The following is a 71810-nucleotide window of genomic DNA, read 5'->3' on the forward strand; positions in this document are numbered from 1 at the left end:
GCCCAGCAAGTCCCTGCAGAAAAATCCCAGAAGAGTGGAGGCTGTTGTAGCAGCAAAGTGGGTACCAACTCCATATTAATGCCCATGATTTTGGAATGAGATGTTTGACGAGCAGGTGTCCACATACCTTTGGTCATGTACTGTATGTGGCATACCTGTTATGGACAATAAAGACCAACACGAACATCAGCAGTGGGCAGTCATCCTATCACCTCTGACCAAAGAACATCAGCAGTGGGCAGCCATCCTATCACCTCTGACCAAAGAACATCAGCAGTGGGCAGCCATCCTATCACCTCTGACCAAAGAACATCAGCAGTGGGCAGTCATCCTATCACCTCTGACCAAAGAACATCAGCAGTGGGCAGTCATCCTATCACCTCTGACCAAAGAACATCAGCAGTGGGCAGCCATCCTATCACCTCTGACCAAAGAACATCAGCAGTGGGCAGCCATCCTATCACCTCTGACCAAAGAACATCAGCAGTGGGCAGCCATCCTATCACCTCTGACCAAAGAACAGCAGTGGGCAGCCACCCTATCACCTCTGACCAAAGAACATCAGCCGTCATCTTGTTAATTTCCCGACAATTCTACATGTTGAATCACCACCCTGTTTGACACTTAGCAGGTGATCTACTGTGCACAGTCAACGATTGTGTTGGTCTGGCTCGTTCTTTAGTGAAAAAAGGAGAAAAGGTTTGAGAAAATCTACCCAAAGGGGAGTAACACGTGACTTCTCCCCAAAAATCTTTTATTTTCCTTCCAGTTTACAACAATATTTATTCTGACATAAAGCTGGTCACAGAGGTGGGCATTAGGCAGGTACAAGGGGATTGGGGACAATAAAGGGCAGTCAGCATATGACCCTGTGTAGAATAATCGTAGAAAAGAAAAAAGGAAAAAAATAAATGACGCAGAACATGTCGTTTTTAGCATAGCAGGCAAAATGATGGAGCAAACAAATAGAGTGGTAAACCCCTAGCCTTGTCAAGACACTGACACGAAAGCAACCACCATAAAATGAGCACATAGGCAGTGTGGACTAGTGTAGTGCCATAATGTTGGAGGATGAGGGCTCTAAATAAACAACCTCTTGACTTAAATACATATTGTAATGAAGTGCTTACTTAGCAACAAAAGCTTGATGTTCCTTACAAGGCAGGTAAATGGGTAAGCGTAAGGGCATTGGGTTACGTTCTAAGCAATGCTATGCTTCTCTTACAGAGTACTGCCTCTTATAGAATAGTCATACTGTAATAGATACCCTGTGTACTAACAGGAAGAGCTTTATGAAAGAGAAGAAGAGAGGCTTGAAGAGTGATGACAAAAAAAAGAAGAGACATGGCAGATATTAGGGAGGCTTCACAGTCTGTCCAGCTCAAAGTGCTGGAGTAGAAAATCTATGTTAAAAAGGAGCCAGTAGTGTGGATCCTGGAGAATGGCTTTGCAGGGTCACTTCTGCTGCAGCCGGGCAGCTTTGAACTTGGACACCCGCTTAGGGGCCTCCCGGGGTGCTTCGGGAGCTACCTCCTCCAGCTTCCGCTCTGGGATAGTGGGCAGAGCTGGAGGGGCGATGGTTAGGTGGGGGATCGACGAGGGAATAGGCTCCTTCTCCACCACTGTGCATGAAAAGGCCTGGATGATCAACAAAAAAATAACAGGAGGTTAATGAGAGGCTGTAGAGCTGGACAGTGCACAGACACACAACTTGTTCAAGGTGTATCTCTATTCAACATTCAAAGATCATGATTCGAAAAACAAAATCAGCAGAGGACCAGGGTGGTATTCATTAGGGCCTGCAACGGAAAATTAATGTTTTTTTATTGCACAAGATGTTCAGGTAGTCCCTCTGTCAGTTGTCTTCCGTTTAGTGTCTAATGAACATGACCCAGCTGAGTTTTACCTCGAAGCGTCTGATGGGGTGTAGAGGGTTCCCGGTGGGGCTGTCCTCCTCGGTGATGCCATCGCTGGTGTCACTGCACGTGTTCTCGTCGTGGCTCAGGGTGCGTCCGAACGTCCTGCGCTCTTCGAAGTCGGCAGCGCTGCTCTCGCTGGTGTCGCTACACCCGCTGTTCTCTCTGCTCCGGGACTTTAGGATGGACTTCCTGGGGATGGGCTCGCCATTCTTCACATCCACAAACAACCTGACAAAAGTACACAAACATAGGCCTTCAGATCGCAGAACTTGTTAATAGGCAGACACCATTCCGAATCAGAACAAAGTACCTGGAAACATTCAGAGTAAATAACATTTAATATATGCCAATACATTGGACCCAAAATGTTGCTAATAGGTATGCCAACCAAGATCTAGATAAGTGATGTGTAGTGTGGGTTTACTTGTAGATGTCTGTGGGCGTGGTGATGTTGTGGAGCCCGTGGTGAGAGTGACCATTGCTGGTGCCGTTCTTCTTTTTCCTCTTGGCTTGCTGCTTCTGTTCTTTCAGCTCACTGAACTTCAACATGGTGTTCTTCCCTGTGTTTATCCTCACCTGGAAACGAAGCGACAGAGACAGAGAAATGTAGTACATTGATTTACGTGACTCAAATAACATAATTGACTACATTGTTGACTGTTGACTGCATTGAGTTTAATACGATTAATAAAACACTGACCTTCTTGGGTTCCACCGTATGAGAGAAATAGATGGTAGGCAAACCGTTGCCTTCCTCCTCCTCACCCTTGTCTTCCTCCTCCTCCCTGTCCCTGGTTGTACCGTTAACTTGGCCACTGTTGTGAGGCACAGTCATCTTGCCTTCACTCCCCTCGTCATGTCCGTTGACGCGATGATGGCCGCCACCATCTCCCTCCTTCTCTTCCTCAGAGGAAGAGGATGTTGTGTCATCATTGCCGTTGGTGTCTGCAATTCCAAAGTGTCTGAAAACAAATCAAAACAATGCATCATGAGAAATCTAATCTTCACTTTTGCAATGAAACAGGTGTGAAGGTGGGAAGAGTGCGCTGAATCACTTCTCAATGTGAAAGTCCATGTGTTCTGTGTGCGTGAGAGTGTGTACGTGTGCAACTCTACCGGTCATGCTCCTCCTCAAGCTTCTCCTTTGCTTCCAGCTCATCCAGTCTGGCCCACAGCTCCTCCTCAGACAGCACTCCTCTCCTACTCCCTCCATCTCCCTCTCCACCACCCTCCTCCTCCTCCTCCTCCATCTTCACAATAGCCTCCATTTTGGGCTTAGAGTGGGGCTTAAGGGCCACACGCTGCTTTCCTTTGCTCACAAATTCTTCAATACTTCTAACCTCTTCTCTGATGTCCACATAGTCCCCTTTAGCCTGAGGAAACAGAAGGGTAGAAGCCAGCATGTTAACAATATCTGCTCATACAAATTGCTTTATCTGCACAGAGGAGTTGTCTATCAGATAAGCTGACTGAAGAGGATCCTCAAAGCTCTTTGTTTTCACTGTAATTACACTTTTTTATATATTTAACCTTTATTTAACTGGGCAAGTCAGTTTAGAACAAATTCCTATTGACAATGACAGCCAATGACACCCGGCTGGTGGCTGGGATTAAAAATAAAAATATAGGACAACACACACATCACGACAAGAGAGACACCACAACACTACATAAAGAGAGACCTAAGACAACAACACAGCATGGTACCAACATAACATGGCAACATGGTCGCAACATAACATGGCAGCAGCACAAAACATGGTACAAACATTATTGGGCACAGACAACAGCACAAAGGGCAAGAAGGTAGAGACAACAATACATCACGTCAACCAGCCACAACTGTCAGTAAGATTGTCCATCATTTAGTCTTTGAATGAAGAGATTGAGATAAAACTGTCCAGTTTTAGTGTTTTTTGCAGCTCGTTCTAGTCGCTAGCTGTAGCGAACTGAAAAGAGGAGACCCAGGGATGTGTGCGCTTTGGAGACCTTTAACAGAATGTGGATCGTGCCTTGGGGTACTCCCTTGGTGACAGGCAGTGGCTGGGACAGCAGATGTTCTGACTTTATACACTGTGCTCTTTGAGGTAGTTAGCAAACCAGGCCAAAGACCCCAATACTCCTTAGCCGGCCCACAAGAATGGAATGGTCTACCGTATCAAAAGCTTTGGCCAAGTCAATAAAAATAGCAGCACCACATTACTTAGTATCATGGGCAATGGTGACATCATTGAGGACCTTTAAGGTTGCAGTGACACATCCATAACCTGAGTGGAAACCAGATTGTATACCCGAGAGAATACTATAGACATCAAGAAAGCCAGTCAGTTGATTGACAAGTTATTCCTAAACTTTTGATTAACAGGTCAAAATAGAAATTGGCCTATAACAGTTAGGATCAGCTTGATCTCGCTTGATCTTCGCTTCCGCTACAAGACCATGGTGCTTGCCTACGGAGCTGTGAGGGGAACGGCACCTCAGTACCTCCAGGCTCTGATCAGGCCCTACACCCAAACAAGGGCACTGCGTTCATCCACCTCTGGCCTGCTCGCCTCCCTACCACTGAGGAAGTACAGTTCCCGCTCAGCCCAGTCAAAACTGTTCGCTGCTCTGGCCCCCCAATGGTGGAACAAACTCCCTCACGACGCCAGGACAGCGGAGTCAATCACCACCTTCCGGAGACACCTGAAACCCCACCTCTTTAAGGAATACCTAGGATAGGATAAAGTAATCCTTCTCACCCCCCCCCCCCCCTTAAAAGATTTAGATGCACTATTGTAAAGTGGCTGTTCCACTGGATGTCATAAGGTGAATGCACCAATTTGTAAGTCGCTCTGGATAAGAGCGTCTGCTAAATGACTTAAATGTAAATGTAAATCTCCCCCTTTAAATAAATGACGCACCGTGGCTGCCTTCCAAGCAATGGGAACCTCCCCAGAGAGGAGAGACAGGTTAAACATGTCAGAGATAGGCTTGGCGATGATATGGGCTACAACCTTAAAGAAGAAAGGATCTAAACATCTGACCCAGATGTTTTTTGGGGTTCAAGTTTAAGGAGCTCCTTTAGCACCTCGGACTCAGTGGCTGCGGTCCAAACACCTAAAAGACAAACCCTATCCCCTCAGCCCTCAAATTAAGTGAACACTTCTGATGACGTATGACAAGTATACACTTGCTGGGCGAGGGAGGCAGAAATTATTTTTTAAATGGACCACCCTTGACCGGAAATTCATCACTCGTTCATCCCGCGATGATTGCCTTTTCAGGCACCGGTAATTTGTGGGTGCTTTATATGCGCAACAGTCAATTATGATTGCATGTCTACTTATATTAAATAAATATTAATATACACCACCGTTCAAAAGTTTTGGGTCACTGCGTCCGTTATGGGTCTGCGGTCAAACGACCACCCCTCATCACTGTCAAACGCTCCCTAAAACACTTCTGCGAGCAGGCCTTTCTAATTGACCTGGCCCGGGTATCCTGGAAGGATATTAACCTCATCCCGTCAGTAGAGGATGCCCGGTTGTTCTTCAATAGTGCCTTCCTCACGATCTTAAATAAGCATGCCCCTTTCAAAAAATGTCACTCCAGACCTGACTGCCCTTGACCAGCACAAAAACATCCTGTGGCACACTGCACTAGCTTCGAATAGTGCAAACGATATGCAACTTTTCAGGGAAGTCAGGAACCAATATACACAGTCAGTTAAGAAAGCAAAGGCTAGCTTTTTCAAACAGAAATTTGCATCCTGCAGCATTAACTCCAAAAATTTTGGGACACTAAAGTCCATGGAGAGTAAGAGCACCTCCTCTCAGCTGCCCACTGCACTGAGGATAGGAAACACTGTCACCACCGATAAATCCACGATAATCGAGAATTTCAATAAGCATCTCTCTACAGCTGGCCACGCTTTCCACCTGGCTACCCCTACCCCGGCCAACAGCTCTGCACCCCCCGCAGCAACTAGCCCAAGCCCACCCCACCGCTTCTCCTTCACCCAAATCCAGACAGCTGATGTTCTAAAAGAGCTGCAAAATCTGGATCCCTACAAATCAGCTGGGCTAGACAATCTGGACCCGCTCTCCCTAAAACTATCCGCCGCCATTGTCGCAACCCCTCTCTTTCATATTGTCTGAGATTCCTAAAGATTGGACAGTGTCCACGTTCATCCCCCTCTTCAAAGGGGAGACACTCAAGACCCAAACTGTGACAGACCTATATCCATCCTGCCCTGCCTTTCTAAAGTCTTCGAAAGCCAAGTGAACAAACAGATCACCGACCATCTCGAATCCCACCGTACCTTCTCCGCTATGCAATCCGGTTTCCGAGCTGTTCACAGGTGCACCTCAGCCACACTCAGGGTCCTAAACGATAGTATAACCACCATTGATGAAAAACAGTACTGTGCAGCTGTGTTCATCGACCTGGCCAAGGCTTTCGACTCAAACACCTTATTCTTATCGGCAGACTCAACAGCCTTGGTTTCTCTAATGACTGCCTCACCAACTACTTCTCAGATAGAGTTCAGTGTGTCAAATCGGAGGGCCTGTTGTCCGGACCTCTGGCAGTCTCTATGGGTGTGCCACAGGGTTCAATGCTCGGGCCGACTCTTTTCTCTGTATATAACAATGATGTCGCTCTTGCTGCGGGTGATTCTTTGATCCACCTTTACACCATTCTGTATACATCCGGCCTTTCTTTGGACACTGTGTTAACAAACCTCCAAACGAGCTTCAATGCCATAGATCACTCCTTCCATGGCCTCCAACTGCTCTTAAATGCAAGTAAAACTAAATGCATGCTCTTCAACTGATCGCTGCCCTCACCCGCCCGCCCGCCTAGCATCACTACTCTGGACGTTTCTGACTTAGAATATGTGGATCACTATAAATACCTAAGTGTCTGGCTAGACTGTAAACTCTCCTTCCACTCATATTAAGCATCTCCAATCCAAAATAAAATCGGCTTCCTATTTCGCACAAAGCCTCCTTCACTCATGCTGCCAAACATGCCCTCGTAAAACTGACTATCCTAACGATCCTTGACAAAATAGCCTTTTTTCAACAGTGAAGAGGCAACTCCGGGATGCTGGCCTTCCAGGCAGTTGCAAAGAAAAAGCCATATCTCAGACTGGCCAATAAAAAAAGATTAAGATGGGCAAAAGAACACAGACACTGGACAGAGGAACTCTGCCTATAAGGCCAGCATCCCGGAGTCGCCTCTTCACTGTTGAGACTGGTGTTTTGCGGGTATCATTTAATGAAGCTGACAGTTTCTCAAATCAGAAACTCTAATGTACTTGTCCTCTTGCTCAGTTGTACACCGGAGCCTCCCACTCCTCTTTCTATTCTGGTTAGAGCCAGTTTGCACTGTTCTGTGAAGGGAGTAGTACACAGCATTTTACAAGATCTTCAGTTTCTTGACAATTTCTCGCATGGAATAGCCTTCATTTCTCAGAACAAGAACAGACTGACGAGTTTCAGAAGAAAGTTATTTGTTTCTGGCCATTTTGAGCGTGTAATTGAACCCACAAATGCTGATGCTTCAGATACTCAACTAGTCTAAAGAAGGCCAGTTGTATTGCTTCTTTAATCAGTACAAAAGTTTCCAGCTGTGCTAACATAATTGCAAAAGGATTTTCTAATGATCAATTAGCTAATCCAAGTTGATCATTTTAAAAGGCTAACACAAAGTGCCATTGGAACACAGGAGTGATGGTTGCTGATAATGGGCCTCCGTACGCCTATGTAGATATTATTTTTATTTTTTTAAGAATCTGCCATTTCCAGCTACAATAGTCATTTACAACATTAACAATGTCTACACTGTATTTCTGACCAATTTGATGTTATTTTAAAAATGGACAAATATTTTTGGGGGTTTTCTTTCAAAAAACAAGGATATTTCTAAGTGACCCCAAACTTTTGAACAGTACGCCTACTGTATGATAGCAAATGAATTAGCTAACTGTCATTAGCCTGCCTAGCTGTAACTTCTGAAGAAGGAAACGTTTTTATTTCTACAATTTCCAAAAGATAACCAAACAAAAACATATTTACGAGACGTGTTTGTGCCGTCATGTGCATTAGTAGCACAATTTCTAACTTATTTGCATTCGCTTTCACTTGTATGTTGACTTCTCCATTGATGTTGTTTTTAAGTTTTCACAGACTTTTCTTAGCGGATGTACAATCGCCACAAACTGAATTATGGGGAGTTTCAGGCCCCGGAGTGAACATAATTATACACTCACAAAGCCGACTAAAAACGAGGGCTGAGGGCCTTACGTTGCAAACTTCCCTTGCTTGGCTAATCATTTGGACCACCCATCCAAGATGGCGACAGGGATTCCCCCAAGGGCATAAGGTGAGGGTAAGTGGACGAAGGTGTGTCTTTTAAGTGTTTGGACCGCAGCCAGTGACCGGCTGCAGGGAGAAACTTTGTAGCGGGGCAAGAGAAAAAGAGGGAGGAGCATTGGGGATAGTCGCATTAGAAGGGGTGGGAGATGAGGAAATGTTGGACGGGCAAGGAGGCATGGCTGAGTCAAATAGGAATCCTGACTTAATGAAGTTGTGACTAAAGAGCTCAGCCATGTGCTCCTTGTCAGTAACAACCGCATCATCAACATTAAGGGACATGGGCAGCTGTGAGGAGGAGGATTAATTCTCCAGGACTTTAACCATTTTCCAGAACTTCTTGGGGTTAGACCCACAGAGAGAGAACTGCTCCTTAAAGTAACAAACTTTGGCCTTCTGGATAGCCTGAGTGGACCTATTTCTAATTTGCCTGAACGAGAGCCAGTCAGCCTGAGTATCCGTGTGCCGAGCGATTTGCCAAATGGAATTATTGAGGTGGAGTAACTCTGCCAGATCAAGGTCGAACCAGGGGCTGAACCTGTTTTTAATTCTCATTTTCTTCATGTATCTGTTAACGATACTACTGAAATATCAAAGAAAGGTCCAAGAGTCTTCGACAGAGGGGATCAAGCTGATTCTATACCAATTTACAGAGGCCAAGTCATGAAGGAAGGCTTGCACATTAAAGTTTTTTAGCAAGCGTCTATGACAAATCAGGACAGGCCGTTTCACTGAGCAGCCATTGCGAGCACAGGCTGTAAAACAGTGATCACTAAGGTCATTACAGAAAACACCAGACTGATACCTATCAGGATTATTTGTGAGGATAACGTTGAGGAGAGTAGCCTTTTCTGGGTGTTTGGAGTCATACCTTCTGGGATTGGTAATAATCTGAGAAATATTTAGGGAGTCCCATTGCTTTAGGAACTGGTCAGGTGGTTTAAGCATGTCCCAGTTTAGGTCACCTAGCAGGACAAATTCAGACTTAGTGTAAGGGGCCAGGAGAGATCTTAGGGCATTTAGGGTACAGGCAGGTGCTGATGGTGGCCGATAACACCCAGCAACAGTCAACAAAGAGTTATTTGAAAGTTTAATGCGTAAAACCAGCAAATCAAATTGTTTGGGGACAGAATTGGTGGTGACAACCGAGCACTGAAGGTGTTCCTTGGTAAAGACTGCCACTCCAACACTAACATCAGTGTTCAAAACACAGTTTCTTAACCACGTCTAAGTAATGACCAACACATCTGGTCTGGAGCTGTGAACACACACTTTTAGGTAATAAGCTTCTAGTGTTAACGTGCAGAAAACCCAGGCTTTTTACGAGAGCAGAAGTCAGTGAAGCAGATATCGGAGCACAAATCAGAATTGGGGCTAGCAACAGTAGATGGGCCAGGGTGTACATGCACATTTCCAGATATAATCAGCAATAACACAATCAGGGCATGGCAGAGGACAGGGAGAACTCTGCAATGTTGATTTAGAACATTTGAATGTGCTTTAGATGGCACTTACGCCTGAGAGTTTTTCTAGATCCTCTGTGAACCCAACTCTGGCTTCAAAGTTCTTCGTCGTCTTGTGCAAGTCATCCAGCGCACTCCTTACATCTAAAAAACAAAAATATTTGATTTGATATAATTTGACAAACAAAGCACAAAAATTGTGTGATTAGTGTGGAATTGGAAAAATGTGTGTGTAAGGGGTCAAGACATGCAGCTTGTGAACCAGTTTGGTCGCAGTCAGTAGAAAAGAGAAACAAAAACCACAGTATTCGGACCAGTAAGGGGTTAAATCCTGAACACTGACAAAAAAGGGAAAATGATGACACAAACAGTTCATAATATCTCATGCCCTCGGTGCTACTTCGGATCATTAAATCTTCACAACAATTAAACCCCCATTTGCTAATGGCAGCAAAGGGCCCCGTCGCCATGGCGACGGCGAGCCCTCAAGCCGTACGTCTCCGAAACGTTGGGGAAAGGTCAAACACGGACAGCCTGACAACTCAGCGGGGCTGTTTGACAGATCTCAGCCAGCCATGTTTGCATTATGGCACTTAGCTGCGTAAAAGCAGCCTGGGCAGGGTCAGGGAGGGGTGGGCAGGGTTATGGCACATTCACGCTTCGGTAAACATCAGTCTAATAAAGCTCCCATCACTATCACACATTGTTATTTAGGCCGATTTGGCACAATATTAAATAGCTTTTCGGGGCGTAGGGTGAAAACCAAAGGAAGCAAGGGGAAACTGCTTTCTCTTACATGGTTAAGAGAAAGAAAGAACGGCCGTGGAATGGACAGGAGGATTTTTAAGGCTGGACTGTTGTGACAAAATGATAGCAGAACAGGGTCAAATCGACTTGAGTAACCAAACAACGGCTTTATCAATGTGTAACATTCTGGTCACAATTCTACATTTTCAATAGTTAATTGCCAACCAGCAAGACTACATCAAATATTATAATAATCCAAGTATTCACAAAATGAGTAGCCATTCAACTTTCCTTGACAACACTGAGTGATCACCTCTTTGTTTCTGACAGCAAGTCTATAACAACAGCCTCCTCTGCTGGGCAAATGGTGGGAGTGTTACGACATTCATAATATGACCTCAATCTTTCACAATAAGCATAACCACTACCATACATATACAATTGACGAGTTAACTAATATTATAAAAAGACTAGAGAAGTGAGTGTCAAAGTTTGGCAAGGAATCATGGTATCTGAGAAAATTCTACATGTTTTCCAAAATAAACTCACATTTCTTCCTGTGCTCCAAGAGTTTCTGGGCCTGCTTGGCAGAGCACTTGGCAAACCAGTTGTCTCCCAGTAGCACAGTGATCTCATTGGTATGGACCAGCTTCCCAGGCATGAATGCCAAAGGGCCAAATGGCACCTGTTACAGCAGAGAGGGGAGGGAAAAGGTTTTTAAAATAAATACTGCATTATTTAAGTTGAGTTCAAGTTTCACCTCGATTAAAATCATTTTTATATTACGGCAATTCAAACATGGTTCTGCATATTTTTTACAAACTGAAAGTGAAACTGAATAGCTGAAAGAAAAGGAGAACAAACTGGTAGTCAAAGATAAGGCCTTCCCTGCACACACCATGTATATACACATCATAGGAGCTGTATTAATTGATGTGTGTTTCATTCCAGATCAAGACAGGACAATTTATAATAAGGATGAAAGGCCTGGGAATTCACTCTGTGACACACCTCATATAATAAACGTTAAATAAGCCCCTGCTACGGAAACTAACCCCGGTGCATTTAATAAGAGAGAGCGTACCATGATGTCATAGGACACCTCATCTGGAAGAGTTTTGAGTTGATCCTCAAGGGCTTCATAGTCACCTTTTACCTTCTCCCTGAAAGTTCAAAAATTTTAATTTTAGTTAAGTAACGGCACACACAATGATCCACATGCCCTTCCTGGTCTATCGGTTATCCCAGAACTAATGTTTAGCCTATCTATGTACTATCAAGGATGTGGTGAGGGACTAGGTGTAACTAGTAATCTAGGAGAACAGTAGCATCATATGAGATTCTGTTTGACTCCTACGCCAGTCACTACGCGGAATCGCTACACAAGACTCACCAGTGCTGGATCTGAACTTCACAGCCTTTCACCACCTGTTGTTGACAGAGTGACAATTCTATAGGTCAAACGTTGCATTTTTATTCTCCATTAAAAACAACTCAGAATAACCCCCTCCATTTTACAGTTATTTACACTTACTCAATGTTGGGGAAGCAAATTCTCAGGAAGTTTAGGGTGTTTTGATTTAACAGCTGTCAAAGATTAATTGACAAAGGCTTTTCTGGAACTCACAGGATATACTTACACAGAAGCACCAACTTGGGGACAGGAAGAGGCATCTGTACACTTTACAGTGGATGTCATACTAGGAAGTAGCCAAAAAAATACTACACTTTTGATAGGGGTATGAAATATGACGTGTACTATGGAATGCGGCAGATACAATTATTTACTCAATACGACAGAGATTTAGCTAAGCATGTCTGGTCAACACATTAGGCCTGTTCCTATTTGAAAGTAGGCCTACAGTAAAGTTGCACCCTCCTTCATGAGTCAAATTCGACTGTAACACAACACGAACATTACTTTGCCAACTGACTAGCTAGCTAACTAACTTTACTTTGGTCCTGCATTGCATTGCCATCAATGCATGCTAATAAACATCCAATCAATGCCCAACAACGTGTATTGATATTCTCTGAACATTTAGATACGATTATACTAGCTCTAGCTAGCTATGGATGTTGAATCTAGGTCAGTGTTGAAAGGCCAGTAGTAAATTAGCTAACGTTAGGCAAAACAAGGTAATGCTTGTGTGCATAAGTGTATGGTAAGTTCATTAAACTATCCTTCACGCATTGGGCAAGTACATTTGTTTATTTATGCATTATGTTTGCTGAAAAATATAATTCAACATCAGAGCAATTGACACACTTGACTTTGCATATTCGATGGTTGTAGTTAAACAACATGGTTTGGCCAGGATCCAAGATGAAATAAACAAGAAGCAACATGTGACCGCTGGCTAAAGGAAGCTTCTGGAAAAGGTTGAACTAGCTAGAAAGTTTCCACGAAGAATTATGTGTCGAAGATGCCACACGCGCATAAATGAATATGCAACTAAATAGCTAGCTTGCAACACCCTGAAAGAGAATGCACGTTAGGATGTCTCATTTAATGAACATGTAAAACAATTTGATAATTATAAGTCGACCGCGTACATTGTCAGACAGAGCACGCACAATCCATCTAGCTCGTTTATTTTACCTTCTTATGCTCCACTCGAAGTCTGTCAACTCCTTGTAGGACCTCTATGTTCCTTTTATTTCTCTCAGCCATCTTCCCATGTAATAATCAAATGAAATGTGACGTTTGTGAATCCAAAACAACGCTCAGGGGTTGTAAGTCCTAAAGAAATGTTTATGAATACAATTGCAGGTATTCCTGAGACGCGTTTTCCTCTTATTCATCAAAGGGGCAGTGATAGATATCCAAGACTTCGGAAGTGAGACCATTTCACACTCTCATTTTAGGATTTCAGCATGATCTCAAAAATATCCACGTAATATAATCCTCAATGTTCAGCGTCCTCCTCATCGACCCTGCGCCATGTTCCCCTGTCTGTTTCCCGGTGTACTCTGGGTAAAATGCTCACTTTCACAACAATGCATGGAAAGGATCACATTATGTAAGACTGTATCCAATAGGCTACATATAAACAGGATTTCCCTCTCTTGCAATGTTATTAAATTAAACATATTTATCTTTATTCCCCATCAAATACTTTAATAACTAAATTTTAAACCTTGAGTGTTTACCTTATATTGCAAATTACATCCCTAGTTACAGTTGTAAATTCACTAGTTACAGAGCTGAGACACATTTACAGAATAAAGAAACAACTCTCACTCAATAATATTATCCCATCAATCCAATTAGTATGATGACTGAGGTTGTAAAATTACTGTAATGATGGTATTTTACATTCTTTGGCATAATGCAAAATCGAATAATCTATTTATAATGTTGCTCCAAGATGCACATGGTATAAGTAATATACCGGATGCTCTCATGTTAGAGGACAGCAGTGTAGTTGGGAAGATTAATAGTCTGTCTCTTTTGCAGAATTATATACAGTAAATTCAAATGGCACAATCTTAGCAAGAGGGCACACAGGCTCAGAACTCTGAACACCGGAGATGTGTCAATGAAGTCACATGTGTAAACACGCTGCCTGTTGACCACGTGGTCCACTGCGCTAAGCAGAGACTCAGGGAAGTAGAATGAAGTTGCCCTGATCTGGGTCGTCACTAGTTACTACAGCCACAAAGTCAAAATTATGGCTAAACCCCGACTATTTCTACAATTTCTCTTCTTAAAATCTGATTTTAAACCTAACCTTAACCACACTTCTAACCTTATAACTAACCTTAAATTAAGACACAAAAATATATATTCATGAATTTCTAAGATATAGACCATTTTGACTTTGTAGCTGTGGTAACTACTGACAACACCTGATCAGTCTGAGGTACATTTTTGCATCGTCTCCACTCCCGAAGTCATATCAAAGACAGTACTGTGGCCATGTCTTTGTTATTTGGGACAAGTAAGCTGATCCTAGATCTGTGTTTCAAAGACAACTTCTACCAGCAATGTTTATCAATCTAATTGATTAGAGATGTAGGCTAATTTGATGTAGTTTGACTCCCAAAATGGGAATATTTGAATAGCCTATTATTGAAAAAAACACATCATATTAAATACTATCAAGCCAACACGATAAAGGTTATTTTCAGACCTCTTCCCATTGGCTCATCGCTCTCTGACGTAGTGGCTTTACAGGAAATGAACCAGTACCATAAAGCAATGCGACCGTGACAAGGAAGGAATTCGATTAATGCCCCGGGTACGCCGGGTTAGTGCTGATCGCATTAGTTTTTAAACTGGGCTGCCTCCTGATGGTGAGCCGGGTGAAACGGTCAAATCAGACGGTGAAGTTCTCTGAAAACAAAAGTGACGTATGTTAAGCACGTGGATTAATGAGTTAGGATTCAGTGTTTTCACATGCAAAAGTGTTAGATCTTTATAAAAACGCATATATCGCTTTACCCACACTTCCCAAGGAAAACTATTTGTAAAGAAATTGTAAAATATATTTAAAAAAATACATGCTTTGTGTTTCTGAACGATTCATCATGTTTTGTTGATATTATGGGCAGAAGATGCTCGATGAGAAGGTTGCTCCTCCCTCAAAGCGTTTGCCTGGTAATGTGATGTGCCATAGACCGGTTTTCCCCGGTTCAGTCTAATGGAACTCCCTCAATGCTCGGGAAATCAAGAATGACGCTTGAAAAAACCTCTAGTTTTGACTGGCATTGAACATTCATATAAATATAGCAAGCAAACAATATACAAGGAATTTAGTTCATCATCAAGGTATGTTGACTATTAGTTTATATTACACTATTTGTATCTTATCGCTGCAACTTCGTTTAGCGAAACAATGTAAAACACATGCAATGTCAGAGAGTAAATTGACTTATCATCGTCACGTGATCATCTTTAAGGTCCCGAAGTGATACATTGTACCTTGAATTGTAACAAATAGAATAAGCATTAAATGTATTGTTGAGTTAATAAATTAAAAATGTCTTAACCAAAACAAGCAGAATACTTACATTTCGATTATAGACTATATACTGAAATAACATGACATTGATGACAATACTTAGCTATTTATTTTAGCCACATATTTCCTGCTGTTCAAAGGTCATGCATAGGGTTTTTAAGGTAATCATATACCCATTTGATTCTTATAAAATGCAATTCAAATGCTTTATGACCTTAGTACAGCTGTCTTATCATAGCCCAAGATCTATGGCTGTATTAGTCAATGTTTGTTGTCATTTGAGTGTTTGTAAACAATTTATAACTTATATGTTTTAAACTATCATGACAATCTCAGACTGTCAAACCTTGCATCCATAGCGCTGTCTATGAATTTTAGAGCGTTTACATTTCCCCAGCCCCATCCCTCAGTTTACCCCAAAAGTTGGTGGGTCAGACTGTTGAACTGGCAGATTGTGGCTTTAAACAGCAATAGCCTATTATGTTTTTCCCCTCAGCCCATTCACTCTATGCAGCTGTCAGTGTCATTGTTGAATTATTGTAAACGTGAGTCTAAACCCTTAACCTTTGTTCCCCAGAATGTCGCAACGAATTAACGATGTTGTGCGGCTGTGTTGCGAGTTATCTGCCAACCAACAGATAAAGACCACAGTGAAGGGATCTTCCAAAGGGGCGGTGGCAGCAGGGGGACTAGCCTTTGCAGGAGGACTGGTTGGAGGCCCCCTTGGCATCGCTGTGGGTGAGTGAGGATTATATAAATCACGAGTTGTTTGTCTTCCATCTAAATGAGAATACTTACACAACTTGTCCTCTCATATAGTAGTGCGAACCACCACATTTAACCATGGAAAAAGGTCTGGGAATATGGCTGAATATAAACAGTGTAGTTATTCTCTCCGCAAGGCAATCAAACAAGCGAAATGCCGGTACAGGGACAAAGTGGAGTCGCAATTCAACGGCTCAAACACGAGACGGGGCAAAAAAGTATTTAGTCAGCCACCAATTGTGCAAGTTCTCCCACTTAAAAAGATGAGAGGCCTGTAATTTTCATCATAGGTACACTTCAACTATGACAGACAAAATGAGAGAAAAAAATCCAGAAAATCACATTGTAGGATTTTTAATGAATTTATTTGCAAATTATGGTGGAAAATAAGTATTTGGTCACCTACAAACAAGCAAGATTTCTGGATCTCACAGACCTGTAACTTCTTCTTTAAGAGGCTCCTCTGTCCTCCACTCGTTACTTACAGAAAACGTTTGACCTCTGTCATTGCCAACAAAGGGTATATAATAAAGTATTGAAATAAACCAAATACTTATTTTCCACCATAATTTGCAAATAAATTCATTAAAAATCCTACAATGTGATTTTCTGGATTTTCTTTTCTCATTTTGTCTGTCATAGTTGAAGTGTACCTATGATGAAAATTACAGGCCTCTCTCATCTTTTTAAGTGGGAGAACTTGCACAATTGGTGGCTGACTAAATACTTTTTTGCCCCACTGTATGTGGCAGGGTCTACAGGAAATCACAGACTACAAAAATAAAACCAGCCACGTCACGTGCACTGACATCACGCTTCCAGACAAACTAAACACCTTCTTTGCCCGCTTTGAGGATAATACAGTGCCACCGTCTCGGCCCGCTAACAAGGACTGTGCCCCTCTCCTTCTCCGTGGCCGACGTGAGTAAAACATTTAAACGTGTTAACCCTCGCAAGGCTGCTGGCCCAGATGGCATCCCTAGCCGCATCCTCAGAGCATGCGCAGACCAGCTGGCTGGTGTCATAACGGATATATTCAATCGCACCCTGTCCCCACATGCTTCAAGATGGCCACCATTGTTCCTGTATCCAAGAAGGCAAAGATAACTGAACTAAATGACTACCGCCCCGTAGCACTCACTTCTGTCATCATGAAGTGCTTTGAGAGACTAGTCAAGGAATCATATCACCTCCACCTTACTGGCCACCCTAGACCCACTTCAGTTTGCATACTGCCCCAACAGGTCCACAGACGATGCAATCGCCATCACACTGCCCTATCCCATCTGGACAAGAGGAATACCCATGTAAGAATGCTGTTCATTGACTACAGCTCAGCATTCAACACCATAGTACCCTACTAGCTCATCATCAAGCTGGAGGCCCTGGGTCTCAACTCTGCCCTGTGCAATTGGGTCCTGGACTTTCTGACGGGCCGTCCCCTGGTGGAGAAGGTAGGAAACAACATCTCCACTTCGCTGACCCTCAACACTGGGGCCCCACAAGGGTGCTTGCTCAGCCCCCTCCTGTACTCCCTTTTCACCCACGACTGCACGGCCATGCATGCCTCCAACTTAATCATCAAGTTTGCAGACGACACAACAGTAGTGGGCTTGATTACAAACAACGATGAGACAGCCTACATGGAGGAGGTAAGGGCACTCGGAGTGTGGTGTCAGGAAAACAACCTCTCACTCATCATCAACAAAACAAAGGAGATGATCGTGGACTTCAGGAAACAGCAGAGGGAGCACCTCCTATATCCACATCGAAGGGACAGCAGTGGAGAAGGTGGAAAGTTAAGTTCCTCGTCATACACATCACAGGCAAACAGATTTCTGGCTCTCACAGACCTGTAACTTCTTCTTTAAGAGGCTCCTCTGTCCTCCACTCGTTACCTGTATTAATGGCACCTGTTTGAACTTGTTATCAGTATAAAAGACACCTGTCCACAACCTCAAACAGTCACACTCCAAACTCCACTATGGCCAAGACCAAAGAGCTGTCAAAGGACACCAGAAACAAAATTGTAGACCTGCACCAGGCTGGGAAGACTGAATCTGCAATATACTTATTTTCCATATACTTATTTTCCACCATAATTTGCAAATAAATTCATAAAAAATCCTACAATGTGATTTTCTGGATTTTTTTTTCTCATTTTGTCTGTCATAGTTGAAGTGTACCTATGATGAAAATTACAGGCCTCTCTCATCTTTTTAAGTGGGAGAACTTGCACAATTGGTGGCTGACTAAATACTTTTTTGCCCCACTGTATATACTGTATTTTATACCATCTATTGCACCTTGCCTATGCCGCTTAGCCATCGCTCATCCACATACAGTTGAAGTCGGAAGTTTACATACACCTTAACTCCCACAATAAGTTGGGTGAATTTTGGCCCATTCCTCCTGACAGAGCTGGTGTAACTGAGTCAGGTTTGTAGGCCTCCTTGCTCACACATGCTTTTTCAGTTCAGCCCACAAATTTTCTTTAGGATTGAGGTCAGGGCTTTGTGATGGCCACTCCAATACCTTGACTTTGTTGTCCTTAAGCCATTTTGCCACAACTTTGGAAGTATGCTTGGGGTCATTGTTCATTTGGAAGACCCATTTGCGACCAAGCTTTAACTTCCTGACTGATTTCTTGATGTTGCTTCAATATATACACATAATTTTCCAGCCTCATGATGCCATCTATTTTGTGAAGTGCACCAGTCCCTCCTGCAGCAAAGCACCCCCACAACATGATGCTGCCACCCCAGTGCTTCACGGTTGGGATGGTGTTCTTCGGCTTGCAAGCATCCCCCTTTTTCCTCCAAACATAACGATGGTCATTATGGCCAAACAGTTCTATTTTTGTTTCATCAGACCAGAGGACATTACTCCAAAAAGTATGATCTTTGTCCCCATGTGCAGTTGCAAACCGTAGTCTGGCTTTTTTATGGTGGTTTTGGAGCAGTGGCTTCTTCCTTGCTGAGCAGCCTTTCAGGCTATGTCGATATAGGACTCCTTTTACTGTGAATATAGATACTTTTGTACCTGTTTCCTCCAGCATCTTCACAAGGTCCTTTGCTGTTGTTCTGGGATTGATTTGCACTTTTCGCTCCAAAGTACGTTCATCTCTAGGAGACAGAACGCGTCTCCTTCCTGAGCGGCATGATGGCTGTCTGGTCCCATGGTGTTTATACTTGCGTACTATTGTTTGTACAGATGAACGTGATACCTTCAGGCGTTTGGAAATTGCTCCCAAGGATGAAGCGGACTTGTGGAGGACTACAAGTTTTTTTCTGAGGTCTTGGCTGATTTCTTTTGATTTTCCCATGATGTCAAGCAAAGAGGCACTGAGTTTGAAGGTATGCATTAAAATACATCCACAGGTTTTTTATTTTTTTTATTTCACCTTTATTTAACCAGGTAGGCTAGTTGAGAACAAGTTCTCATTTACAACTGCGACCTGGCCAAGATAAAGCAAAGCAGTGCGACACAAACACCATAGAGTTACACATAGAATAAACAAACATACAGTCAATAATACAATAGAAAAAGTCTATATACAGTGTGTGCAAATGCGGTAGGATAAGGGAGGTAAAGCAATAAATCGGCCATAGTGGCGAAATAATTACAATATAGCAATTAAACACTGGAGTGATAGATGAGTGTGCAAGTAGAGATACTGGGGTGCAAAGGAGCAAAATAAATACAATAAATAACAGTATGGGGATGAGGTAGTTGGATGGGCCATTTACAGATGGGCTATGTACAGGTGCAGTGATCTGTGAGCTGTTCTGACAGCTGGTGCTTAAAGTTAGTGAGGGAGATACGGGTCTCCAGCTTCAGTGATTTTTGCAGTTTGTTCCAGTCATTGGCTGCAGAGAACTGGAAGGAATGGTGGCCAAATGAGGAATTGGCTTTGGGGGTGACCAGTGAAATATACCTGCTGGAGTGCGTGCTACGGGTGGGTGCTGCTATGGTGACCAGTGAGCTGAGATAAGGCGGGACTTTACCTAGCAGAGACTTATAGATGACCTGGAGCCAGTGGGTTTGGTGACGAATATGAAGCGAGGGCCAGCCAGCGAGAGCATACAGGTCGCAGTGGTGGGTAGTATATGGGGCTTTGGTGACAAAACGGAAGGCACTGTGATAGACTGCATCCAATTTGCTGAGTAGAGTGTTGGAGGCTATTTTGTAAATGACATCGCCAAAGTCAAGGATCGGTAGGATAGTCAGTTTTACGAGGGTATGTTTGGCATCATGAGTGAGGGATGCTTTGTTGCGAAATAGGAAGCCAATTCTAGATTTAATTTTGGATTGGAGATGCTTAATGTGAGTCTGGAAGGAGAGTTTACAGTCTAACCAGACACCTAGGTATTTGTAGTTGTCCACATATTCTAAGTCAGAACCATCCAGAGTAGTGATACTGGATGGGCGGGCAGGTCTGGTCAGTGATCAGTTGAAGAGCATGCATTTAGTTTTACTTGCATTTAAGAGCAGTTGGAGGCCATGGAAGGAGAGTTGTATGGCATTGAAGCTCGTCTGGAGGTTGGTTAACACAGTGTCCAAAGAAGGGCCAGAAGTATACAGAATGGTGTCATCTGCGTAGAGGTGGATCAGAGAATCACCAGCAGCAAGAGCGGCATCATTAATGTATACAGAGAAAAGAGTCGGCCCGAGAATTGCATAGCGGAGAAGGTACGGGGAGATTCGAAATGGTCGGTGATCTGTTTGTTGACTTGGCTTTTTAAGACCTTAGAAAGGCAGGGTAGGATAGATATAGGTCTGTAGCAGTTTGGGTCTATACATTAATGATGTCGCTCTTGCTGCTGGTGATTCCCTTTGAAGAGGGGGATGACCGTGGCAGCTTTCCAATCTTTGGGGATCTCAGACTATACGAAAGATAGGTAGAACAGACTAGTAAATAGGGGTTGAGACAATTTCGGTGGTTAATTTTAGAAAGAGAGGGTCCAGATTGTCTAGCCCGGCTGATTTGTAGGGGTCCAGATTTTGTAGCTCTTTCAGAACATCAGGTGAACGTGAAGGAGAAATGGGGAGGCTTGGGCAAGTTGCCCAAGCCTCCCCATTTCTCCTGGGGAGCAGGGCTGTTGACCGGGGTAGGGGTAGCCAGGTGGAAAGCATGGCCAGCCGTAGAAAAATGCGTATTGAAATTCTCAATTATCGTGGATTTATCGGTGGTGACAGTGTTTCCTAGCCTCAGTGGGCAGCTGGGAGGAGGTGCTCTTATTCTCCATGGACTTTAGTGTCCCAGAACTTTTTGGAGTTTGTGCTACAGGATGCAAATTTCTGTTTGAAAAAGCTAGCCTTTGCTTTCCTAACTGCCTGTGTATATTGGTTCCTAACATCCCTGAAAAGTTCCATATCGCTGGGGCTATTCGAAGCTAATGCAGTACGCCACAGGATGTTTTTATTCTGGTCAAGGGCAGTCAGGTCTGGAGTGAACCAAGGGCTATATCTGCTCCTGGTTCAGAATTTTTTGAATGGGGCATGCTTATTTAAGATGGAAAGCACTTTTAAAGAAAAACAGGCATCCTCTACTGACGGAATGAGGTCAATATCCTACCAGGATACCCGGGCCACGTCGATTAGAAAGGCCTGCTCGCTGAAGTGATTTAGCGAGCGTTTGACAGTGATGAGGGGTGGTCATTTGACCGCAGACCCATTACGGATGCAGGCAATGAGGCAGTGATTACTGAGATCCTGGTTGAAGACAGCAGAGGTGTATTTGAAGGGCAGGTTGGCTAGGATGACATCTATGAGGGTGCCCGTGTTTACGGATTTGGGGTTGTACCTGGTAGGTTCAGTGATCATTTGTGTGAGATTGAGGGCATCTAGCTTAGATTGTAGGATGGCCGGGGTGTTAAACATGTCCCAGTTTAGGTCACCTAGCAGCACGAGCTCTGAATATAGATGGGGGGCAATCAATCCACATATGGTGTCCAGGGCACAGCTGGGGGCAGAAGGTGGTCTATATATAGCAAGTGGCAACGGTGAGAGACTTGTTTCTGGAAAGGTGGATTTTTAAAAGTAGAAGCAAATTGTTTGGGCACAGACCTGGATAGTATGACAGAACTCTGCAGGCTATCTCTGCAGTAGATTGCAACTCCGCACCCTTTGGCAGTTCTATCTTGTCGGAAAATGTTATAGTTAGGGATGGAAATTTCAGGGGTTTTGGTGGTCTTCCTAAGCCAGGATTCAGACACGGCTAGGACATCCAGCTTGGCAGAGTGTGCTAAAGCAGTGAATAAAACAAACTTAGGGAGTAGGCTTCTAATGTTAACATGCATGAATCCAAGGTTTTTACGGTTACAGAAGTCAACAAATGAGAGCGCCTGGGGAATGGGAGTGGAGCTAGGCACTGCAGGGCCTGGATTAACTTCTACATCACCAGAGAAACAGAGGAGGAGTAGGATACGTCTAAAGGCTATAAGAACTGGTCGTCTAGTACGTTCGGAACAGAGAGTAAAAGGAGCAGGTTTCTGGGCATGGTAGAATAGATTCAAGGCATAATGTACAGACAAAGGTATTGTCACGTTCCTGACCTGTTTTCCTTTGTTTTGTATTTGTTTTAGTTGGTCAGGGCGTGAGTTGGGTGGGTTGGTCTAGGTTTGATTTTCTATGTTGGGATTTTGTGTTCGGCCTGGTATGATTCTCAATCAGAGACAGCTGTCAATCGTTGTCCCTGATTGAGAATCATACTTAGGCAGCCTGGGTTTCACCTGTGTTTTGTGGGTGTTTGTTCCTGTGTCAGTGTTTGTGCCACACAGGACTGTTTCAGGTTAGTCACGTTTGTTGGTTGTTGTATTTTGTAGTGTTTGTTGTTTTCCCATTAAAATATGAATACTTACCAATCCGCATCTTGGTCCGATCCATGCTCCTCCTCTTCGGATGCAGAGGAAGAGGAGAACCGTTACAGGTATGGTAGGATGTGAGTACAGTGGAGGTAAACCTATGCATTGAGTGACGATGAGAGAGATATTGTCTCTAGAAACATAATTTAAACCAGGTGACGTCACCGCATGTGTTGGAGGTGGAACTAAAGGGTTAGCTAAGGCGTATTGAGCAGGGCTAGAGGCTCTACAGTGAAGTAAGGATATAATCACTAACCAAAACAGCAATGGACAAGGCATATTGACATTAGGGAGAGGCATGCGTAGCCGAGTGATCATAGGGGTCCAGTGAGTAGCTCGACGGGCTGGAGACACGGCGATTCAGACAGCTAGCGGCCGGGGCTAGCAAGCTAGCAGAATGGTCTTAGAGCGACGTCGCGACGGAAGAAGTCTGTTGTATCCCCCTCTTGCTGCTACCGTCGGCAGTGAAATAATCTGTCTGTAAACAATTGTTGGAAAAATGACTTGTGTCATGCACAAAGTAGATGTCCTAACCAACTTGTCAAAACTATAGTTTGTTAACAAGAAATTTGTGGAGTGGTTGAAAAATTAGTTTTAATGACTGCAACGAAAGTATGTAAACTTCCAACTTCAACTGTATTTATATGTACCAATTCTCATTCAACCCTTTAGATGTGTGTGTTTTTAGGTAGTTGTTGGGAAATTGTTTGAATACTTGTTAGATATTACTGCACTGCCGTAAATAGAAGCACAAGCATTTTGCTACACTCGCATTAACTTCTGCTATCCATGTGTATGTGACCAATAAAAATTTGATTTGATAATGTTGTGTGCAGGGTTGAGATCACACGTAAGAGGTCCATACACAGAAACATGTATAAAAAATGGCTCATAGTCTATAACACATTTTAAACAGTGTTAAAACAAGGTTTCCAAAGAAATTGATGATTGATTTCAGACATACATCCTTACCTCATCATCCTTGCCTCTTTCTCATTATCTCTGTCAGGGGGTGCTGTCGGTGGCCTACTGGGATGCTGGATGACCAGTGGACAGTTCAAGCCGCTGCCTCAGATCATCATGGAACTGACCCCGGTGCAGCAGCAGAAGCTCTACGATGACATCATGGCCATCATGGGCGAGGTCCAGTGGACAGACATGGCCCAGCTGACTGCCCTGGTCATGGGCAACGCCACCCTACAGCAGCAGGTGACCGCTGCCCTCCTGGGCTATGTGACCAAAGAGCTCCAGGCAGAGGTGCACTATGTAGACTGACAAGTCCTCTATCAGAGAGCACATCTCTTTAGGGTTTTCAAAGGAAAATGGAAACGATGCTGGTATGACATTTTGCACAATGTCAAAGGACAATTTAAAAATGAAGGACAAGAAATGATTTATTAAAAGTGGGGCTGTACACTCAAGGATGAAAACCTCCATGGTCTCTGAGAAGGGAAGGAGCCACTGATTGAAAGTGCATGAAATGAGTTGTGGCTAATTATTTCAAGGGTTTGTGTGACTATGTATTGACAACCTGAGTTAAGAATTGTGTGAAAAGAAATACAACCTTTTAATCCTTTCAATTCTGTACTCCTGGATGTCACTTATATACATCTGTGAAAGCTGGCACTTATCAAGTAAGTTGTTTCTCATAGACTGGTGTGCTCTGCAAGTTTAACCAGCGAGAATATAGGGGCCTAAGTTAGGCGGTCTAACACTTGTTGAGGGTTTGGTCAATCATACTCAGACCACAGTCTTTTTATGCATTCGGTGCCAAAAATCAAGATCATTTAAATAAGTAACATTTTGACAAACTGACATTCACATGCTGATACACCGGGATTCACACCCATCTGGAATGTGTTGATGATTGTAATATTATCACTGATTATAGAGCAGGGGTGGGCAACATACGGATCCGGCCCGCGAAGCTATTCAATCTGACACGGGGGAGGTTTGAGTAAAAAGAATACATACTGAACAAAAATATAAAACGCAACAGTTCATATGAGGAAATCAGTCAATTGAAATAAATTCATTAGGCCCTAATCTATGGATTTACTTGTTATTTTTTTAAATGACACTTCTCCAGAACGACTTACAGTAGTGAATGCATACATTTTCGTACTGGTCCCCCGTGCGAAACAAACCCACAACCCTGGCGTTGCAAGCACCATGCTCTACCAACTGAGCCACACAGGACACATGACTGGGAATACAGATATGCATCTGTTGCTCACAGATACCTTAAAAGAAATGGGCCTCACAATTGTCCTTAGGATCTCGTCACGGTGCATTCAAATCGCCATTGATAAAATGCAATTGTGTTCGCTGTCCGTAGCTTACGCCTGGCAATACGATAACACCACCGCCACTATGGGGCACTCTGTTTACAACGTTGACATCAGTAAACTGCTCGCCCACATGACGCCATACACGTGGTCTTGTGAGGCCAGTTGGACGTACCGGAGGACATTCCTGCAGTCAGCATGGCAATTGCAAGCTACCTCAAAATTTGACACTTTTTAGAGTGGCCTTTTTTATTGTGCTCACTAACATGGATGTAACAAATTTTGCACAAAATTTGAGAAATAAGGTTTTAAAGCATATGAAAAATGTATGGGATCTTTTATTTCAGCTCATGAAACATGGGACCAGCACTTTAGATGTTGCATTTATATTGTTGTTCAGTGTACAGTATATACACATACTTTTTTGTGGTGGGGGGGTATTTTGGGGGAAAGAAACACTCCAGGCCATTCTAAAACATCAAACTATATAGAAAGTATGTCAAAACTATAATGGACTTATACATTTTCAAATAACTTTTTCTTGCCCACAAATTGCTTTTGGCAAACAAAAAGGTAGAGTAACTTTTCTTTTCACCTAAGAGTTCTCAGCCAGACCCATCTTTAAAAACATACACTACATGACAAAGTATGTGGACACCTGCTCACCGAACGTCTCATTCCAAAATCATGGGCATTAATATGGAGCTGGCATTGCACATGGTGATCTTAGGCTTGTGTGTGGCTGCACGGCCATGGAAACCCATTTCATTAAGCTCCCGACGAACAGTTCTTGTGCTGACGTTAAATCCAGAGGCAGTTTGGAACTCGGTAGTGAGTGTTGCAACTGAGGACAGACTATTTTTACACGCTTCAGCACTCGGCGGTCCCGTTCTGCGAGCCTGTGCAACCTACCACTTTGCATCTGAGCCAACTTACAGTTGACCAGGGCAGCTCTAGCAGGGCAGAAATTTGACTGACTTGTTGCAAAGGAGGCATCCTATGACGGTGCCATGTTGAAAGTCATTGAGCTCTTCAGTAAGGCCATTCTTCTGCCAACGTTTGTCTATGGAGATTGCATGGCTGTGTGCTAGATTTTATACACCTGTCAGCAACGGGGTGGCTGAAATAGCCAAATCCACTAATTTGAAGAGGTGTCCACATACTTCTGTATACGTAGTGTACTAGAGGGAGGGAATGGAGCTCCAACTTATATCCCACAACAACTGTGTCGTTGTCCGGGAACTCGTAATAAGACACCTCCAGGTTGAGGCGTGTGGGTCCGTTCCTAATCCTCCCCGAGGTATCATAGTGGGAGCTGTGGCAGGAGCAGTAGTAGTGTGTTATTATGAGTTCCCGGACGTTTTCCTGGACTCACTGCTCTCCTGGGAGGACTTCTTTGGGTCCAGTAACTCAAGACGACGGTAATCTGAGAAGACTGGGACCTTGAGGTCGGTGTGGGCCAGCGGAGGCTGGTGGGAGGAGCTATAGGAGGACAGGTTCATTGTAATGGCTGGAATAGAATTAATGGAACGGTATAAAACACATCAAAGATTTGGAAACCACATGTTTGACTCAGTTCCATTTATTCCATTCCAGCCATTACAATAGCTCCTCCCACCAGCCTCCACTGGTGTGGGCCATGCGAATTCCACCAGGGGCTGCATATGAGACATATAATATTTCAAATAGCAACAACATTATGTTCACAATTGAAGAAAATGGTTCAAGTTATTAGACAGGTTCTTTATGGGCAATTCCACAGTAAAAGACTCAGATGTTTCACTTTAAAATGTACACCAAACAAAAACCAATGATTGCAAAGTGAAACTATGCGCAATGACTATACAATTTGATGCATAAATTGGATTTCTAACAATTTCCACTGAAAATGTTACAAAAACCTTTACTTGAAGCACAAGAATGACTATTTGCATATTCTGCACTGTTCTTCAAGTAAATGTGTTTTTGTAACCTTTTCAGTGGAAATTGTACGCGTAGAATTTACATAAATAGTAGCAAAAGGTGAATGTTTAACTTTTGTTGCACACATATCCAGTAAAAATGTTGGATTACATTATGAAAAACGTTTGACTGCAGAATCTACCATGTGGTTGTCATGTGTTGCTGCCATGCTATGTTGTCTTAGGTCTCTCTTTATGTAGTGTTGTTTTGTCTCACTTGTCTTGATGTGTGTTTTGTCCGAAATGTTTAATCCCAGCCCCCGTCTCCGCAGGAGGCCTTTTGGTAGGCTGCCATTGTAAATATGAATTTGTTCTTAACTGACTTGCCTAGTTAAATAAAGGTTAGATAAATAAATACAAATAAATGTATTACGTTACATTGATGCAATGACCTTGTCTGTCTGATCAAGGGCGCCATTCTTGATCACAAAACATGAAGTTGACCAGACAACCATAACAAACTAAAGCCAAGGAGTAAAGTACCAAAACAATCTGGTTGAGACTTAAATCAACCAAATCCCAAACCAAAAATGAGTCATAGATAGATCATGTCACTGACATTGAGGCGGGTTAAAAATTACTCTCTACAATGCTCAAGTAAAGTAAGCCCAACATCAGCAATTAGCTAGCTAAATGCAATTTTGCGACCTTACCACTGACACGAACTGGAATAGTGGGCGCCGTCTTTGAACTGGATTTCAGCAGTGAATCTCCTTTCACGCAGAGTGGCCAACTCCTCAGTAAGAAAAGTAGCTATTGGCTGTCCTAAAAGTCGTTAGAAGTCGCTAAATGACGTTGTCACCTAATTTGCATAATTGGCCATGTGCATGTAATTGTGATGGACGCTGTAGGAGAGAGGAATAACGTCGAGGGAGAGACAAAAAGTGAGTAAAAAACACCCTAAATATGTTTAGAACTACAAATGAACTTTCATCTGTTGATTCTTGTTTTTTTTTATGTCACAATTCCAACCATCCTCCTTTATCCTTTATCTGGGCTTGGTACCGGCAAAAGTGACCCAAAAGAGTCTGACCCTAATTCAGGTTGTTTTTTATTTTTTTATGTAAGCCAGGGCGGGATCTAGGGTTGCCAACTGTCCCGTATTAGCCGGGGAGTTTATATTGGGCTAAATTGGTTTGTCCCATACGGGACCTCCCTTGTCCTGTATATTGTAATAAATACCATTTAAAATAACACAAGCATATTGCTATTACGTTGTTATAACTAACTTCTTTCAAAACAGGGTTTCTCACAAACTCATAAGCAGATACTGAGACCCACACACACCCAGAGACAGATGGCTGGCACAGACCTTTCATAAACACTGATAAAACAGGAACGTCTACGCACACACAAAATCTCCTGTTTTAGCTGAACATTTCACAGAGACACACAGATATGTCAAAATAGGAACATCTACGCACACACCTTAACTCCTGTTTTAGCTGAACATTTCTGAAGACAAAGAACTCTACTCAGAGCCAATGGGACAGTGATACTAGCCTGAAGGGGACCTCGCCCAACTCATCAGGACCAACCAGAGGACCAGAACTTCCAGACTCAACCTACTTTCTGTGCTGTATAAAATGTCTATGCACTCTGTTATCTGGGCTCTGTTCCGACGGTTCCCTATGAGCCAGACAGAACGAGTCCGTGCACGCTTGGACCAGATATCTTTACTCTTAAATTAAACTGTCGCTTGTCATACAATTTACCACCTTGTCTGAATCGATCCTTGACCGGCTCACCCTTCTCCATATCCCATTATCAACAGAAACTTGGTAGCAGAGGATGGTTGTCTAGATACCCGGTCCAGAGTGGTTGATGTGGATGTGAGGGGGCGAGTTGGTGGAAGGACGGTTCGCGGAGGACAGGTGAAATCTTTGGGGGGAGGACAACAGTTCTGCTCAGCTCGGGAAACTGATCTCCTGGTCGACCATAAACAAGGTAAGCAAGACCTGTTAAATCAAACTTTGCATATTGTCGTATAGTCTATCCAAATTTCGATCAGTATTACCGAGTGTGGGTAAGAATTCTTGTTTAAATTTATGTGCATAGATGACATGTGAATGACAGTGAAGTAAATATATGTGGCCACAATTCTATTCAATAAGTCCGGCTGAGACCGGTCCGGCAGAGACCGGTAAGGAATAGAATTGTGTTTAGATAAATCTATTCAATAAGTCCGGCTGAGACCGGTCCGGCAGAGACCGGTAAGGAATAGAATTGTGTTTAGATAAATCTATTCAATAAGTCCGGCTGAGACCGGTCCGGCAGAGACCGGTAAGGAATAGATTTAATTTATAATCTGATAAGACTCATCCAATAGTCCGGCTAGATGTTCGGTGAAGGGTGATCTTAATGTGATAAGTGATAAGCTATCCAATAAGTCCGGCTGAGACCGGTCCGACTGAGATCGGTAAGGGATAGACTTAATTTGTATTGTGATAAGTGATAAGTTATCCAATAAGTCCGGCTGAGACCGGTCCGACTGAGATCGGTAAGGGATAGACTTAATTTGTATTGTGCGAAGTGATAAGCTATCCAATAAGTCCGGCTGAGACCGGTCCGACTGAGATCGGTAAGGGATAGACTTAATTTGTATTGTGCGAAGTGATAAGCTATCCAATAAGTCCGGCTGAGACCGGTCCGACTGAGATCGGTAAGGGATAGACTTAATTTGTATTGTGAGAAGTGATAAGCTATCCAATAAGTCCGGCTGAGACCGGTCCGACTGAGATCGGTAAGGGATAGACTTAATTTGTATTGTGCGAAGTGATAAGCTATCCAATAAGTCCGGCTGAGACCGGTCCGACTGAGGTCGGTAAGGAATAAACTTAATTTGTGTTGTGATAAGACCTACTCAATAGTCCAGGCTGAGACCGGTAAGGAGTAGGTTTGAATTGTGTAGTGATAAGTGATAGCTATTCAATAAGTACGGCTGAGACCGGTCTGACTGAGATCGGTAAGGAATAGGTTCAGAGTGTTCGAGAGATCTTTAATGTAATGTGCAAGTGTTGAATGTATACTGATTAATGTGAAGTATTTTAAGTGACAAATATTGACTATATTGAATGAATGCTTAAATGATGAGTTTAAATGTGCTGATATAATCTGTTGGTTGCGCATTCCACAACGCCTTATAAATTAAATAATACATATAAAATTCTGAGTGTACGAGGGAGGAGCTCTGAGATAAGACAGAGTACGTGTCTCCAAGAATTCATCACGGGTATTTACCAGTGACGGGCTAAGTATATTCAGATAGTCTAATATAGTGATGAAATTTAATCAGATGATTTAAAATATAGAGAGGGACATTTCTCCCTCCCTGGGCAAGGCTAGGGATATATGGCCCCTTATTTGTGATATTCCTCCACACACTCATAACTCTTAGAATAGTCTGGGGGTGGAGAGCTGTACAGAGAATGGACAGAAGATGGCAGTATTGCAGCACTCAACGGTCTCCCAGCAAACGGGGAGCCTGTTTGAATGCTGGTGACAGAGAAAAACTTAAAACCAATTCGGAGTAGACAGAATACATTTAATAACTTATTTAGGTTAAATTTACAGACTAATGATATTATTGTTATGGATTGGCTGACATGCAATATAAATTTAGCGAAGTATATGGTAAGTTTACACTTTGGAATGGAGAAAGTTGAGAAGTTGATTTTACTTATACAATAGTTTTGCTGCCAAACTTAGTTGGAGTAACTAGATGTTTTGCCTAGAGGCATGAATAAGACAGTCATTTTTGGTATTATATTGGCTAGTTGCTGCGTTCTGAACACAGGTTGAGCGCTAGTAAACGCATATCTTTATTTGAACTATACTAATCTATTTGATAAAAGTACTAAACCTGTATATTTAACATTTGATAATGATTGGCAAATCCATATATTTAACCACAACTTTGAATTTAGCATTGAGTATTATAGGAGGAACGGGATAAAATTTGTACTTTCCCCACCGGGTGTGGCCGTATTAAATTATGCTAGAGAAAATTGGTTGTGTCATTTAGAGGGAAAATGTGTACATTATAGCTTTGAGATACTTTTCAAAAGTTGCTGAAAGTTATTGGTTTTTGTTTAGGTAACACCAGAGAATTCGAACAATAAGTAAACGTGTTCTAAACGTGATCTGTTTTCATTATGGGGAACAATGAACGACTCGCAACCTGGCATGGCTGGCAGGGAGTTTTTAAAGGGACAGTACACGTTTATCACAGTTGTGTTACATGAAACATCGGGGAAATTTAAAACGAATGATTTAAGGGTATTATCATAATTATTAGGTTTTGTTTTTGTGGTAAACGTTTGGGTTAAGGGGTTTTCCGTGTTCCCAGAGACAAGATATCTTAAAAGAATACACTCATATTGGAATAGGAGTTTTACTTTCTGAGTTTTATTTAGGCAAGGGACTTTGAGAAGATAAAGGGTTATTTTGGTATGTCTAGATATGGTATGGAACACGAATGTAGGTGTAACCTTTTTGACCTATTTTCGTTGCATTTTCCGGTGACTTGATCACTCACGGGGGAATGTAGTGAGAATAATGAATTTGTGTCATTTGGGATACTAGTTTATAACTCTTGACCATAAGGTTAGCATTTGTTTTGGCCATTAGAAGATAGAGATAGGTTTATTAAGGTTATGTAAGGACTTTAGAGATTGACACTATAAGACATGTTGTTGTTTTTAAATCCATTTGGGATAGATAAAGTCAAAACAGTGAGACACTTAGTTAATATTGCAAAAGAACACATAGTTGTTATTGACTATTATTAGAAAAAGGCAGACAGATGGGTCTACCCCGCACTGTTGAGACCTTGAAGGTTTGAGAGTAGAGTGGGGAGGGTGGACCAGGAAATGAGCGAGGTAGGCTGTGAAATAAGATAGGAGAGAAAGGGTTTAACATATATAAGCAGCACAGATACATTTTAAAGTAGATAAGTCACTTGACAGAGAATTGGAAAAGAATAGATATGAATGTACGCCCAAGGGAGAATTGGATATGCGGCGAAGGAAAGGGACGTTCCTATATTATAATGTACTAAGTCATTATTTAGAGTAGGTAAGGTTGTTACCTGGCCAGGGCCAGGTATCAAACGGGGGAGGGGTACATTGTGGTCTAGGATAGGATGGGGCCTATTGGATAATAAACTAATAAAATAAAATAAATTCTAGCTAACAAATCAGAACAAATGAGAAACTGTTTGTTAACCAAACATGTATGTCCAAGATTTTATGCATTACAGGTGAATTAAAGGAGAAGGTGATTCACTCGACCTCGGGGCATATCGCATTTGGAGGGTGAGACACACTGACACTGCCGAATGATCACAGAGTTAAGGAGAAGAACCGTTGCTAATAGAGTTCGGGGATCAACTCCTTAATGAAGAATTCCCTGCCCCCGACCTTTCCTCACTGTGTACGTTCATAGAAGTGAAAGTGTTGCTTGGTCTCTGGCTGATGATGTGTTCTCTGGGAGAGGGTGGGGCTTTACAGGACTGCTTGTGGTCCTGAGCTGTCTGATTAGGATACGATGGGGATGTTACCATCACAGTACTGCCAGAACCACCACCAGTTCCAACAGACCAGGTTCAGCCGGCCTCCTCCACCACTTCAAGACCAAGTCCCACGCCATCACCTAAGCTCTCTAATCTGGTACAGGTAATAAATGTAAAAGACATCTCAGATAGTGACCAATTGGGGACTGAAGATGGTTATGAGGGAAGGGAGAATATGTGGTTGGCCTACAAAACACTTAATAGAAAGGACTGTGTCGTATGTGGACATGCCAGACCTATTCTGGCTGCTCACCCATTTGCCCTAAGCAGTGGGAAGGTTGGATGTGCATATTGGAAAGTTTAAGCCAAATTCAACCCTGTGTAAAACTCTGAGTCTTGTGTTCCCAGAAGTCCCTCCCCAGAAGACACCATGGGGGGTTAAGGCATATGGGGGATATTACAGCTGTAACACTGGTACAGGTAGGGGTATAGACTATGGGAGGCTCCCTACTGCTACCTGCATCACTAATGCCACTATTAACTGGAGGTGTTGCTGATGTATGGTGGATGTGTGGACCTGCCAGGCGGTTGACCCCATGTTGAAAGGAAATTGTCGTTGCACAGGTGCTTTGGCCAGTCTGATACCACCATTGCCTATTATTGAGGTTATAGCTAACCAACTTCTGGGAGCTGCACATGACACAGAGACTCGGTACCAACCCAGGAGACGGCAGAACCGTGACGCTCCTTGGTCCGAGGGTACAGATAACATGCACACCAACCTGTTGGGGTCCCAATAGGGGTCCCCCAAGAATATCAGACATCAAACAGGAATGATGGCCTGTGGCATGTATTGCCCATTTTTGGCCCAGCTATTGTTGATGCTAAGCAGAATGCCTGGATCAATTATATCTACTATAATCAACAATGATTTGTTAACTACACCCACACAGTACTTACGGGGATGGCTGAACGATTGGATGCTACCTCTCAAACCAGTAGACAAAATAGACTAGAACTGGACATGATTCTGGCCAACCAGGGAGGTGTATGTAAAATGATTGGAGAACAGTGTTGCACGTTTGTCCCTAAACAATACTAGTCCGGATGGGAGCATTTCAAAAGCTCTGAGTGGGTTGGCAAGGTTATCAGTGGAGATGAAGGGTCTTGCAGGTGTGGAGGAGAGTGGACTGTTCCCCTGGCTGGGTGGTTGGTTTGGTAAGTACACTACAATGATGGTTACTGGATTTCTGACTCTAGTTGTTGTTTTTCTTATGCTCATGTGCTGTGCTACCTGTATCATACCTTGTTTGAAGAAGTCTGTTACAGATGTGGCAAGGACCTCTGGTATGATGCCGTTGCTTGATGCTCCAGTTGGAGAGGCTGATACGGAATCAAGCTTTCGCAGGAGAGTGGGCCTGACAGAGGAGGACCCTTGGTTTGCTGTAGTAGAGGTTGTCGAATGAATAAAAAGTGATGTTTGTCCTCCCTGTTGTGAAGGTTTGAAGTTCCCGGGTGGCGACGAGCCCACCTGGTACAGGTTGTATAGAGGGATGGACCTCAGGGTTTAACATATTCTCGTTTTTTGGTTACTAATGTGTCCAGGGGTAGTTCTTGGAGTGGTCTCCTTTGGTCCTTGCTCATCCTTATCGTGGGCAAACTTGCACCGCCCACTCTCGACGGTGCTATCCTTACAGCTACAGGGGTCTCGGGACTTACGAATAATTGGCTATTATTGGCTGAGGAGGCGGGCAAGGCCACCCACCAGAGCTGTGTGGTATGTATGGGAGCCCGTCCACTCCTACGCATTGTACCGGCTACCCTACCTGATGTATGTCTGCTTCCTGTTATGAAGCATGACAACCCAACTGCCAACTGCTCTGTGGGACAAGGTTTATCCTATTGTTAAAAGTACCAGACGGGCCCCGATGTTTTCTTCTCGGGTTGCCAGGGCTAATTTTACTTGTATAAATATGTCCCTTGGCCCTCCAATGCTGGGAGCACTACCTTATGAATGGTGCAATAACACCCATAATCCTAATGCCCCTTTCCAACCTGTGTCTAGAGCTGATGTCTGGTGGTGGTGTGGAGGAAATCATCTATATGACCGCCTGCCAGGGAATGCCACTGGTCTTTGTGCTCTTGTCTCTCTGCTTCTTCCTGTTTCAGTGTATCCTATGGAAGTAAAGGACCTGATGGCCCGTGTAGAGAGGGACGGGGATTTATCCCGGTCCAAAAGATCAACAGGAGTGGATCCTGGAGACCCAACCTATATTGACGCCATAGGAGTCCCTAGGGGGGTGCCAGATAAGTATAAACTCGTAGACCAGGTTGCAGCCGGTTTTGAATCATCAGTGTGCTGGTGGTGCACCATTAATAAAAATGTTGACAGGATCAACTATATCCATTTTAATGTCCAAAAACTAGGCAATTGGACCCAGCAAGGCTTTGAGGCGGTACATGGCCAATTGGCGGCTACCAGCTTGATGGCCTTCCAAAACCGCATTGCAGTAGACATGCTACTCTCTGAGAAGGGAGGTGTATGCTCTATGTTTGGTGAACAGTGTTGCACCTTTATACCTAACAACACCGCCACTGATGGTAGCCTGACCATTGCCTTAGAAGGCTTGAGGACTCTTAATGGTAAGATGAAATCCCATTCTGGTGTAGACACCTCCATGTGGGATTCCTGGATGGATGCTTTTGGGAAATACAAAACCCTGGTGTCCTCAATTTTGGTTTCTATCTCAGTGTTTGCAGCCATTTTGGTTTTGTGTGGTTGCTGTTGCATACCATGCATTCGTTCACTCACCACTAGGGTCATATCTAAAGCCATTGACCCAACAAGCCCTTCCCAGATGTTTCCTCTTTTAGGGGATGAAGGCCCTCCATCTTTTGAGGACAACAACATGCCTGCTGCTTTTACCTTTTTCTAGTTTATGTCACGTCTCTTAGGAGACGTGAAGAGAGGGCATATGAAACTTTCTCTTCAAGAAAGTTTCTGCATACACTACTCCTGCTTGATCCCATGTTTATGTCACGTCTCTTAGGAGACGTGAAGAGGGGGAATCAAAACTTTATCTTCTGATAAAGTTTTCCCTATTTTTCCGATTGCACTGTTAGCTTTTGTCACGTCTCTTGTGAGACGTGAAGAGGGGGAATCAAAACTTTATCTTCTGATAAAGTTTCCCTTCTTGTGCCTGGATTCGCTTAAAGTTTATGTCACGTCTCGTGAGACATGAAGAGGGGGAATTAAAACTTTCTCTCTGAGAAAGTTTCCCTGGTTGTTTACTTTTGCTTTTCTTACTTTTACCTAGTTTATGTCACGTCTCTTTGGAGACGTGAAGAGGGGGAATCAAAACTTTATCTTCTGATAAAGTTTTCCCTATTTTTCCGATTGCACTGTTAGCTTTTGTCACATCTCTGGTGAGACGTGAAGAGGGGGAATCAAAACTTTATCTTCTGATAAAGTTTCCCTTCTTGTGCCTGGATTCGCTTAAAGTTTATGTCACGTCTCGTGAGACGTGAAGAGGGGGAATTAAAACTTTCTCTCTGAGAAAGTTTCCCTGGTTGTTTACTTTTGCTTTTCTCACTTTTACCTAGTTTATGTCACGTCTCTTTGGAGACGTGAAGAGGGGGAATCAAAACTTTATCTTCTGATAAAGTTTTCCCTATTTTTCCGATTGCACTGTTAGCTTTTGTCACGTCTCTGGTGAGACGTGAAGAGGGGGAATCAAAACTTTATCTTCTGATAAAGTTTTCCCTATTTTTCCGATTGCACTGTTAGCTTTTGTCACGTCTCTTGTGAGACGTGAAGAGGGGGAATCAAAACTTTATCTTCTGATAAAGTTTACTCTATTTTTTGCCATTTGTAGCTTTTGTCCTAGCTTTTGTCACGTCTCTTATGAACAAACTAAAGCCAAGGAGTAAAGTACCAAAACAATCTGGTTGAGACTTAAATCAACCAAATCCCAAACCAAAAATGAGTCATAGATAGATCATGTCACTGACATTGAGGCGGGTTAAAAATTACTCTCTACAATGCTCAAGTAAAGTAAGCCCAACATCAGCAATTAGCTAGCTAAATGCAATTTTGCGACCTTACCACTGACACGAACTGGAATAGTGGGCGCCGTCTTTGAACTGGATTTCAGCAGTGAATCTCCTTTCACGCAGAGTGGCCAACTCCTCAGTAAGAAAAGTAGCTATTGGCTGTCCTAAAAGTCGTTAGAAGTCGCTAAATGACGTTGTCACCTAATTTGCATAATTGGCCATGTGCATGTAATTGTGATGGACGCTGTAGGAGAGAGGAATAACGTCGAGGGAGAGACAAAAAGTGAGTAAAAAACACCCTAAATATGTTTAGAACTACAAATGAACTTTCATCTGTTGATTCTTGTTTTTTTTTATGTCACAATTCCAACCATCCTCCTTTATCTGGGCTTGGTACCGGCAAAAGTGACCCAAAAGAGACACTCTGGCGGAGTTACTTAGTTTTTTATTTTATTTTGTTTTTTTAGTTTAGTTTTTAACCTTATGGTCCATCTAGGAGCCTACAACAAGTTACAGTAAAACATTAACATTTTTAACCATAACATTATTATTTTTTAAATGAAATGGACCAAAAAGAGACAATAGAAAAACTGTCAATGGAAATGTGAGAAAATTATGGTAACTAGTCTGACCCTAATTCAGGTTGTTTTTTATTTTTTTATGTAAGCCAGGGCGGGATCTAGGGTTGCCAACTGTCCCGTATTAGCCGGGGAGTTTATATTGGGCTAAATTGGTTTGTCCCATACGGGACCTCCCTTGTCCTGTATATTGTAATAAATACCATTTAAAATAACACAAGCATATTGCTATTACGTTGTTATAACTAACTTCTTTCAAAACAGGGTTTCTCACAAACTCATAAGCAGATACTGAGACCCACACACACCCAGAGACAGATGGCTGGCACAGACCTTTCATAAACACTGATAAGAAAAGGGTGCTTGGTTCTGCATTTCACGAGATACTGAGACCCACACACACCCAAGGACAGAGGGCTGAGGCAAACCTTTCATAAAAACTGATAAAACAGGAACGTCTACGCACACACAAAATCTCCTGTTTTAGCTGAACATTTCACAGAGACACACAGATATGTCAAAATAGGAACATCTACGCACACACCTAAACTCCTGTTTTAGCTGAACATTTCTGAAGACAAAGAACTCTACTCAGAGCCAATGGGACAGTGATACTAGCCTGAAGGGGACCTCGCCCAACTCATCAGGACCAACCAGAGGACCAGAACTTCCAGACTCAACCTACTTTCTGTGCTGTATAAAATGTCTATGCACTCTGTTATCTGGGCCCTGTTCCGACGGTTCCCTATGAGCCAGACAGAACGAGTCCGTGCACGCTTGGACCAGATATCTTTACTCTTAAATTAAACTGTCGCTTGTCATACAATTTACCACCTTGTCTGAATCGATCCTTGACCGGCTCACCCTTCTCCATATCCCATTATCAACAATATTCATCCAATCACAGTACAGTGTAAACGCGCCAATTCCTGCAAAGTAATTTCTGTTATTGTTCGGTCAGTTTGGCATATAAAGGAAATATGGATAAACATGCAAAAAAGACTGTGCAGCTACAACAAACAATGTGAAGCAAAACAGACGTGGGTTAAGCCTGTCAGTGGTGACTCGACGAAAGCTTTCTGTACTTTATGCGTTGGGAATTCTCAATTGGCCATGAAGGGGAGAATGACCTAACTCCGCATGCACCCACAGAAATGCACAAGGCCACGCTAGCTAAAGGTGCTAGCAATATCGGTGCATTCTTTGTGACGTCTACTGCGGAAACTGACATAATTGGAAAACACCTCTCCGTTTACCAGTTATTGAGCAGTGCCAACAATCGTATTCTGAAAGCTAAATGCCCAGCTTACATAGCTCATAATGCCTGCAAGCACGCCTGCGATCAGTGGATATTGAGACAATTGTTTTACAGATCTACAGCCACTTATCAGTATCTGCTTCCCGAAGAGAGGAACTGCGTGCATTTTTCGCCTTTGTTGACACTGAGTGGCGTGAAATTCTGCGACATGTTTGCACACGATGGCTCTCTCTTCATCTAGCTGTCAATCATCTCCAGCAAAGCTGGCCAGCTCTTACATCAGGTCCCTTAGGGAGACCTGTCCTGTGGCACTGAATAGTATTTTGAGTATGAAGAAAAAACAGAAGCTGCTGAGATTTATCTGTACTTTTTCTACGAAGTTGGTGTGTTTTTGACCAACTCGTAAAAAAGCTGGACGAAACAACGCTCTGCATCACAGATGTTTACGAGGAAGTCCAAAAGTTCAAAATGCTTCAGCTGAAACAGGACAGTTTTTTTCTGAGTAGACCAAGCAGCTGATGGACAAACAATTGTCAGCACAATGGTCCAAGCAGCAACAGGACTTAAGTTCTATGACACTGTCATTACATACATTGACAAGTGGTTTGATTTCTCACCAGAAAATGTAATGGTGAAACTGATCGGCCTCTATGAGGAGCTCTCCTTCACTGACCTGGAGCAGGTGGTGGTTGCCCTCAAAATGAGACAGTCCGTATGGACCAACTCTAGGAAGAATTTTGTGCTAGCCGGGAGGAAATACAGAAAGCCAGACAGGATACCACAAAATCCACCAGTGAGAAGTAGGTGGCACTTTTCCAAAACCTAGGGAAAGCTAACTTGATCAACATGTTCAGGATTGTCTCATTTCTCCTCAGTGTGTCAGACTCAAATGCCTTTGTAGAGAGGATTTTCTGTCTGGTGACCATTAAATGGTCAGACTCAAGAAACCGATGTAGCACAGAGCTGATCAAAAATGAACTTCGAATATCTGGGAACTGTGATTTGTCATGTAATGACTTCTCTCTGGCTATGCAAAAGGAGAAAGGACTGCTTGAATCAGTCAAGAGCAGAAAAAAAATATGTAGACTTGGTAAGTGACTCATGCCCCTCTTTTCCTCTTTTGAATTTGAAAAGTAGTTTTTTTTGCTGTAAAAGGTCCAAATTGTGATTTCTTTGATCATTTATTTTGAGGTTTATTGACATAAGTTTACATAATGAGACAGTTTTAGTAAAGCTATAGACTAAATGGAATATACAAATGTTTTGCCTTTCCAATTGAATAAGAATATACACTGTATATTCATTCACACAACACCATACCCATACCGCCGTGGCACCGTGCGCTGGCGCGCAACCTTTTGTCCCTTATTTGGTAGTGAAAAAGTTGCCAACCCTCACGGGATCAACCAGCGGCGGCTTCCCGCATGCACGATTCATTTGCAGTCGACGTGGAGGGTTGAACATCTCCTGCTCTGACTGCAGCGCGAGGACCGGGCTGCCTGTGAGTGCTTTGGGACGGGGGTGGGGCCCATGGCAGCACCCGCTGCTCGTTGAGAAGAGTAAGAACGATTCGTGCTTTCACGTCAGTGTCTCCAATAGCACCAGAAAAAGTCGCTAGATTTGTCGCTAGTCGCTTTTTTGAAAATGTGTCGCTAGAGGAGTCTGAATACTCGCTAAATTGGCAACACTGCCTTCATGGCTCCGGGGATCAGAGCTTGGAGTGATCTATTCACAGCTACATTGGTCGCCTGCAAGTACGGGGACAAAGCCCCACACCTAACACCTAAGGACAGCATCTTTAACCTAACCGGTACTTGAACTCGTTTCGGGAACATGTCGACCTTTGAAAAGACTAGTGATGTGTAGTTCGTGAACGATTCGTTCTTTTGGAATGACTCTGTTTACCAATTTGAGAGTCATGATTCGTTTTTCCGAGTGACTCATTCATTTTAGTCGTTGCTAGCCGCAACGACACCAACTGTCTATCATGTGCGTGCAGAAAAATAGATCATGCTACAGGCAGCATAGTGAAGGAAAATACACATTTAGAACTGATAAATGATCACATGGTGCAAGAATTAATACAATTAATTGAATATTGAATGGTATCAATGGTCAGCTTTGTAGAACCAAAACATACAGCCTGCCTCTGCTCAACACTCGAACTCGAGGACAAATCGTTTGGGTGGCTGCTGCAGTTTGCGAATCGTTTGGGTTCCTGCTGCAGGGGGAACCCGATTTCCATTTCAAGGCAATACATTTCTTGGCAATCGCTAGCAATTTTTCTGTTAGCTTTATAGTATGGCTTTGCCTAAGATTGGAGTTAGTAAAGTTACCCAGTAGACAGACCTCCGGGTCTAAAGGTAATGCAATCCCATGAATTGAGGATATGGTATCGCATACCACCTGCCAGAAACCATGTAGTTTTGAACACTGCCAAGTGGAATGGAGGAATGTTCCTTCATCTGAGCCACATCTAAAACATAGGGAGGAGATATCAGGGTTGAACTTGTGCAGTCTAGATGGGGTGATATAGAGCTGATGGAGTAAATTAAACTGGATCAGTCTGTATCTGGAGTTCAATGTGGATGTAACACCATCCCTGCATAGGTCACTCCATAGACCCTCATCAAGATCAATACCCAGAACTTTTTCCCATATAAGTTGGGGTTTATCTAGCTCAGGCAGTGTTAGTCCTGACATAAGGGTATCGTAAACACGGGAAATGGTCTTAAACAGTGGTTGGTCTGCGTGGCAGAGTTGTTCAATAGGTGACATCTTAGGTAGGTTCCATTGTCCCTTGAGTCACCCTAATAAAGTTTCGTAGTTGTAGGTAGCTAAAGAAGTCCCTGTTAGGCAAGTCGTATTTCTGTTTCAGCTGATCAAAAGACATAAGAACTCCCTCCTCATACCAATGTTCCAGAAGAGTGATCCCCTTATCAGACCAATGGTCTAAAGTTACTATTCTGGAAAAACATAGGGATCAATCTATTGTTCCATAAAGGGGTTTTAGGGGAAATTAATCCCTCTCGTCTGAACAGCTCATGCAGTTTGCACCATGCCAGGACAGAATGTATGATTAAAGGGTTGTCTGTGATGGTTTTTATAGATTTTCTGTCCCATTTGTAAAACAATTCTGCCCCAGTGTCATCATTTACCTCAAACTTTTCAATGTTCAACCATGAGGGAGAGGGACCATTGTCAAACCTAGACTGTGCAGCCCAGTAGTACATTCTAAAATTGGGGAGGTTTAAGCCCCCTTGACCGTAATCAAGGGTCAGTTTATCCAGGCCAACCCTAGGGGTTTTGCCGTGCCAGATAAACCGTCTGGTCAGCTTGTCGAGAGAGGAAAAGAATGCTGTGGGAACAGGGATAGGGAGAGATTGAAACAAATATAGAAATCTGGGCAGGACATTCATTTTAATTACATTGATTCTACCCAGTAAAGTGAGAGGCAAGTCCATCCATTTACATAGGTCACCCTCCACTTTTTGCAACAAGCTGGCCAGATTGAGTTCATAGAGGTTCTTCAGGTTACCATCCACCATTATGCCCGAATATGTGAAGCCCACAGGCGACCATCTAAAAGGAAACTTGTGCTTGATGGTATGGTGGTCAAAGACAGACAATGGTAAGATTTCGCTTTTATCAAAATTGACCTTATATCCAGAGAAAGAACTATAACACTGTAGTAGGATCTGCAAGTGAGAGAGGGAATGTTCTGGGTTTGTTAGAAATAAGTCCGCAAAGAGTGATAACTTATGGGTATGGGGGCCCACCTCAAAGCCATGTATGTCAGGGCACATTCTAATAGCCTCAGCCAACGGTTCGATGGCGAGGGCAAAGAGGTTGGGGCTAATTGGGCAACCTTGTCTGTTCCCCCTATAGAGAGGGAAAGAGGAGGAAGTAATCCCATTGGTAGCAATCCTAGCTTTAGGAGATTTGTAGAGTGATTTTATAAAATTTACAAACACGGTACCTAAACCAAACTTTTCCAAGATGCGAAAGAGGTATGGCCATTCAACCCTATCAAAGGCCTTTTCAGCGTCGAGGGAGATTGCGACACTAGGTATTTTGTTTTTGTTAGCAAGGTGAATTATATCAAAGAACCTTCTGAGATTATTGGAGGACAATCTATTAATTATGAAGCCAGTCTGATCTGGGTTGACCAACAGGGGAAGACATGACTCCAGTCTCTTAGATAGCATCTTGGTGACCAGTTTACAATCTGTGTTGAGAGAGATTGGTCTATAGGAGGCGCACTTTAGCGGGTTTTTCCCTTTCTTGTGGATTACAGCAATCACTGCTTGAGAGAAAGACTCTGGAAAGCAGTTGTCCTCCCCGGCTTTTTTTAAGTACCTCCATAAGGTAGGGTACCAACAACTCCCTAAATTCTTTATAGAACTCTAGAGGGAAGCCATCCTCCCCAGGAGATTTATTAGAAGGTAAGGATTTAATGGCCTCCAACAATTCAGGAACTGAGAACTGTTCACTGTTCACTCTGTCTTCCTCTGACAGGCATGGGAGGTTGAGAGAGGAGAGAAAGGAGTCGATCTCTCATAGATCATCGCTTGATTGGGAAGTGTAGAGGTCTTCGTAGTATTTCTTAAAAGTATCATTAAGTTTTTTCAGTATGGTCGAAAGATATCTCATTAGTAAGAGTTTCTATAGCATTAATTGTCCTCTTACTTTCCTCTGCTTTCAGTTGCCATGCCAATACTTTGTGTGCTTTCTCTCCGAACTCGTAGTAACGCTGTTTTGATTTAGTGATGGCCCTCTCATGGCCCTCTTGATAAGTGTTCAGAGTATTATATTTCAGTTTTTTATTTACCAAAAGCCTGTATAGACCTTTAGTCGGGCCTCTTTGGTAGGTTTTCTCTAGCTCAGAGATTTCAGATTCAAGGACATTCAGTTCCGCACCGTGTTTTCTGTTCAAACCTTTAGTATAGGAAATGATCTGTCCCCTCAGATAGGCCTTCAATGTGTCCCAAAGAATGAAACTGTCAGGAGCGGAGGGTTTGTTTGTCAAAGTAAAAATATTGATCTGCTCTTTGATGAATGCACAAAATTCAGGTTGCTTCAGGAGTGTAGAATTTAGTCTCCATCTATAGGCTGCATTTACCTTTAGTAGGAATGGAGATTGATAATACCAGAGGAGAATGGTCACTAAGCAATCTGGGGAGATACTCTATGTAACAGTTGGGTCGATAGTAAAAAGTTATCTATGCGTGTGTGTCTTGTGTGGGTGTGAATAAAAAGAGTAGTCCCTAACCTGTGGGTGCAACTGTCTCCAGATGTCTAGCAAATTAAGATCTTTCATGAATGACATGGTGAGCTTGCCGGCTTTGGTAAGAAGAGAGGGTTTATCAGAGGACCTATCAAGAACTGTATCTAAACAAAAACTAAAATCTCCTCCAGCCAGTAGCCATCCTGGTGGTGCTTGAGCAACCTGAAGGAAGACATTCTGAATAAACATATGGTCATCGAAGTTAGGAGCATAAATATTCAATAGGGTCCAAGACTCCGAAAACATATGCCCCTGCACCAAAACAAACCTGCCCGAGGGATCAGAGATGGTGTTGTTGATGCAGAAGGGGATGTGTCTACTTATCAAAATTGCAGTTCCTCTTCCTTTGGAGTTAAAAGAGGACTCAAAAACTTGTCCTACCCATTCACTCTTCAATTTCTTGTGTTCACTGGCTGTAAGATGTGTTTCTTGTAAAAAGCCTTTAATTTCTTAAGGTATGTATAGACTCTTTTCCTCTTAATCGGGCTGTTAAGACCTTTTATGTTGAATGTGACATTTTAGTGGATTAAGCATAGGTTGGGTTTCAGATATGTAACCGAATGGAAATCTCTCATATGTAAATAGTCAGGTAATGTTTCAACTTTAGTTTGAACACTGAAGTGACCTATGTGTCTCTTTAGGAAGGAAACAACAATAAACATAGAAGAAGAAACAAACAGAAACCCCACCCACCACGACTGTCGGACTAAAACCACAATCCCAACAATCAAACATGAATACACTTGTAGAGATACGTTGATGCTCGCTTTCCATCTTGCTCTTACTAGCTAAACCTTGGCGTAAACTAAAACCTGCGAGCTCTCTTAAGTTGAAAACAAACGTTGTGAATAGACATTTATGGCTGAATATTTACTGCCCACAGTAAGGCCTGCTTGAGTCTCTTTTCAGGAGAGGAGAAACATAAATGGGGGGGAAAGCAGTGGGCCTAAGCCCACTAATTTGCTTCGCCCAGTGGATGTTGACTAAACCAAAATATACTCTCTTGTAAATGTAATAGAACTCACCCGGGGGAAAAACGGTTAGTTGAAAATGTACAAATCAATTATAGCGACCGGATAGGCCCTACACCCAAACAAGGGCACTGCGTTCATCCACCTCTGGCCTGCTCGCCTCCCTACCTCTGAGGAAGTACAGCTCCCGCTCAGCCCAGTCAAAACTGTTCGCTGCTCTGGCACCCCAATGGTGGAACAAACTCCCCCACGACGCCAGGTCAGCGGAATCAATCACCACCTTCCGGAGACACCTGAAACCCCACCTCTTTAAGGAATACCTAGGATAGGATAAAGTAATCCTTCTAACCCCCCCCCCCCTTAGAGTTAGATGCACTATTGTAAAGTGGTTGTTCCACTGGACATCATAAGGTGAATGCACCAACTTGTAAGTCGCTCTGGATAAGAGCGTCTGCTAAATGACTTAAATGTAAATGTAAATGGATAGCGGGGTAAAAAGATCCAAATTCCAAGAAGTTATCAGCAGTTCAGTCCCAGGACAGCACGGATAGGAAAAAAACAAACAAACTGCATCTTATCCCCCAGAGAGACCATCCTGGTTCAGGCGCGGTTCAGTTCTTGGAGAAAAGTGAACACTTTTCCGGTGTGTTGAAGAGATGGCTTCGGCCTTTGTACTGAACTTTCATCCGCGCAGGGTGGATGAGGTAGCCGGTGATGTTCTTCTCCTTCAGTGCTTTGGCGGCAGGTCTGAACTGCTTGCGACGTCTGGCGAGATCCGCGCTCATATCCCGGGAAAAGGCTGACCCTCTTGCCATCGATGGTGATGTCCCCTTTGGCTCTTGCGAGTTGCAGTATCTTCTCTCTGTCCTGGAAACGGAGGAACCTGATCAGGACGGCCCGTGGGGGCTCATCTGGCCGGGGTTTCGGCGCTGACGTTCTGTGGGCGCGTTCGATTTTCAACGGCTTGGTGAAATTGATTATGCCTAGGACATCCGGGTTCCATTGAGTGAAGAAACGGACCGGGTCACGGCCCTCGCTGTCCTCTTTCAATCCCACCACACGGATATTGCTACGTCTGTTCAGGTTCTCCATCTGGTCTACCTTGTTTTTGAGGTAGGCATTGTCCTTTTGCAGTTGTATCAGAACCTGGTCATGTCGAGTGATGGTATCTTCAACTGTGCTAATGCACAACTCAGCCTCAGTCGTTCTCGAAAGGAGATCATTCATGGAGGATTTCAGGTCGTCAAAGAAAGAATGGAGTTCAGCCGATTTCTTGTCAATTTTCAGAGAAAGACCTTTGTTACTATCCTGAATTTCCCGGAGGAGAGTAGCAAGCATTGCGAGCCTGCCGAGAGCAACAGTCTGGAACTGTCGTCTGAGTTATGAGGGCTAATGCTAATCTTGCTAGCTGTAGCGTTATCGTTATCTTGGGAATCAACAACGTTTTGGTCGTCCTTCTTGCCTCTCGGTCGGAGGTCCATGGCTCTTTGGGAAGGTAAGTACTTGACAATTTACCAGCCAATGTTAGAATATTGCTTAAACGTTGTTATTTAGGTAATAATGGAATAACTTTGAAGAGCTCGGTTTGTCAAAGTCTGCTCAGCTCCGCGGCATCACGTGCTCATGGATGGGCACTTTTAATGTAACTCTATGGCAATACCCAAGGGGCTTGAATTTTCGAGCTCTCCCCGTAGATTTTGCGGTGACATACTGTCCCCATGAGTGACAGCCATTCACGGCGCAATTAGAGAACATTACCAACCCCTAAGCTCCGTATTTTCCACTGGCTGCCCCACCACCAGAAAAAGCACTGAGCTAGGTTGAAATACCTGCATTTTGGAGCTGCTTTAGCTAAACAGGTGGAGCTCAAAACAGGCGGGGCTCTGCTATTGGGCAAATCTCCCTTGCAGCAGTCAAGCAATCTGGTTGCGGACGCAACTAGACCTCGTTTCAAAGGTTTAAATCAATAATTGTATTTGTATGCCTAGCAATCACAAATTATATTAGTAGCTAGTTTCCATCCAATTGGCGATAGATCTTAATGCAATATACTAAATCTGCATAAATAAAATGTGAATTTTAAAACACACCACTGGAGGTGGTGTGTTTCCACCAAACAGTCTTGTTGGAGATAAGTCAGTGGATGATGATGTAGAGCACACAAAATGTACTTTTTCGCTTAAGTTTTCATGTATCGAATACAAATCTAAAGATCAATGTGTTTCCATCGCATTTTCAACTCTACTCATAGTTTTGTCACAAGAACTGCGTTAAATAGTAAATGTGTCTACTCGTCTTGGCAAGTGCGCTCTAGACAACAGCTTGCAGATACAGTGTGTACATCAAATGTCAAACTTAGGGCCGAGTCACAGATAGATCTTTCACCACATGTATAAAACAAAAACAGGAAGTACCAGTGAGTCGCTCAATAATGAAGTGGTCAGATGCTAAGCTACAGGACTATTTTGCTAGCACAGACTGAAATATGTTCCAGGTTTCATCCGATAGTATTGAGGAGTATACCACATCAGTCACCGGCTTCATCAATAAGTGCATCGACGTCGTCCCCACAGTGACCATACGTACATACCCCAACCAGAAGCCATAGATTACAGGCAACATCCGCACTGAGCTAAAGGGTAGAGCTGCCACTTTCAAGGAGTGGGACTCTAACTCAGACGCTTATAAGAAATCCCGCTATGTTATGCCCTCCGACAAACCATCAAACAGGCAAAGCGTCAATATAGGACTAGTATTAAATTCTATACTGGCTCTGATACTCGTCAGATGTGGCAGGTCTTGCAAACTATTACGGACTACAAAGGGAAGCCCAGCCACGAGCTGCCCAGTGACACAAGCCTACCAGACGAGCTAAATGACTCCTATGCGCACCTCGAGGCAAGCAACACTGAAGCATGCATGAGAGCACCAGCTGTTCCGGACGACTGCATGATCCTGCTCTCAGTAGCCGATGTAAGACATTTAAACAGATCAACATTCACAAGGCCGTAGGGGCAGACTGACGTGTACTCAGAGCATGCACTGTCCAACTGGCAAGTGTCTTCACTGACATTTTCAACCTGTCCCTGACCAAGTCTGTAATACCTAAATGTTTCAAGCAGACCACCATAGTCCTTGTGCCCAAGAACACCAAGGTAACCTGCCTAAATTACTTCTGACCTATGCACACACATCTGTAGCCATGAAGTACTTTGAAAGCCTGGTCTTGGCACACATTAACACCATCACCCCAGAAACACTAGAGCCACTCCAATTCGCATACCGCCCCAACAGATCCACAGATGACGCAACCTCTATTGCGCTCCACACTGCCATTTCTCACCTGGATAACAGGAACACCTACATGAGAATGCTGTTCATTGACTACAGCTCAGCGTTCAACACCATTGTGCCCTCAAAGCTCATCACTAAGCTAAGGACCCTGGGACTAAACACCTCCCTCTGCAACTGGATCCTGGACTTCCTAACGGGCCACCCCCAGCTGATAAAAGTAGGGAACAACACATCTGCCACGCTGACCCTCAACACGGGGGCCCCTCAGGGGTGCATGCTTAATCCCCCCCTGTACTCCCTGTTCACCCATGACTGCGTGGCCAAGCGCGACTCCAACACCATCATTAAGTTTGCTGACAACACAACGGTGGTAGGCCTGATCACAACGATGAGACAGCCTATAGGGAGGAGGTCAGAGACCTGACAGTGTGGTGCCAGGACAACAATCTCTCCCTCAACGTAAGCAAGACAAAAGAGCTGATTGTGGACTACAGGAAAAGGGCCGAGCACGCCCCCATTCATGGCAACGGGGGTGTAGTGGAGATGGTCCACTACACCCCAACGGTGTCCACATGACTAAGGACCTACTATGGTCCAAACACACCAACATAGTCATGAAGAGAGCATGACAACACCTCAGGAGTCTGAAAAGATTTGGCGTGGGTCCTCAGATCCTCAAAAAGTTCTACAGCTGTACCATCGAGAGCATCCTGACTGAATGCATCACCGCCTGATATGGCAACTGCTCTGCCTCTGACAGCAAGGTGCTACAGAGGGTAGTGCGTACAGGCCAGTACATCGCTAGGGCCAAGCTTCCTGCCACCCAGAACCTCTATACCAGGCGGTGTCAGAGGAAGGCCCTAAAAATTTCCAAAGACTCCAGTCACCCTAGTTATAGACTGTTTTCTCAGCTACCGCACGACAAGCGGTACCGGACCTTCAAGTTTAGGTCCAAAAGGGTTCTAACACGTTCTACCTCCAAGCCATAAGAATGCTGAACAGCTAATCAAATGGCTACCCGGACTGACCCCCCCCCCCTTTTACGCTGCTGCTACTCGCTGTTTATTATCTATGCATAGTCACTTTACCCCTACCTACATGTACATATTACCTCAATTACCCTGACTAACCTGTACCCGCGCACATTGACTCGGTACCAGTACCCCCTTTATATAGCCTAGTTATTGATATTTTATTGTTACTCTTTTACATTTTTTTTTTACTTTAGTTTATTTGGTCAATATTTTCTTAACTCTAATTTTTCTTAAAACTGCATTGTTAAGGGCTTGTAAGTAAGCATTTCACAGTAAGGTCTGTTATATTTGGCACTTTTGACAAAATACATTTGATTTGAAGTGGCCGGCAGTGGGAGAAGATGGAACGAGATGATTGTGGCCGACATTCTACTAATTTTCTTATCAAATAAACATTTGACCTCAATTCAGCTTTCTGTTCCCAAAACTACAATCTGTTATGAACAGAGTAGACTACGTTTTGTAGACTTTACCCTTTACCAAAGTTTGAAAACATGTCATTGTTTAGAAGGTGTGCAAAGGCGAATTGAGTTATTGCATACGCACACTTCAGAGTAGGCGATCCCTAACGGAAATATGCAAATGTAGCTGGAACGCACCAATAGGATCTCACTAGCTCGTGCTTGGCTCTGCCGACCTCCTAGCTTGTTCTGCCCACTATGACTCATTTGTTCGCATATGAAACGACGTGCTGTGGTCTATCTTGGTTTAGTTATAAAAATCTTTGGCCGAGTGTCTATGGGTTTCTTCTTCTTTAGGATTTGGTTGGCGGATCGCATCCAACTTTTGGGTGGGTACACCGCCACGTACTGTACTGGTGTGTGAGGCCATTCACGGCCTACGTACATTCAATTATTGATACAGTAATATAGAAAATTGTGGAAAAGGAACATTTCCCCGCCAACAATTGACCCTCTCCAAAAAAAACACTACACTAGTCCACTATTTAACCCGATCTAATTATACTCCAGACCAATGGTCTGAGAGGACAGAATACTACCAATCAACACCCCCTACAACTGCTCTGAAATAAATCCTCGCAATCCCAAGTACTTCTCTGCCGCTGCCACCACAACCTCTATTTTCTGTGACCCATGATCCATTTCTGCAGTACAATTGACAACCATGGCTATAAATGCTGAAAAGCCCACCTTACTGAAAAGAATATTCTTCCAATCACTCTCTCTTGGTCTCTGCCTATCCACAGGAATCCTCTCAGTATCCCTCACCCTGTACCCATCTTCCTCTACGCCTCACTTCACTGCTTCGGCATACACCACTTTCCGTACTACTCTAACCCTGGCAACCTAAACCTGCCTCTCTCTCAAAGGACACCTCCAATCTCCATCCCCATGGGCAATCCCATAGCTAACACACACACAACTTTCTCCACCGATACTACACATTCCTTTTTCCTCATGCCCTCCTGCACACTTCTCACATCTAGGAATCTCCCTCCTACACACTGCTGCAACATGCCCATAAACTTGACACCTGAAACACCGTAGTATTTTCAGAACAAAAGCTCTCAAGGATAACAGGTAGCCTAGTGGTTAGAGCATTGGGCCAGTAACCAAAAGGTTGCTAGATCAAATCCCTGAGCTGACAAGGTAAAAACCTGAACCCACTGTTCCTAGACCGTCATTGCAAATAAATGTGTTCTTAAGTGATTTGCCTTAAATGACTTACACTTCCTAACTTGACCTTGTCAAGACTACATCAAAACTTAGCAGGACAGACAATGTCTTCTCCATTTCCCCAGACTCGACACCGGATCTGCATCGCACCAAACAGCAGGCATGACAGGTACTGGGAATCTTCAATTTCAACTAATCCTCCTCAACACTTAATGCCTCCCCCTTTATCACTCCTCTCCACGACACCCTGCTCCAGAGAGCAAAGCAAGTCACATTTCTTGTCTCCGGAGCGCCCGCTCCCTCTGGACTGAAGAAACACAAATCATCACTAATCCACTCTGAGTTACTCTCACCAACTAAACAGTCCCCCAACCTGACACCACATATGGATCAGCCAAAATGCAAGGATCCATTCTCTCCACAAACCTCACCTGGCCAGAATCATCCTTTTCATCCTCGGGACGAGGCCCGAACTCGGCGGTCCTCACCGCCTTCTTTTGTGACCTGTGCCTCTCGCAGTCTGCAGGTTTCTTCTTCTTTTAAGTTTTATGGCAGACTACACCTATTGGTGTATTGCCGCCACCTACTGTACAGGGACTTCTTTGATATTATGGCGGGCCGCAAACAAATACTATCGGTGCACCTACTGTTTTGGCTGTATATCACCCCAAATAATAAACACAATTATTTGGTTGATTCTATTATGTCCACTTTCTTAATTTTTTTTTTTGTGCAGTACAATTAATCACATGCACAATAAACATAAAATCCACCTTCTTCAGCATATCAGTTTCCCTCAACTGTTTAACAGCCCTCAATCTCCACAGTCTGCGGAACATCCAACGCCATATCTTCAGCTCCCTAACCTCCTTCAAATATTTCACGTGCCTCCGTGTATACCTGCTGTATAGCCCTGACCCTCCGTGTAGGAGGCCTGCTGTATAGCTCTAACCCTCCGTGTAGGAGGCCTGCTGTATAGCCCTGACCCTCCGTGTAGGAGGCCTGCTGTATAGCTCTGACCCTCCGTGTAGGAGGCCTGCTGTATAGCTCTGACCCTCCGTGTAGGAGGCCTGCTGTATAGCCCTGACCCTCCGTGTAGGAGGCCTGCTGTATAGCTCTGACCCTCCGTGTAGGAGGCCTGCTGTATAGCCCTGACCCTCCGTGTAGGAGGCCTGCTGTATAGCTCTGACCCTCCGTGTAGGAGGCCTGCTGTATAGCTCTGACCCTCCGTGTAGGAGGCCTGCTGTATAGCCCTGACCCTCCGTGTAGGAGGCCTGCTGTATAGCTCTGACCCTCCGTGTAGGAGGCCTGCTGTATAGCCCTGACCCTCCGTGTAGGAGGCCTGCTGTATAGCCCTGACCCTCCGTGTAGGAGGCCTGCTGTATAGCCCTGACCCTCCGTGTAGGAGGCCTGCTGTATAGCCCTGACCCTCCGTGTAGGAGGCCTGCTGTATAGCTCTGACCCTCCGTGTAGGAGGCCTGCTGTATAGCTCTGACCCTCCGTGTAGGAGGCCTGCTGTATAGCCCTGACCCTCCGTGTAGGAGGCCTGCTGTATAGCTCTGACCCTCCGTGTAGGAGGCCTGCTGTATAGCCCTGACCCTCCGTGTAGGAGGCCTGCTGTATAGCTCTGACCCTCCGTGTAGGAGGCCTGCTGTATAGCTCTGACCCTCCGTGTAGGAGGCCTGCTGTATAGCCCTGACCCTCCGTGTAGGAGGCCTGCTGTATAGCTCTGACCCTCCGTGTAGGAGGCCTGCTGTATAGCCCTGACCCTCCGTGTAGGAGGCCTGCTGTATAGCCCTGACCCTCCGTGTAGGAGGCCTGCTGTATAGCCCTGACCCTCCGTGTAGGAGACCTGCTGTATAGCCCTGACCCTCCGTGTAGGAGACCTGCTGTATAGCCCTGACCCTCCGTGTGCGAGACCTGCTATATAGCCCTGACCCTTGCCACTTCATACTCTTTTATCCTAACCAGGCACTCCGGGGAATTGAGAACATGGTTGCCATCACAATTACAACATTGTACACCCTCAGATTCTTCAACAACATTCCTTCGGCACACACTTGATACATGTCCGTATCTTTAGCAATTTCGGCTAAACAACGGCTTGAACACAAAAGCTATCTTAACATATCCCACCTTCACATGTGAAGGGAGATACTCTTCGTCAAACATAAACAATACTGACAGACTTTCTTCTTTTCCCCCATCCACTACACGGTTCATCCGGTGTGCTCCAACTACTCCTGGTATGCTCCTCGTAACCACGAGTCCTCCACATCCAACGTAATGTCAGAGATGACACCTTTTAACGGTGCTACAAAAATCTAAACTCTTCACTTCAAAGGTCCATCTGCGGGTTTTCACTGCTCCCTTGTACTTGATTGATTAATTAAGGTCACTAATTAGTAAGGAACTCCCCACACCTGGGGTTTAATTGAAAGGGAAAACACTAAAACCTGCATACACTAGGCCCTCCTTGGTATGAGTTTGACACCCCTGGTCTACATGAGATTATTATGCATATTTTTATTTGTCAAAAGGCAGTCAAGCATCAATCATCATGTCACCAAAATAAAACCCTCAATATTTATTGAAAAGGAGCATCAAGACCCCCTGTGCACTTTCACCTCCCTGTGAAGTTAATCATTTATTTAATCTGTAGCCTAATAAACTGCATGGTTTCCCAAGTCATAGCGGGAGGAACACACACCATACCATCGCGTGACTCCAAGTTTACTTTGATATGATGGTTATTATATCAATATTTGCGCATAAAGGCATTCCAACACTATTTCTCTCATTATTAATTTTACCAACACAAAAAGATCCCACCATGTCGAATGAACAAATTCTGTCGTCATTTATAAAATTGTACTGAAAATACATGTTTCCATCACAGCTGTTTATATTTTTTTTTGGGGGGGGTGGTGTGACTTTACTCACATAAAAAATTGGGATGGAAACACCATGTGTTTGATGACATTCCAATTGCTCCTTTCCAGACATTTATTATGAGCCATCCTCCACTCAGCAGCCTACACTAATGGAAACATAGTTACTGACTCAAATTAATGAAATTAGTATAAATAATTGTTCCTTTGACTGAACGAATCGAAAAGATCACAATGAGTAAAAAGACTCGACCTTTCCATCGCTAGAAAAAGACCAGTGAGGTCTTCCCTATGCCTTAACCAGAGATACCTTTAAGGAGATGCAAAAATCCACTGGAATCGTAATAACACCCATCGTGTACGTTGCCCATGCGTTATCAATGAGCCGCGCGGTGCATTCTGGGACAAGGAGAGCTCTACTTTAAGGTGTAATGGGAGTCAATTGGGTGCTAGCTCAAAAAATATATATTGGCATACGTCTCGTCAACAAGAAGTACAACATAACAAATATTTTCGGAGATGTGAGATAATTAACTTATCTGTAATATCACATAGCTTTGGAATCTTGACATTAAGTACTTTCGAGGTAAATAGGCAGGTTTCTAGATTCGGTTTAGCAACCGCGTGACGCTTTATGACAACGTGAACGCGATTGGTCGACAGTGTGCTGGGTGAGACCTTATACATTCACCCATTTATTGCCCAGTGGGATTCATATCTCCTCCTTTCTCTAATAAATCTGCCTTAACCACAGAGTTTTTAAACCCAGAGGGGCAACATTGCGAGACTTTCGGGAAAGCTTGTGAAGCAGGCCAGGGTTTGAGTAGTCAATGAGAGAAGTTTTATATTTTTTTATTTATCGAAATCTAAAGGCACAACCTAGATTCGAGCCAATGTTTTAAGTAATTGTACATGTTATTAGTCCAACCTGTTAAAAGTGATAAACTGCACCTTTTCATTTTCGTCAAACACTATTTTATATTGGATTGCCTTTGATTTGATGGCAAGCACATGCGCAGTTTGGCGTTTGTCGACCGTTAGACCCGATTACGTGTTTCTGCGCATGAGTTTAGCTAGACAACGTCGCCATGACATCGCCTACGAGCGTGATCGTGGATTTATAAAGGATAAGCAGTTTCTGTCTTTGTCTTAACTGGCAGCTCGCTCCGCTTTACGTACGTCCTGGGTAACATCCGGGATTATGTTTCAACGCGCAGTCTCAATTCTTATAACATCTTTGTAAGCAATTTGTTTTGTATTTAATTTCAATTATGCCACACGAGTCGCTTTAATTATCAAAATAGAAATCGGTTCTGTATGACGATAAGAAGAAAATGCTTCACGTAGATTAATTCCAAAAGGGGAATCATTTTTCTCCGGCAAATCTTATGCCAGCCTTTGAGCTGGGTCCTTGAACTGTAAACAGTCGCCTTTGATTGCTTTCTCAGTGTTTCCGAGACAACGAGCTGTACATATATTGGTCACTTTAACTGATACTCGAGTGCAGAATGGTAACGTGAGAAGGAAAACATGAAAAAACATAACAGAAAAATATTCATCCTGATAGTTTTTGTGTATGTGGTGTTTTCCTTGTATGCTGCATACAACGTGTTTTTTAATACGAAGGTGATCACCCGTGTCCACAGAGTGGTGAAGAAAATTACAGTCGCAACCTCAGGTAAATTACCTAGCTAGCTACTTATCTGACAAAATAAACTCACTGTCCATAGTTTGCGGGTCATGTCCAATGCTGTATATGATCATATACAGTCAACACGTGAATACCCTGACATGGTTATGGACTGGTCATGTGAATTGGCTATTTGAAAACCACTAACTAGCTAGCTCCAATAAGTGTTCTTGTACTGTTGTTTTGGTGATTACAGGTGGTGGTGTTGTGGCTCCTTACATTGGGGATGATGTGTGGAACCCTTGGGAGGATGAGCAGGCTAATGCGCTTTCTGCTCTGCACAAACAGAGGGAGGCTTTCAGACAATACCAGGAGCGCATTGACAAGAACAGGCCCAAGAGATACAAAGTTCAAATCTGGGGGAAAGCGGCCATAGGTAATGCTTTTTTAGGGATCTTCTGTGATAAGTTGTACAATATTGCTTGATATCTCTTTGTTGTTTGACGCTTCCTCTTACAATGTTAGGTTACATTATGGCGTAAAAAACATTCTTATGGATATTGTCCCTCTGAAGTAACTCCTCTCTTCTATCAGGACTTTACCTTTGGGAACATATTTTAGAAGGTCCCCTCAGCCCCACTGACATACAAGCACAGTGGAGAGAGGGGGAGATACAGGTGGGAAAGATAGATTTCAGGTAAGGCATCACAAATGAGACTCCTATCACAATATAAGATGCATATGATCTAGCTGATGTCAGCTATTCTGACAGCCCTCCACCCACCATCTGTCTGTCTGTAGTTTCTACACAGGCCCAGCGGTGATCCAAGGCCACGTTCCTCTGGACACAGACAGTGTGGTTCTGGTGCTGAACGGCCGGGAGCAGCAGAAGATCTCCTACGCCACCCGGTGGCTGCAGCATGTCCAGACCTTGATGCAGTTCCACGCTGTGAATCGTGTGGCTGTGGTTCTGCTGGGCAGCGAGCGCTGCACCAACGACTGGATCAGCCCCTACCTGAGGAGGCACGGGGGCTTTGTGGACCTGCTCTTCCTGGTCTATGACAGCCCCTGGGTCAACGACAAGGATGTCTTCCAGTGGCCCCTTGGAGTAGCCACGTAGGTCATCTGAACCCTTATTCATAAAGTGTCAGAGAAGGAGTGCTAATCTAGGATCAGTTATATCTTTGAGATCATAATTATATGGAAAGAGGACCTGATCTTAGATCAGCACTCCTACTCTGAAATGGTTTGTTAATACAGGCCCTGATTTAGTTTGAGGGTTTCTCTGAGTTTGTTTCTCATGTTTCAGAATTCTGCACTTCTTGTTTGTCTTTCTTCCCTCAACATGTACTTTTCCCTTCTTTCAATCATGTTTCCATTGTAGGTTACATAATAGTACATTTTAACACTTTAGGTATAGCATTGCACCAGAGAGGAGCATATTTTAAAAGTGGATTTGTATGCCCACTCTGTTCAGATACAGGCAGTTTCCTGTGGTCATGCCAAACTCTCATATGGTGAGCTCCACAAGGCCTTTCCTCTGTAACTTCCTGGGAACTGTCTACAAGAACTCCTCGAGGGAAGCACTCATGGAGATCTTGAAACAAACAGGACTGGACAAAGAGTGCATCACTACTGGCAGAGAGAAGTATTTCACTATGCTGTCACTGTCAAGCACTGTATCAATTCACAATAATGGTTTTCCGTCCAATTTTTGCATCCTGTCTTTCTCAATGAGGTTTGGACCTCTAGTAGCTCACTTCACTTGAAATACTTTTGTTGGTAGGCTTTGTTTACCAGTGAAATATCAATTGAGTCAGCACACTCAAATAGAAGTTCATCCCTTTTTTGATCTTTGCGTTTGAAAATTCATGAAGCGCAAAGGGAATTTACAAGTACTATATGAATATATTCACAACAGAAGAACTGTTTAAATACGTAATACATAAAAATAACTCCCTGCTCACTAGACGTTAATATTCCTCCTCTTCTGCGTCAGGTGGCTTCCTCAGGAGACAGTGGAGAGTCTGAGACGGTACCAGACAGCCCTGGCCCAAAGCGAGCTCACCCTCTGCCCTGTGGGAATCAACACGGAGTGCTACCGCATCTACGAGGCCTGTGCCTACGGCTCCGTACCCGTGGTGGAAGACATGGTGACCCCAGGTGGGTGCTCTGCTGCACGCAGCTCCCCACTGCGTCTCCTCAAAGCTGCAGGAGCCCCCTTCATCTTTCTCAAAGACTGGAAGGAGCTTCCAGGCCTCCTGGAAAAGGAGAAGATGATGAGCCAGGAGGAAAGGACTGAGAGGAGGAGGAGACTGCTGGAGTGGTATAGCAGTTTCCGACAGCAGATGAAGGACAGGTTCACCGAGGTCTTAGAGGAGACCTTCTTCAAAAACATCTAAGTCTTTTTAAAGCTCAGAGTAAAACACAAAATGGCACATAGTTACGAGGTACAATGTGGATCTCATTGGCAGTGTGTTTAAGGGAGAAAAGCCACATTTTTGTGGGCTTATGGCTCCATTTTGTAAAGTTTCCACTGGTAGCTGACAACTGTCTCAAGATAATGTTCAAACAAAACATTTATTTCAGGCTATGGGTGAATTATATTAGAATGAGGTGGCTGTAAATCTTGTTCTTCATAATTTATTTTACATAGTTCAAGATTTACATGTATTTATGTTGTAACTTAAAAGATTAGGGATTTCAGTTACTCTTGAACTACTTGCTGAATGCACACTCCAAAGCAACATTGTATTCGACCTTTCAGTAAGGCCCAGTTATTGTAATTTTTACCCGAGGAGGGTGGCGCTATAGGAGGACAGGCTCGTTGTAATGGCTGGAATGGAATGAAATGAATGGCACTGTATCAAATACAGTAAACATATGGAAACCACATGTTTAACGTTCCATTTATTCCGTTACAATAAGCCTGTCCTCCTATAGCTCCTCCCACCAGCCTCCTCTGATATCTTTCCCATTTAGATATTTGTCGGGTGGATATCTCCTTTACATTTATCATAGACCTGTCCTTGAACTATGTAGGGCTTGTTATTGTGACAAGAGTAGGTCTATCTCCAGTGCAATTGCAGTAAACCATATCCTGTGGTAAACCATAACCTCATATTTTCATGCTGTTAATGCATTAGAGCTTGAAAAATGATTAACACTGTTCCTGTAGCATCTTGTTTTCTGTGAAATGTTGTAAACTGTTTGTTTTGCTATTAAAACGTGTAATGTTTGTTAAGTTGTAAATGTTTTATTTTTTCATGAGACTGGAGAGAAAATGAATCTGTACCATAACATGATCACCAGCAGATGGAGCAATAGAACCACATTAATTTCAGTACACATTGCTTTGCTGAATATATAGTACCAGTGAAAAGTTGACATAGTGTTGATGTCTTCACCATTATTATTCTATGTAATAACATAAGTAATAAACAGTGTTAAACATATCAAAATATATATTTTATATTTGAGATTCTTCAAAGTAGCCACCCTTTGCCTGACAGCTTTGCACACACTTGGCATTCTCTCAACCAGCTTCACCTGGAATGCTTTTCCAACAGTCTTGAAGGAGTTCCCATGTATGCTGAGCACTTGTTGGCTGCTTTTCCTTCACTCTGCGGTCCAACTCATCCCAAACCATTTCAATTGGGTTGGGTGATTGTGGAGGTCAGGTCATCTGATGCAGCACCATCACTCTCCTTCTTGGTCAAATAGCCCTTACACAGCCTGGAGGTGTGTTGGGTCATAGTCCTGTTGAAAACCAAATGATAGTCCCACTAAGCGCAAACCAGATGGGATGGCGTATCGATGCAGAATGCTGTGGTAGCCATGCTGGTTAAGTGTGCCTTGAATTCTAAATAAATCACAGACATTGTCACCAGCAAAGCACCATCACACCTCCTCCATGCTTTACGGTGGGAACCACACATGCGGAGATCATCTGTTCACCTACTCTGCATCTCTCAAAGACACGGCGGTTGGAACCAAAAATCGCAAATTTGGACTCATCAGACCTAAGGACAGATTTCCACCGGTCTAATGTCCATTGAAAGTCTCTTCTTATTGGTGTTTTTTAGTAGTGGTTTCTTTGCAGCAATTTGACCGTTAAGCCCTAATTCCCACAGTCTCCTCTGAACAGTTGATGTTGAGATGTGTCTGTTACTTGAACTCTGTGAAGCATTTATTTGGGCTGGAATGTCTGAGGCCGGTAGCGCTAATGAACTTATCCTCTGCAGCAGAGATAACTCTGGGTCTTCCTTTCCTGAGGCGGTCCTCATGAGAGGCAGTTTCATCATACTGCTTGATGGTTTTGCGATTGCACTTGAAGAAACTTTCAAAGTTCTTGAAACTTTCCGGATTGACTGACCTTCATGTTTTAAAGTAAGGATGGACTGTCGTTTCCCTTTGCTTATTTGAGCTTAGTTTTCTACCAAATCAAATCAATGTTTATTTGTCACGTGCGCCGAATACAACAGGTGTAGACCTTACAGTGAAATGCTTACTTACAGGCTCTAACCAATAGTGCAAAAAAGGTATTAGGTGAACAATAGGTAAGTAAAGAAATAAAACAACAGTAAAAATACAGGCTATATACAGTAGCGAGGCTATAAAAGTAGCGAGGCTACATACAGACTGGTTAGTCAGGCTCATTGAGGTAGTATGTACATGTAGATCTGGTTAAAGTGACTATGCATATATGATGAACAGAGAGTAGCAGTAGTGTGAAAGAGAGGTTGGCGGGTGGCGGGACACAATGCAAATAGTCCGGGTAGCCATTTGATTACCTGTTCAGGAGTCTTATGGCTTGGGGGGAAAAACTGTTGAGAAGCCTTTTTGTCCTTGACTTGGCACTCCGGTACCGCTTGCCATGCGATAGTAGAGAGAACAGTCTATGACTGGGGTGGCTGGGGTCTTTGACAATCTTTAGGGCCTTCCTCTGACACCACCTGGTGTAGAGGTCCTGGATGGCAGGCAGCTTAGCCCCAGTGATGTACTGGGCCGTACGCTCTACCCTCTGTAGTGCCTTGCGGTCAGAGGCTGAGAAATTGCCATACCAGGCAGGGATGCAACCAGTCGGGATGCTCTCGATGTTGCAGCTGTAGAGCCTTTTGAGGATCTCAGGACCCATGCCAAATCTTTTTAGTTTCCTGAGGGGGAAATAGGGCTATCTTCTGTATACCACCCCTACCTTGTCACAACACAACTGATTGGCTCAAAAGCATTAAGAGGGAAAGAAATTCCACAAATTAACTTTTAACAAGGCACACCTGTTAATTGAAATGTCATCCAGGTGACTACCTCATGAAGCTGGTTGAGAGAATGCCAAGAGTGTGCAAAGCTGTCATCAAGGCAAAGGGTGGCTACTTTGAAGAATCTCAAATATAAAATCGTTTTTTGGTTACTACATGATTCCATATGTGTTATTTCATAGTTTTGATTTCTTCACTATTATTCTACAATGTAGAAAATAGTCAAACAAAGAAAAACCCTTGAATGACTAGGTGAGTCCAAACTTTTGACTGGTACTGTATATTTGGGGAGTATATATATATATATACTGAGCAAATATGAACGCAACATGTAACAATTTCAAAGATTCGACTGAGTTATAGTTCATATGAGGAAATCAGTCAATTTCAATTAATTCACTAGGCCCTAATCTGTGACTGGGAATATAGATATGCATCTGTTGGTCACAGATACCTTTAAAAAAGGTAGGGTTGTGGATCAGAAAACCAGTCAGTATCTGGTGTGACCACCATTTGCCTCATGCAGCGGGACACATCTCCTTCACATAGAGTTGATCGAGCTGTTGATTGTGGCTTATGGAATGTTGTCCCACTCCTCTTCAATGGCTGTGCGAAGTTGCTGGATATTGATGGGAACTGGAACACGCTGTCGTACATGACGATCTAGAGCATCCCAAACATTCTCAACGGGTGACATGTGTGGTGAGTATGCAGGCCATGGAAATACTTCTCCAGTGGCCATTGACAGTGAGCTCTTGCCCACTGAAGTCGGTTACGACCGTGGTGAGGATGATGAGCACGCAGATAAGCCTCCCTGAGATTGTTTCTGACAGTTTGTGCAGAAATTCTTCAGTTGTGCAAACCCACAGTTTCATCAGCTGTCCGGTTGGTTTAGAGTGCCCTTTTATTGTCCCCAGCACAAGGTGCACCTGTGTCAGGACCATTCTGTTTAATCAGCTTCTTGATATGGCACATCTGTCAGGTGTGTGGATTACCTTGGCAAAGGAGAAATGCTCACCAAATTTGAGACAAATACGCTTTATATGCGTGGAAAATTTCAGGGATCTTTTATTTCAGCTCATGAAACATGGGACCAACACTTTACATGTTGCGTTTATATTTTTGTTCAATACAGGTATAGATGGACCTTTTATCAATTAGATTTGCTCATCTCCTGCGTCCTCTTTCCTCCGTCTTCTCTCACCTCCTTCGTCCTCTCCTCCGTCCTCTCTCGCCTCCTTCTGAAAAGTTCATCGATGAGAGTTGGTGATGGATGAAAATTGGTTTGCTTGAAATGAGACGGTCCTTCTCCGCTCGCATCATTAGGCAAATTATGTTTACAGGGGTGGATCCCAAAATAACTGTGTTTCCTGACATATTGCAATAAAGTAACATATTGTTTTTAAACGTGTGCATGTTTTTCTCTTCTGACACAACAAAAGGTGATTCAAAAGGGGTGTGGCAGATTTCAAAACTCTTCCGTGGTAGGATACACATGAGTATCCTCAATGAAAGTTGGCAATCGAGGAGGGGAGGACGCTTCCGTTTGTCTACTAACGAATTGGCACTCCTCGACCACTTATCGTTTTCCAGGTCACGGAGGAGAGAGGACCGAGGACGTTTTTTTCCCCAAACGAGGAAACCCCATAATGTGCACAATTGTTACTCAGTTACAATGGGAATAGTTGAAAATATTATAAGGTCTCTTTTCACAAAGAATGTTGATTACCAAATATGCTCTATATTCTCATAGTGTCCTTACCAGGGACGTTGATCCTGTTAAAGAAAACAACTTATGTAAGTTGATGTCACTTTTTACATAAGATAATTTCATACATATATTTTCACTGATCTGTAGGTTCTAGTCTCATACCGTAGACGCACCTAAATTGAGGTTTATGTCACACACCACAGATTAGCCAATGGATGACTTGTAATATTGTATTGAATATATTTTATTTTACAAAACCATTTTGAAGTCTAGAAACCGCCAAAGCTATTTCACCAATGGGAATATTGTAACACTGGTAGCAGGTGAGGCCTAATTTGTATAATCATTTCAATGTCACTGGTGCCACTTTGATGCAATGAACAGCCGTGCTTATAATATCAACACTGCCTTCGGGCGTATGTATATGTGGATCACACCCTGTACGTACATACCTGGGGAACTTTAGCAGGGATTTCACCGATATTATCAGAATATATAATGGGTCATCTAGCAATTCTGACAAATTCCATATGGGCTGGACACACAAAACTGACACACACAAATATTTTTATATATATACAAAAATAAATAAATTAAAGGTGACAAGGCCGGTGAACCATTGGCCTGTTAAGGTGATATTTTTTATTTTTTTAATTATTCACAATTTCTCTGTTATACTAATCTATGATGAGCCTTTGGCTGGTCATTGAGCAACGACCGGTCCCCCTACCAAGATTGGCAGGCCCGGTTTAATGATAGGCTGAGCTGAGGTCACGCAAACTCACATTCAAAGTGAAAACGCAGCATCAGCATAGAGACCTGTTCCGACTCTGTCATCAGGTAGACAGCCAAGATCATGGATGGTAAAAAATGGAAAGGGTGCCTGTAAAAATAGAAAGAGCACATTCTACATTGTCCTCTCACTCTAAACGTTCTATTTTGCAGGTGGCTAAAGCCATGACTTGGTCAAACAGTAATGGATTATCCTCATGATTCCTGTAATGAAAGTGTGTGCTGTGCCCCTGTGTCTGTTTTGCTGGGGCCTGCTGCTGTAATGAGCGAGCCACTCTCCTCTCCCCCATGCGCTCGAGAGAGAAATGTGTCCTGGTCGTATAACGTTTAAATATGCAATTGCGGGAAAGACACCAGTGGAGGCTGCTGAGGGGAGGATGGCTCATAATAATGTCAGGAACGGTGCAAATGGAATGGCATCAAATAGGTGGAAACCATGTGTTTGATACCATTCCACCCATTCTGCTCCAGCCATTACCACAAGCCTGTCCTCCACAATTACGGTGCCACCACAAGTGCCTCCTGTGAAAAACACAGCTTTCGAAGCTTCGTACCCTTGTCCCTGTCGAAAGGGGGGGGGGGGCTTCTCCTGGGTCCTATAAATCGTCAAGTCCGCCCCTGCTTCCTATGTTTACCAAAAACCAAAGGAAGCATTCAAAGAAAATAACATCCTCACTACAATCAATTATGGGGAGGTTTGACAATGTTGTGGGGTTGCTTTGCTGCCTCTGGTACTGGAAGCCTTGCAGGGCCGGCTCTAGACTTTTTGGGGCCCTAAGCAAGGTTTAGTTGGGGGGGCACCCCTTCTCGCGGCAAAACATTTTATTGGCCTCCCTCTTGACAGTGGAGAGAATAAAAAATATATATATATATTTCCTGCAATTCTACACATTTTGCCATGGGGCAGAGAGAAAACATTGCAGTTTTACAGCTTATTTCCTGCAATTTTACCCATATTGCGATGGGGTGAAGATAGCATTTTTTAATCCAGTTTTAAAGCTAATTTCATGCAATTCTACACATTTTGTAATGACTTATGCTATGCCATGTTAATATGATATCTGAGTGGGAATGACTAACAAAGTCAACGAGGGTCCCCCTGGAGGTCAGGGCCCCTGGGCACGTGCCCTGCGTGCCCGGTTGGTATTCGGCCATGATTCCGACAAGTTTAGATAGCTGGCTAGACTAACTACCAATCTAAACATTGTAGCTGACATGGCTAATTGAGTGACTGTCAGTGACTGACATAAAAAGAGAAGAATTGCTGATGCACAACCAAGTTCTAAAGCTAATCTCATGCTATTCTACACATTTTGCAAAGAGCTTGAGATAATCAAGTGTTTTTAAAGCAAATTTCCTGCTATTCTACATTTTCTCATGAGGCTAATAGAAAAATTAGAAGTTGTATACTTAATCTCATGCTATTCTACACATTTTGCAATGAGGCTGGGAGAAATGTGCAATTTTAAAGCAAAGTTTAGATAGTTGGCTAGACTAACTACCAATCTGAACATTGTTAGCTGACATGGATAATTGAGTGACTGTCAGTGACTGACATAACAAGAGAAAAATTGCTGATGCACAACCAAATTTAGAAATTGCAGTTTTTCTAAAATTTTAACTCTCAGTAGTAAGTTCAAACCAGACTGAGTTCCTTTTTGGGGGGGGTCCGACCAAATCATGGGCTGGTATGAGGTTGTTGGAGGATCGCAGTGATGTGGGCTGGTGTGGATAAAATGCCAGGCCCGAAGTCCGCCCCTGTAATCGACCCTACTGGTTAGACAAAAATCATGTCAATCCATGTCTTGTTTCCGTTATGCCTCTTCGATCCCTCCCATTTCCACAGTGACTCCCCGGCAGCTGAGCTGCAGTCAGTCTTGTCTGTGAAAAACAACGAGGCAAATGGGAAGTGTGGGACCGGGGAAACTAGAGCACCAAAGGAAGTATAAGATTAAAGTCTACATACTATATATTGGTACTCCGAGTGCAGTAAAACATCGCGCCATCTCTACCTGCGTTGAAAATTGTAACGTTTTACTTTACTGCGTGGTTGATCTGATTATCAAAGGTTATGCTGTTGCCCCGACTCGACATCTTCGCTCTGCCTGCCGCGGCATAGCCAGCGGTTATCTGTGATTTCATTGATTGATATCAGGATTTCGTGTTGGCCTAGTCTTTTCCAGCAATAGTCTACTCGCGTAGGAGAATGGACTGAACGTTTTCTTGAAAAGGAACTTTTTTTGTGTTGACTAATAGTTTAACTTCCGAACTACTCTGAATCGACCTGAAAATGTCTAATACAAAGTTCAAAAAGGATAAAGAAATCATTGCTGATTACGAGAGTCAAGTTAAAGGTACGTTTGTTTATAATGTTGTATGAACATAATTTCGGTTAATTTTATTTTATCCCCATGAGGCTAACTTCTATTCAATGACAAACCAAATCCGTGTGTCCAATGTCTAAACTCAGACCATAATATGAATGGGTCAGTGGCATACCGCAGTTTCAAGGTCTGAGCAAGAATTGCAGTTCTATAACTAATCTCATGCTATTGTACAGATTTTGCCATGAGGTTACGATAAAATGTTTATATTTTAAAGTTAATTTCCTCCAATTCTACACATTGCCATGGAGCGGAGTTGTATAACTAATCTCATGCTATTCTACACATTTTGCAATGAGGCTGAGAAATTTGCATTTTTAAAGCACTTTTCCTGCTATTCTGTACATTTTGGCAATGAGACTGAGAGAAATTATTTTAAAAAAGTGAATTTCCTGCTATTCTACACATTTTGTGTGTTGCCATGGTTTATGTGTTCATATCAGTGGAGGCTGGTGGGAGGAGCGATAGGAGGACGGACTCATTGTAATGGTTGGAATAGAATAAATGGAACGGTATCAAACATATGAAAAACATACGTTTGGCTCCATTCTATTCCAGCCATTACAATGAGCCCGTCCTCCTATAGCTCCTCCCACCAGCCTCCACTGATTCACACGCTATCTTGGGGGTGGGGGGGGCGCTGTTACTGACGCTGTTCCTGCTACTGCCACCACACCCTTTAATCCATTTTAATGGTCTCTTCTGTTCATTAAATGGATCACAACATTTTCTTTGCAACTTTGGTTAGAAATCCAATAGCTTTTGCTTATTATGAAAATGTATTATGTGGTCAAGCCAGTCCTCCATGAAAGCAATTTCGTTTGTCCTTCTCAACCAAACTCTACTTGAATAGATGGCAGCTCTCTGAGATGGCTATTGGTACGGTGCAGTTCCCATATGAAGACTTTTCCTACAAGTCCCAAACTTTTGAATGAGAAATTAGCTAGTGACTAAAATGTGACAACCCTAATAAAATAATACAATTATAAACCATTGCATGGCACTCAAATGGTTTTCAAAAAAATTATTTAAAAAGACATCTCTATATGTAGTGTGAACAGTGACATTTACCATTCAACCCAACACCATTACAAAACACTATACAGTGTTTGTTTGGGACTTTAACCTTCAAAGACCATAACATTGAAACCATTAGAATTGCTGTTGCCTAATGGTTCACTTGTTCACCAGGAATGTTCAAACTAATCCAGACCTTTTTTGATGGCAATAAACCAAACACAGGGGAGCTGTTTTCTGGACACAAATGAAGCCTAAGAGCAGGACAAACTATGCCATGAAGTCCAAAAGTTATGGGGGGAGCTAGAAAGTTGGCATTCAGAAGTATTACAATGTAAATGAACTTTTAATCAGTCTGTGTGCATATTTCAAGACATGGCATATGAGGGTGCAGTGAGAAACCCGGTGGGTTGGATGTTATTTCTCTTGTCAATCATCTTGGGAAAAAAACTATACATAACTGCAAATCAACAAATCCTCCATCCTTAACATAATGGAAAGGTCAAATGCTTTATCTAAATGTTGAATGTGCGTGGGTGACGGAGAGAAATAAAATGGTGCAGTTTGAGGCCATGTGGGAAAGAGTGATGCGAGCGCTGGAGATGGGTGTGAGCAGGTGTTATGTCATTGATGTTTGTGTGCATCTGTATGCTGTCGTTTGTATATATGTTTTTGTATTGTTTAAAAAATGTCATCTTACAAAAGAAGACACACTGAATTGCTTTCCAAGAGGACTGGTTTGAATTGTGAGGATGACCACACCATTTATTTTCATCATGAGCAAAGGTTATTGGCTTCCTACCCAAAGCTGCAAAGAAGATGTTGTGATCCATTTAATAAACACAAGAATCCAGCTATTGATATAATATAATTATAATTGATATAAGGGTGTGGTGGCAGTAGCAGGAACAGCGGCATCTATTGGGTAAGACTTTGTTCTTAAACACTAATTTATGGTAAATAATGCAAGTGACTTCAATGGAAAACATCACCACATTCACAGGGAAAACGTTAAAAAAGATGAAGAAGCAATACTCCAAGCAGCAGCTCCATACTACTTGTTAGACAGAGAACTGATACTGTATATTGGTTGTTGGATTGGTGTGGTGTGTGTGTGTGGGATTCATGGATTGCTCATGTCTTACTCATTGTTATGAAAGATTATGGTGCAAATTGGATGTTGGGTTCTATATTTTTTGAAGATTATATAAAAAAATATATATTTCAAGTCAGTTATTAAGAACAAATTCTTATTTTCAATGACGGCCTAGGAACAGTGGGTTAACTGCCTTGCTCAGGGGCAGAACGACAGATTTGTTTAACCTTGTCAGCTCGGGGATTCGATCTTGCAACCTTTCGGTTACTAGTCCAACGCTCTAACCACTAGGCTACCTGCCTATAAAATAAAATGTCCAATTTGGGTTCAATAAATTAGCTTAATTTCTCTGTGATGAAATTATATTTAAACAAAATAATGTTTCAGGAATGCTAATCTTATCTGTTTCAAACTACAGAAACTATTTCAGATCAATCTGAGATGGTGAGTGTCAACCCTCTTTCTTGTACTGTTTCAGGTGGAATTACTCGTATAGCATAGTTTTAACTCACTAAAGCTTTTGTCAGGCTTCAGTCACTGATGAGAGATCAAAAAGATGTTTGGGCCACGTAAAAATAATTGAACAAACTGTTCTATTCTGGTTTAGTATCCAATATTATATACAAGTCTGACTGAATATTGAGCGAGAGATTGAAACCTATTTAGGTAGATTGAAAGATTAGCATTTGTCAGTCTGTGTTCCCTTTTATCCTCACTGTTCTCAAATGCTCTATCCCCTATTTTGGGTTCACTTGTTTTGCCTTCCTCATGTCATGTATGACTTGTTTCAAATATACCATCATCGGTCACTGTCTGCAACACAGGTCAGCAAAAGTAGTCTAACCCAAATCTTATTTCAGGCGTGTCCTAATCCTTCTCAACCGAAGGTACTGATTTAAATAGCTCCACTTTGGCTTGGAGTGTTCTTGTCACCTCAACCAAGCCTGGATCTAAAAATAACAAACACTAGCAATAAAACCTGGTGTTTATACAGGTGCTTCTCTTGATACTTAGCTTGCCGACGTGTATGTGTATTTTCCAACTTCTCCAGTCTCCTCCAAGCCCCCTACAAACAGACAGAAGGTTCTTTTCCAGACAAAAGTGCACAGGAAAGAGGCAGTTGCACCTGCTCTGTGGTAACCATGAGGACTTGGCCCCCAGCCAAGGAACTGCTGTTCTCCAGAGCTGTTAGGAGCTCTGAAATGCCACCTATTCACATCTCCATAGCAAACCTTCAAACCAGAGAGAGGGCTGGTGGTGGTGGGTGGGGGGGGGGGGCATGTCACTTGAGGAATTACCAGATTGTGTACGCTTGAGAAGCTCTCATTTGCGAGGAATGTGTGCAGCACCTTCGCCTGTGATGACTAAGGCCCTTCAGCCTGTAATAGAAAGGTGAATGCACAGTCATAGGGGACACTGGGTGCGGGACCATCCGTTTGTAATGATACGGCTGATACAACTGAGAACGACTGTACCATTCCTGATGGGGAACGGAGGGCTGAGTAGAGCACACAGACAGCGTGTTACTCTATGGCCAATCAGCCTTGATCTGGCTGTTGGTTTTACAGTTGTGTTTGTAGATACTCAATGTAGTTTGCCACATATTACGTTTTGAGAAAGATTGAGTTTACCCCATGATTAGGTTAAAGGGAGTGTTCCATAATGGCATTATCCTATTATTTGCATACCTTGCTGTCAACTTTGCATTGTAAATCTCTAACTTTTGTTTATTCAGTGTGAGAAGTGTCTGTTCAAGATGATTTACCTTAGATGTGTTCTACATTCATCCTATATAGCCATCCAGTTTGTCATGAGTACTGGTAGGAAGCATGGGCTAATATGATTTCAGCGACATTTGTAAACAAGGGAATGGACTCTATCTCCCTTACACATTGGCCATAGACCAGTCTGTGTGATACAAGTTTGAAAGAGTGGCTATGCTTAGAAAAACGTTTCCATCTTAGTATGTTAAGGGTAGATTGCCACCAGTTTCTACTCCCAGCATCTTGATTTGTATAGAAATTTCTTGGCTCTTTCATTCACCATAATCCTGACCATTACCAGGAAAGGTGTTTTAAATGTTCATACTCAGCTAAAGCTGTCACTATCATTATGTAAAAAAAAAAATTGGATCATACTTTTTACAGGAATTTACTAGATTCAAGGGCTGGGACCGATACCAGTATCGCGATACTCGTTAGTATCACGGCAAGTAAACCACACAAAGAGGATTTAACTCCTTTAGGAAACAATTATGTTGTCATTCAGAGTAACATTTATATATTTCCCAAGCTATAGTACACAATATTTTACATTTAGCAGGTTTTTGAAGGACCAAAGAGAGAAAATATCACGGTACTGGTATCGTCCCAGTCCTGCTAGGCTCCAACCGGCTCAAAATGAAGACATTTGGTGTTACAGAAATCAAGGACATGAGTTATACTTGTAAAATAGGCTACTTACTAAAAACAACGTTCTCCATTCACTGTAAACACTAGGTTGTAAAATCCTTATGGCATCCCAGTTTTGTAGCAGCTTTGATAGGGAGTCTCTAAGAGTTTAGATATGCAAGTTAGCTTGGGATTGCCCTAATATTAACGGAATTGCGCGGCGACATCGATTCTTCACTTAAAATGTACGTCAAACCAAACAACTCTATGCACGAGGACTGTTTTTACCGGTTTACACTGAACATTTTACATAAACACATTTTACTGGAAGTACTGTACAGATGCAGAGTTTGGTAACAGAATTTCAGAATTTCAGTCAAATCTCCCTCAGTTTGTGACCCCATTTTCCAAGAACTCTGTTAAATATCTGTTAAATATCTGCTCCACATTAAGATTCAAAGATGTCAGCAGAAAGAATGGGGTGTCAGCTATGACATGACACCTTGACTTTGAAAACATCTATTTTGGTTATTGAACTACAGCAGGTGAAGTGGATTTACACCCAGTAACAGAATTGCGGTAACAGCATTTTCATCGTGGGTCCCTGATCTGTACTACATACATGCATAATATTGGATATGAATGTCGTTCTCTTCATGGTGATGTATCCTAAATGGGTACACAAAGGTAGAAATATGCAATATTCTACTTTGAATATTTGGGTATTCTACATACTGGCTAATATTTTAATGAGCTCCGCCACCAATCAAGACCAAATTTGCTTGGTCCGGTCGAGACCAAATCTGAACCAATCACACATTTGGACATCAAAGTACAGCAAGGTAGAGTACAGTACATTAGTGTACTGAACTCTACTGTACATGACTGTACTGAAAAACTCTACTCTTCTTTACTGTACTCTACTGAGCTCTACTCTACATGACTGTACTGAAAAACTCTACTATTCTTTACTGCACTCTATGGTACTGTGCTGTCCAAACATGTAAAACATAGATGTCGATGATGGTTCAGATCTGGTCCAATGATAGATGTCTATGTTTGGGCAAAATTAAGGCCGGTCCGGACATCTGTGAACATTGAAAGCAAGGCTGGTCCGGACTGGACCAAAAGATGACATCTGTGGACGTTTAAATCAAGGCCAGGGCCAACTGAACAAATTTCAACTACTTTTCAACGTTCTTGGATGTTCAGTGGGTGAGGATGTTGCTTACAGTAAATATAAAGAGAGGGGGCTCATGGGTAGGTGTCAGTAAGGGCTAGGAGAGGTGACATTAATTGGTCCCGTGTGGCTCAGTTGGTAGAGCATGGCGCTTGCAACGCCAGGGTTGTGGGTTCATTCCCCACGGGGGGACCAGGATGAATATGTATGAACTTTCCAATTTGTAAGTCGCTCTGGATAAGAGCGTCTGCTAAATGACTTAAATGTAAATGTGAGAGAGGGAGAGTCCAGACTGTTTTCACATCTTGCTTTGACCACCAGACAGAAAGAGAGAGAAAATAGCAGTATGTCAGTGGAAGGGAGGACTGTAGTAGGTGACCCAACTGTGGTTTGTGACTACTATGATTTCCCATTGTCAATTCCCATTGTCAATCAATCCAAATTGGCAAAATAGATATAGTGACCCAAGAAAAAAATAAAAGAAATAAATAATAATAATAAT

At 43.1% G+C, this 71810-nt stretch overlaps 4 protein-coding genes across 9 annotated transcripts in view; 3 read left to right on the top strand and 1 right to left on the bottom strand.

Annotated features, from left to right (window-relative positions):
* Positions 1–712: 712 nt before the first annotated feature.
* On the bottom strand, positions 713–13500 carry LOC139540193 (unconventional prefoldin RPB5 interactor 1-like). Its single transcript, XM_071343806.1, has 10 exons — positions 13091–13500; positions 11882–11916; positions 11573–11651; positions 11038–11173; positions 9794–9885; positions 3036–3292; positions 2620–2881; positions 2344–2495; positions 1907–2147; positions 713–1638 (listed from the first exon to the last, which is right to left on the bottom strand). The coding sequence occupies exons 1-10, from the start codon at positions 13160–13162 to the stop codon at positions 1456–1458; spliced, it is 1509 nt and encodes a 502-aa protein (XP_071199907.1). The 5' UTR covers positions 13163–13500; the 3' UTR covers positions 713–1455.
* A 1546-nt stretch (positions 13501–15046) lies between these two features.
* On the top strand, positions 15047–24666 carry LOC139540201 (protein C19orf12 homolog). 4 transcript variants are annotated; one of them, XM_071343815.1, is made up of 3 exons: positions 15047–15262; positions 16033–16193; positions 24096–24666. In XM_071343815.1, the coding sequence occupies exons 2-3, from the start codon at positions 16034–16036 to the stop codon at positions 24359–24361; spliced, it is 426 nt and encodes a 141-aa protein (XP_071199916.1). In that variant the 5' UTR covers positions 15047–15262; position 16033; the 3' UTR covers positions 24362–24666. The 4 variants fall into 4 exon arrangements, with proteins under 4 accessions (XP_071199916.1, XP_071199918.1, XP_071199919.1 ...); XM_071343818.1 differs by lacking the exons at positions 15047–15262; positions 16033–16193 and adding exons at positions 22965–23013; positions 23130–23151; XM_071343816.1 differs by lacking the exons at positions 15047–15262; positions 16033–16193 and adding exons at positions 22967–23013; positions 23130–23163.
* Positions 24667–54995: 30329 nt separating this feature from the next.
* On the top strand, positions 54996–58724 carry rxylt1 (ribitol xylosyltransferase 1). The gene is made up of 6 exons (XM_071343807.1): positions 54996–55528; positions 55737–55916; positions 56075–56177; positions 56282–56596; positions 56958–57128; positions 57480–58724. Exons 1-6 carry the CDS (start codon positions 55381–55383, stop codon positions 57880–57882), a joined length of 1320 nt encoding a protein of 439 aa, XP_071199908.1. The 5' UTR covers positions 54996–55380; the 3' UTR covers positions 57883–58724.
* Positions 58725–65089: 6365 nt separating this feature from the next.
* LOC139540195 (SLIT-ROBO Rho GTPase-activating protein 1) overlaps positions 65090–71810 on the top strand; it is a 160456-nt gene continuing 153735 nt past the window's right edge. For 2 of the 3 annotated variants that reach the window (XM_071343808.1, XM_071343809.1), the window contains exon 1: positions 65091–65595. In XM_071343808.1, coding sequence (XP_071199909.1) covers positions 65532–65595 — 64 coding nt within the window. In that variant the 5' untranslated portion in view covers positions 65091–65531. Of the gene's footprint in view, positions 65596–71810 lie in introns of all 3 variants that reach the window. The other variant, XM_071343810.1, reaches the window with a different exon arrangement.

The sequence above is a fragment of the Salvelinus alpinus genome, chromosome 15 (genome assembly GCF_045679555.1).
Source record: "Salvelinus alpinus chromosome 15, SLU_Salpinus.1, whole genome shotgun sequence".
NCBI classification, from domain to species: Eukaryota; Metazoa; Chordata; class Actinopteri; order Salmoniformes; family Salmonidae; genus Salvelinus; species Salvelinus alpinus.

Coding starts and splice junctions, on each gene's coding strand:
- rxylt1 (XM_071343807.1), top strand. CDS start 55,381: ATGAAAAAACATAACAGAAAAATATTCATCCTGATAGTTTTTGTGTAT. Junction 55,529..55,736: donor AATTACAGTCGCAACCTCAG/GTAAATTACCTA, acceptor TGGTGATTACAG/GTGGTGGTGTTGTGGCTCCT. Junction 56,597..56,957: donor TGGCCCCTTGGAGTAGCCAC/GTAGGTCATCTG, acceptor CACTCTGTTCAG/ATACAGGCAGTTTCCTGTGG.
- LOC139540201 (XM_071343815.1), top strand. CDS start 16,034: ATGTCGCAACGAATTAACGATGTTGTGCGGCTGTGTTGCGAGTTATCT. Junction 16,194..24,095: donor CCCCCTTGGCATCGCTGTGG/GTGAGTGAGGAT, acceptor TATCTCTGTCAG/GGGGTGCTGTCGGTGGCCTA.
- LOC139540193 (XM_071343806.1), bottom strand. CDS start 13,162: ATGGCTGAGAGAAATAAAAGGAACATAGAGGTCCTACAAGGAGTTGAC. Junction 2,148..2,343: donor ACGCCCACAGACATCTACAA/GTAAACCCACAC, acceptor TACTTTTGTCAG/GTTGTTTGTGGATGTGAAGA. Junction 1,639..1,906: donor ACCCCATCAGACGCTTCGAG/GTAAAACTCAGC, acceptor TTGATCATCCAG/GCCTTTTCATGCACAGTGGT.